The sequence below is a fragment of the Lygodium microphyllum genome, chromosome 25 (genome assembly GCF_053477565.2).
Source record: "Lygodium microphyllum isolate KBCC chromosome 25, Lygodium_microphyllum_v1.1.10, whole genome shotgun sequence".
Lineage (NCBI taxonomy): Eukaryota > Viridiplantae > Streptophyta > Polypodiopsida > Schizaeales > Lygodiaceae > Lygodium > Lygodium microphyllum.
Genome location: NC_141159.1, coordinates 37,801,079 through 37,873,167, shown reverse-complemented (window position 1 = coordinate 37,873,167; position 72,089 = coordinate 37,801,079). Strand labels below are relative to the sequence as shown.

At 40.0% G+C, this 72,089-nt stretch overlaps 2 protein-coding genes and 1 long non-coding RNA gene across 5 annotated transcripts; all 3 read right to left on the bottom strand.

Annotated features, from left to right (window-relative positions):
- Positions 1–29,612: 29,612 nt before the first annotated feature.
- On the bottom strand, positions 29,613–33,074 carry LOC148014106 (uncharacterized). Its single transcript, XM_087666759.1, has 3 exons — positions 30,175–33,074; positions 29,925–30,074; positions 29,613–29,838 (listed from the first exon to the last, which is right to left on the bottom strand). Exons 1-3 carry the CDS (start codon positions 30,235–30,237, stop codon positions 29,719–29,721), a joined length of 333 nt encoding a protein of 110 aa, XP_087522885.1. The 5' UTR covers positions 30,238–33,074; the 3' UTR covers positions 29,613–29,718.
- Positions 33,075–35,521: 2,447 nt separating this feature from the next.
- On the bottom strand, positions 35,522–36,634 carry LOC148014105 (uncharacterized). The gene is made up of 3 exons (XR_015688649.1): positions 36,089–36,634; positions 35,921–35,973; positions 35,522–35,726 (listed from the first exon to the last, which is right to left on the bottom strand). It is a non-coding gene; the product is annotated as an uncharacterized LOC148014105 (long non-coding RNA).
- Positions 36,635–36,797: 163 nt separating this feature from the next.
- LOC148014104 (uncharacterized) lies at positions 36,798–40,620 on the bottom strand. Of its 3 annotated transcripts, XM_087666981.1 has the most exons (4): positions 40,399–40,620; positions 40,244–40,299; positions 40,040–40,119; positions 39,508–39,862 (listed from the first exon to the last, which is right to left on the bottom strand). In XM_087666981.1, the coding sequence occupies exons 1-4, from the start codon at positions 40,455–40,457 to the stop codon at positions 39,815–39,817; spliced, it is 243 nt and encodes an 80-aa protein (XP_087523107.1). In that variant the 5' UTR covers positions 40,458–40,620; the 3' UTR covers positions 39,508–39,814. The 3 variants fall into 3 exon arrangements, with proteins under 3 accessions (XP_087523106.1, XP_087523107.1, XP_087523105.1); XM_087666980.1 differs by lacking the exon at positions 39,508–39,862 and adding an exon at positions 36,798–37,673 and having other exon boundaries at positions 40,244–40,620; XM_087666979.1 differs by having other exon boundaries at positions 40,244–40,620.
- Between the last annotated feature and the right edge of the window lie 31,469 nt (positions 40,621–72,089).

Here is a 72,089-nt window from a genome sequence, read left to right as displayed (position 1 = left end):
ATATGGTTATAGAGGATGAGAAAAACTTAGATTTTGGTGACAGCTAGGATTTTGGCACATACTGAAGGATGTGCAAGTTCAAAGGGGGTGGATGTGGTGCCAGTACACAAGCATGGTGTGAAAAACTCTAGAGTGCATAATCATCCAAATTCTTTATTGATGTAGAGAGTGAATGTGATCTGATTCATTAGTGCTAGTGTCCATGGAAAAGATGGTCCAAAAATACTAGACTTTTAGACAATGTTAGCTTATTTTTTATATGTCGGATATTATTTCTTGTAAATATCCTAGAAAGCTAGGAAACTTCTAGATTAGGATGGGATGCAAAAAGCAAGTTGCTTTTTTAGCCAGTTTTGGGGATTTTTCATCAAAAAGAAATATGGCCAAAATTGCGGTCATCGCGATTGCAGTTAATAGTGTCAAGATTGTGGGAGAGAAGGAAGGAGTCTCACTTGTAGCTTTCTTGCTTGCACAATGGGGGAATACACACAAGGGTGGAGGCTGAAAACAGTTTTGCTCTTCTTAGTTGTGTAAGCCAAAAGAACTCTCTTACAAAGAAATAGAAGAACCCTATATATGGGTCTCAAACCAAACTCAACTAACTAAGGTGGCATACTAACTGAGCCACGAACTAGAGTAGATAAGGATAGCTATCATGTAGCTATTATTCATGGGCGGTGTACCAACCGCGTCTGCAACTGACAAGTCGGTGACATAAATACACAACGATCACCCTGGCGTATCATGAGTGGAGCTCGATATCTCAACACTCCCCCTCGAGCTCAATCCCAATTCCTGCACACCAAGCAGGTCTCTGAACTTGCGCAGCTTCTCTGCGCCCAATGCCTTCGTAAATATGTCAGCTACCTGATCCTCTGTGCTGACATAAACTAGATCAATAAGACCTAGTAAAACCCTCTCTCGCACATAGTGATAATGCACCTCAATGTGCCTTGTTCTAGCATGATAGACTGGGTTATTTGCCAAGTGTATACTACTCATGTTGTCACAATAAATGACAACTGGCCCATCTGTAGACTGATGCATATCATAAAGTAGCTTATGCAACCAAGCTACCTCACATGCAACCATTGCTGCACCCCTGTACTCAGCCTCTGTGCTCGACAAGGCAACTGTAGGCTGTTTCTTGCTGCTCTAAGTGACATAGTAGGGTACATAGTAGGAAGACCCTACTATGTACAGACGCATAGTAGGAAGCTTGATTTATATGACTATTACCCTACTCAGCGTCTGTACATAGTAGGGTCTTCCAGAAGCTCACCTGCATCTGCGCTCAGCTTCACATTCTGCTCCAAAGGAACTGAAATAGGCTTATAGCTTGTCATTCCATATTTGGACAGCATGTCCAATCCATACTGCCTCTGCAAGAGCTGTATCCCACTTGGTGATCTAATCACCTCAATGCCCAAGAAATAACGCAGCTCTCCCAAATCCTTCATCTCAAACTTCTGCTTCAATAGCATTTTCACATGAAGGATATCTTCATCACTATCACATGTCATAATCAAATCATCAACATAAATGACAAGTAGCATAATACCTTTCTCTGTTTTTCTCACATAAAGTGAGAAATCTGCCTTGGAAATCTGAAAGCCAATAGTGACAAGATACTGTCCTATCTTGTCAGACCATGCTCTAGGTGCTTGCTTCAAGCCATACAAGGCTTTCTTCAACCTGCAAACAAACTCAGGATGAACATCATGCACATAACCTGGTGGCTGCTCCATATAGACCTCTTCCTGCAAATCACCATGCAAGAAGGCATTCTTTACATCCATCTGATGTAAAGACCATCCCTTTGACGCAGCCATAACAATGACTGCTCTTACGGTTGCCATCCTTGCAACCGGACTGAATGTTTCTTCATAGTCAATGCCATATGTTTGTGCATACCCCTTGACTACTAATCTTGCCTTGTATCTGTTCACAGAACCATTAGCATTGTGCTTCACCTTATAAACCCACTTACAGCCAATTACATTATTACCTTTAGGCAAAGGTACCAATTCCCATGTAGCATTTGCTTCCAAGGCATCCATTTCTTCATCCATGACTTTCTCCCATTTTTCTTTTCCCATGGCTTGCTCAAAAGAAGTGGGTTCTGGTTCCTGTATCACCTTGACCATATATGCATAGTGAATGGCTGTAAATCCATCATATTTCAGCCTATCCACAGGATACCTAGCTCTGGTAGACCTGCGCAAAGTAGGTTCACTCCCAGGTGCTCTCAAAACATCCGTGGTCTTCCTTACTCTAGGTGTAACAATAGAAGGAATACCCAACTCATCATCAATGCTCTGTTCTGAGCCACTGGATTCACCATCCACATAAGAGTGACCTGCATTCACATCAAACATGGGTTGATCAACCTTCTCTTTTCCTTTTCGTGATACCTGCATACCACTATCTGCATTGCTTTGAGAAGATTCTTCTGATCTCAATCTGCCTGTCCATGGCGAAGAATGTGAACCACTGCTAGAGGATGCTCCAGGTCCACTAATATTTTGTGACTGCTGCTGTGAATTCTGTGCAGCATTACCATTTTGTGCATCTACATCATTAATCACATTTACTGGTTTATACCAGCTACTCATCTCATAAAAAACAACATCTCTGCTCACTGTAAACTTACGAGTAGAAGGGTTATAGCATCTATACCCTTTTTGCTGCAGAGAGTAACCAATAAAGATGCACTTCTCAGCTTTTGGATCCAACTTGGATCTCAACTCATCTGGCACATGTACATAGGAAATGCAACAAAAAATTTTCAAATGAGAAATATCTGGTTTCCTACCAGTATACCTCTCCTCTAGAGTCATTCCATGTATTGCTGCAGTGGGAGTCCTGTTCATTATGTAGACTGCTGTAGCAACTGCTTCAGCCCAATAAAAATCTGGCAAGTCTTTTTCATTGAGCATGGCACGAGATACCTCTCCAATATGCATGTTTTTCCTTTCTGCAATTCCATTTTGTTGTGGGGTATAACTACATGAATATTGCTGCTTTATGCCATGCTCCTACAAGAACTTTGCAAACTCATTTGAGAGGTACTCTCCCCCTCCATCTGACCTTAGGCATTTTATTTGTAGACCTGTTTCTTTTTCAACCATAGCTTTAAGGGTTTTGAAATGCCCAAAAACTTCACTTTTCTTTTTCATAAAATATACCCAAACTTTTCTGCTATAGTCATCAATAAAACTGACAAAATAATGACAGCCTCCAAGAGATGCAGCTTTAGTAGTCCACACATCAGAGTGGATTAATTCCAATGGCTTCTCACTCTCTTGAACATGTCTAGGAAATGATTTCCTTGCCTGTTTTCCAAACTGACAGGCTTCACATACCTTATGCATTTCTGCAACCTTGAATTTTGGCAATCCTGCAACAATATTTTGGGCCTGCATTGATTTAAGTCGCTGTACATTAACATGACCAATGCGTTTATGCTAGATATCAATATCTGCAACTACACCGGTCCCATGTGCAAACATTGCTGCACTCAATTCAGACATGTCTGCATCCAACGTAAACATTCTGCCCTTCTTCTTTTCTTTTGCTATCAAGCGACCTTTATTTTTCATATCCTCAACAAAGCATCCATGAGGATTAAATCTGACTTGCAAGCCCTGCTCAACCATTTGACCGACAGAAACCAGATTCTTGGTGATATTCGGGACATGAAATACATCGGACAGGTATTTCTTTTTCCCATCCTGCATAGACAAGGGAATTTTTCCAATCTGCACAATAGGATGTGCAGTATCATCACCAGTCTCCACAAATCCTGGTTTTTCCATTTTCCTTGCATCCTCCATCCATTCTGCATGACCTGTCATGTGGTTTGATGCACCTGAGTCAAGATACCATACATCATTGCTTTCTTCTGCACTTGTCACAGAATTGTTCATGTGCTGCACCATGAACAAATTCTCATTTCTGTCACCACCCTGTCTACTAGAAGATGCATAATTCCCTTGTTGCAGTTTTCCATTCATGATGTCATTATGCTTTTTATAGCAGTCTTTAGCAATATGACCCATTTTACCACAGTAGTAGCATTCAACATTACTGTTTGCATTTTGACCTCTTTGCCATCCACCACGACCTCTTTGGCTCCCCCTGCCTCTAGAGTTACCACGTCCTCCTCCATAGGACTGGTTTTCTTGAGTTTGCTGCATATTTTGATTTCTACCACGGCCTCCAAATCGGCCTCCTCTACCTCTGCCTCTACCTCTTCCAGCATTTGAGTAGAAGACAGCTTCTTTTGAAGTTCCTCCTGAAGAAGATGCACCACCATTTCTCTGTTCCTCAGAAATTAGAAGAGCAATCAACTCCTCAAAATCAGGAAATCTCTCACGAACTGAAATGGATGTCCGAAACTGTGCATAATCCTTTCCTAGACCATTCAAGGTCACAGAAACTAAATCATCATCTTCCACTGGCGACCCAATGGAAGCAAGTGCATCTGCAATCTTCTTCACCTTCATGTGGTAGTCATTGATGCTCATATTTTCTCTTTGCACATTGTGCAACTCTTGCTTGAGCTGCATTTTCTTGGCTTGCGTATTTGTGCTATACATCTTTGACAGAGTATCCCATGCCTCCTTTGGCGTACTTGCATCCTGAATATGCACAATCAAAGAGTCTGAAATGCTGATAGACAGCCAGTACATAACTTTCTTGGCTCTCTCATGCCATGCTTTGAATGCCTGCATTTGCTGTTGATTGGGAACATCATGAAGAACTGGTTCTTCTTCATTTCCTGCAACAAATTCCCAATATCATTTTCCCATAAGGAAATTCGTCATTCTAAACTTCCATGCCTGGAAGTTGTTCTTGTCAAGCTTTTCAGTGACAATCTGTGAAAGAGAATCAGACGCCATTACAGAATACTGCAAGAAATTCTGTCACTGCAAAAAACACAGCTTCACCCTCACAAGGGCAAATCTGTAAAACTGGCGAAAGTGGTATTTGACCACACAGTCACTTCCTAGTGACGATTTTGCATCAACAGGAACCAAGGATGATTCTAAAACTCCCAATGTCTCTGCGCACAAGCATACGATGCAATTTCTACAGTAACTTTTCACCGACCTGTAGAACAGTGGCTGCACAGCATAAAATTGGGCCTTTTCCTGAGTGCGTGCAGAAAACTTCCGCCTCCAAAACAGGCCCCGAAATGGCCTCAAATAAAAAAAACAAGGTCACCATGGGCTAAAGCCCTCTCCCGCAGCATATACTGCCCTCTTGCTTCACCGCGAAGGGCATCTCAACCTGAGACAATGCACTCCTGCACTTTCCGGCTGTGCTACCTGCAGAGATCTGCTCCCAAAACAGAAACGAAAGCAACACTGCTCCTCTTACTAGAACACCGCGAGCTTGGCTTGCTTTCTTGAGCTCCTTACCATGAACAAGGCTCTGATACCATGTCAAGATTGTGGGAGAGAAGGAAGGAGTCTCACTTGTAGCTTTCTTGCTTGCACAATGGGGGAATACACACAAGGGTGGAGGCTGAAAACAGTTTTCCTCTTCTTAGTTGTGTAAGCCAAAAGAACTCTCTTACAAAGAAATAGAAGAACCCTATATATGGGTCTCAAACCAAACTCAACTAACTAAGGTGGCATACTAACTGAGCCACGAACTAGAGTGGATAAGGATAGCTATCATGTAGCTATTATTCATGGGCGGTGTACCAACCGCGTCTGCAACTGACAAGTCGGTGACATAAATACACAACGATCACCCTGGCGTATCACGAGTGGAGCTCGATATCTCAACAAATAGGTTGAAAACTGCACTTTGAACTGGAAGAAGAAGAAGAAGTGCTCTGGGAGATTCCTAACCAATTGTCCAGGGTTTTTTTCCTCTCTGAAAGCCAACGGAGCCATCAAATTTGGATTCTGAGCAACAAAGAGGAAGTTATTGTATTGATGCACAATTTTAGTCTACGAAGGAGCTCCACGAGATCTAATACTTGAAGAGTGCTTTTGAGTAGTGCTAGACAAGGGATTCCAGGTTTTATCAATACATATTGATTTGATTCATTGTGGTTTGTCTTTGTCGTGTTTACCTCTTATATATTCTTTTTATTCTCTTACATCTCTATCTCTACTTTCTTCTATCTCTAATCCCCAGTGGATTTGACCTTTCGATAAAAACCTCTCTAACAGCCTAGTATTATATCATTGCTTTGGGTGTTATAAATGTTCTCTCCAAATTTCTCTATTGCTTACTTGCAAACACTACAAGGGATAAAGAGTATTCTGACAAAGTTTAAGACAAAGTATACACAATATTCTTTTAAAATATTAGGTGCTACTATAAGCTCAAACTCCTACTTATCAAATCTAGATGGGACATGCATACTGCTCATGCACCCTCTCAAGCCGAGGTATCTTGTGGTCTCTCACCCTATAAGCTCCCCACCATCTAATGTCACCCACTTGGCTAGCTACAAATTGCTACCATTGCCCATTAGTAAAAAAAATATATCATAAGAGAATAGTCAGGGTCAAAGGAACTCATCATCTAGTAGTCTAGATGTTTGTTATGAGCTCTGAAGCTCTATTGAATCCATTGATGTCTACTCTCATGAGCTCTATACTTCTCAATCCATTGTTCTTTGCATGTAAGAAGTGAATTCCCTTCGCTTTTTCATCCAAGTTGAAACTTGTCCACCTTCAGTCTCTCTCTCAGCCTCTCTCTCACACTCTCTCTCAAGTCCCCCTTAATGTCTTTGCCTCTATTGCGACAACTCTTTTCCTCCCTAGGAAGGATCCCAAGAGAGTGAGAAGAAAAGATGGAGTAGTAAACGATAGGAATCCAAGAACTAGCACACAATGCCTCCTAGGATTCCTCTCTCCTTGCTTCATGGAACACTTGCATGCATGTATTGCTTCAAAAATGGAGAACTGAACAGTGATGGACACAAAAAAAGAGCTCAAGTTACATTAGTTGCACAATGTCTTTACAATAAGATCTTTCACCTTATATATGAATTTATTTTTGGACCTTGAGCAGGGCTTATTTCTATAGTAGTGACCATTTACCATTCTCTTGAGATCCACCTTTGGAGTATTACAACTCATTAGGTTATCTATTTCTCAAAAGGGATTGATTCACATAGCCCCACATCATTAATTGCACTTTGATTTTACAATCTGCATGGAAGTGAACTCGGTGCTCAACATATTTACTTTTATAATTTATTGCCTTAAATGGCACAGCATTTAGCTTTGGTATATCTTCTGTCATAGGAACCCTTGTCTTTTTCTTGCTACATGCACTCTCTTAAACTCTTTTTCCAATCTTGTACTTGCTCTTCACTTTATCCTGCTTTTTCTTGCTTCTTGGTTATATTTTCTCACTTACTCCACTTTCGCTCTATTTTGCCAAACTAATTAACATCACTCTCCTTGCTATTGAAGTGCCAGTCATATGGCACAAGTAAAGTGCATGGAACTTACGTGGAATGACAGAAGGGAGGGTAATGTTGAGATGGCAAGCTCAATATGTGTGGACATTGATGATGGACCACCTAGCTAGATGGTTCTGCACATCTACACTTAGCATATCTGTCGTCATTATTATGATCCTCACATAGCCATTGACTTATCACTTATTGTATTAAGTTTGTTGCACCTATCTATAGTTGGCATAGTTATATTACTAGTTGATTACTATAGTTAGTTACGCACTGTTAGACTTAATAGGCCACTTTGCTTTATGCTTTATCTTATCTATACTTTGTGTACAGTTTATTATGAGTGAAAAAAAAAGGGAAAACGAGCAACAAAATATTTTGTCCTCCATCTTCCCTTCTTGTATTCTTGAGTGAGCTTTCTCTTATGTATATGATATGTGTTTGGAATAGCAGCTTAAGCAAGTCCCCTGACCAGGTGATTCGTGATATAGTATCAAAGTGGTGCTCCTAAAAGAGGTTGCTTTTTAAGGCTAACAAAAAAAAGGCTCCATAGACGCGCTTGTAGACGCAATATTTGAACTGTGATAAAAAATGTCGGGTGTGTTTATTACCACGTCTACTGCTGCGTCTACAATTTCAGTTCTAAAAGCGCGCTTATGGTCAGAGTTACATGCCTATCTAGATGCGCAGATAGACGCCCGTATTAAAAGTGGATATATTCATATTGTGTGTCTATACATGCGTGTATCTACGTGTCTAAAAAGCGTTTACTCTGAAAGTTTTTAACGAGAATAGACATGCATTTATCCTGTAATTTAGACGCGCTGATAGACGCTGTCAAAGAGATTGTGCGAGAGCTGCAGAACACGAGGTTCAAGATACAGCAAGAAATGAGGCTAACAAGAAGAACTCAAATATTGGAAGTCAATGATCACTATATTCCTTATCATAATCATAGAGTTACAACAAAGAAATGGAGCAATCCCATGTTCTTTATATGCTATCATGTACAGTTTTGGTATTTCAACAAGTACAGCACCAAGTTAAGACTTGCACATTGAAGTACTTAGAGTGCCAATTCTGCTCTCCAACTCTTCTTCTCCAGTAGAACAGACGGGCTTGCATAAACTTTTGTAGATTCAAGACAACAAAAGGAACAAAGGTGAGAGACATGTAAAGTGGAAATGTTTTCTTAAAGGTGGCACGGACTGTTTTACTTGATTGTCCCATACAAGACAAAGTCTCTGGGTGTATAGCTGAGCAAGGAATAAGTGCACAATCAGGTCACAGCTCAAAGGGGCACCTCCAGTCTTGTTAGAAACAAAGTCTGACAAAATCTGCTTCATCAACAAGTTCCCTTTGACAGCTTTCACGGACAGCCTACAGCACAGGCTTTGCAATAGGCCCAGTTTTGACAATAAATTTTAGATACAACTCAGGCAATGTTTCAGGTTGCAATCCATATGCATTCATAACCTGAGCACATGTAATAGCAAATAACAAGGTGTCGCCATGTCTCCAGTCAAGCTCTCTTCCAATTATAAGCTAAGTTCAATCATGCCTCTGCATTATCAGAAACTGAATTGCCCATTTGGAAAACTTGGGGATGACGGAAAGCTAACCACAGGGCATCAGTTCATGTTTGAACAGTTGAGTTGGTGCTGAATACAACAGTGCCGAGTGTTGGTATGAGGATGGAATGGAGAATGATGGAGACGATCTTGAGAACAATCCCGGGAGCATCCATATCTTTAATTTGCATCGACTCTGTCGTATATGCCAGCAGGGCCTCTGATACCAAACACTCTTCCTGGCCAGGATGCTCCCGCCATGGCACTATGTTGCATACTCTCGTGTTCAAGGGAGTAAAATTCCCAATAATAGGGAGTGAATTCCTCTTATTCCTGCTGAGCTCTGTCTTCCATAAAGAAGTACCAAGGGATCACAGACGATGCAGAAGAGAGAAGTTAAGCGCGAAAACTGTAGAGGGAGGAGGTCTGAGAAACCGTGCAGGCCAACCATGTCTTTTGAGAGAGGTGGCTCATCCTTCACTATCATTGCTTAGTTGAATAAACAAGCGCACAGAATGTTCGCAGGTGATGTTGACTGGCGATCAATTCAATAAAGTCCCAGGGTTGCTCGAACTATAATGAGAAGGCCGCTAGTCGTATTCCCATTAGTCAGTTCACTGTCACTGTAATTCTTACCATAAAATTCAACGATCTCCATCTTCTGATCCGTCAAATACATTACGATTGAATGTTCAACAAGATAGACGGATCCTTCATCTTCCGTCTTCATGAAATAAATTCAATAAGCTTAAGCTACTTGTCGAATTTCATTGATTGCACCAGGAGCTATTCGACATGATCTCGCTCTGGATCAACAGATAGTCTTTAATTCAGCAACATACTGCGGTCTTTTCACTCTATCGACATTTCAACCCCTCCATGCTTGTCGCCTTGAGCTCCCGCCTTTCTTCACAATCCTCACAGCCTTCTTCTTCTGAGCTGTATCCTTAAAACCTTCACCTGGCAATGCTTCAACATGTCGAGAGACAGACCTGGAGCGGGTTCGCAGGCGCTTCTTGGGTTGATCAATATCCATGATATCTCCATGACCATCAATTTCCATCCCTAAAGACCTGTCCCTCTTCCTTCGCCACAGCAGCAGTCGGATCTAGACCCATGCTTGAAAGATGTCGTGACATTCTGGTTGAGTAAAAAAAAACGATCTTTATCAAATTTCCTGGGCACAATAGGCTTGCTCCCAGCTATAATTTTCCTCTGCCTGTGTTCCCCCAGTAACTTCTTTTTCTTTTGTCGTATAGCATCGAGTGCTTCTTGTTCTTTTGGAGTAAGTTCTTCTTCACTCATGACCACAGGCGGCCTGTTCTGGTCGTTCCGTCTTCAACATGCCTACGGTTCGCCGAATTAGAGCTTTTTCCTTCCCCTTTAGCATTGCTCCCCTCTCCTTTCGCCACAGAGAGCCCAAAAAGAAGGAACCTCTCCTCCAATTCAAGCGCATGACAATCCGTCTTTTTCCCTCCCTTTTGCCATTCGAATACTCTTTTCCCCAATTAGTCTCCTTTTTCCCTTCCTTTTCTCCTCTATCTTTAGTTTTTCTTTCTCTAATTCACATGTCAGAATTAGGCAAGTGACCTTCCTTTTTACCCCCCCGCTAAGACACAGCATCATCATCCACTTAATCTCGTAATAAGGCATTCATTTTGGATCATGTTCCTCTGTTCATCTCCTTGCTTCTGACGTAGTGATTTTTCACAACATCTGATGTCTGACATCTCTTTGCAATCAGCATTTCAGTCCTATTGACGGAATTCATCCTCCTCGCAACCTGATCAACCACTATGACAGCCTTTGACAGTTTATATATTATCAATCTCTCATGAGGATTTCAGTGAGAAAGGAGCAATGGTGACACATCATGCATCCAAACAAAATCATGCGTATGCACTAAGGGAATATATACATTGGATGCGGATTATTAAAAAGCATCACACAAACAATAAATCACACGCAGAAATTAACACAAATGCACAACAAAAATGGAGGTGTTCACGGCTCAGATGCGCAGCAACACGACATCCACCCCCTCTAAACCTGCGCATCCTCCGGATGTGCCAACTATCCAGGTTCATTCAAGTCCACAAACAGGTCAAGTCCATCTTCTGATTCTAGTAAACCTGTTTCTCCATCAGCTTCATCATCTATGTTTTCTGTCTCTTCAGCTTGTCTTTCATCTACCTGCTCTTGTTCTGTCAATGCTTCAAGTGCATATTCTTCATCCTCTCTTCTCTTAAAAATCTTGACTCGTTTTCCAGCAATAGGCACCCTCAATAATGTTCCATCTAATTCAGCCAGCTCATAGGTACCATTATCAAAAACCTTTTTCACTTCATACGGTCCAAACCATCTTTGAACCATTTTTCTCATGCTACTATGCTGATTTTCTAGACTACTGTCGTAGACTAGAACCCAATCCCCTTCTTTTATGGCTCTAGGCCTCAAGCGCTGCCTTAAATCAAACCTGTCCTTATTTCTGAGACGGGCTGTCTTCAAACGGTCAATGGCTAGTTGCACATCTTCTGCCCTTCTCTCTAGTTGACGAATCCGAAGGGCTAACAACTCTTCCCTTGATAAATTCTCATGCCAAGGAAGAACACTCCAAGTGAGAGCACAAATTTCAGTAGGCATGATAGGTTTTTGCCCATACATCAACTCCGCAGGCATGTATCCAGTAGTCACACTATGTGTAGAGCGATCAGCCCACAATGCAAAAGGTAGCAATCTCGACCAATCTCCAATCCGACCTCTACAAGCTTTTGCCAATGCTTTAACTATAGGCGGATGTCCTCTTTCACTTTTGCCATTTCCCTCTGGATTATAGGCAGTAGTAAGAGCCAATTTAATCCCAAGCCGTGAGAAGAATTCTCTAGCTTCATCAGCATCTAGCTCTCCACGATTAGTTGTAATCTTGCCTATACATCCATACCTGCAAAATATTTCTTCCAACAAGAATTTACATACTGTAGCGGTGGTCTTCGTCCTCAGTGGTCTACCTTCAACATAGTTTGTAAGATCCTCCCTAGCCAAGACAAGATATCTCATCTGCCAAAGTCCCACTGGCAAAGTAACCAAGTCTACCACCCACTTGTAATGCATACATAGTGGGTAAGTCGGATGCAACTCATCACGATGTCGCACTAAAGAGTAAAGCTGGCAATCCCTGCAAGTCTCCACAAAGTGAGAAACATCTTTATACATCCCTTTCCACCAGTATCTGTCTTTGATTTTCTCATAGGTAGCCCACACACCTCTATGTCCTGCCCATGAGCTCTCATGAAACTCTCGCATAATCTGTATTTGCATGGCTTCATCACAAACTACTCTCAAGGGCAATCCTCCTCTCTTTCTTGGATGCTTCCAAAGAAAACCATCTTTCAAGAAATACCCATAAGCCTTCCTTCTGATTTTCTTAAACTCATCATCTGTCCAATCAGCTCTTCGAGTCAATGAACTTAGATACTGTCCAATTTGCAGCCACTCATCAACATAAAGCTCTTCAATAAAAGCTTCAATAGTAGATACATGATAATCATGAGTAAGGACAAATGTAACAAACTCTGTCTCATCATCTTCTGCAAGCATTGACTCCTCATCCTCATATCTCGCTCTAGAAAGCATGTCAGCAACTGGATTATCTTTCCCTGCTATGTGTCGAAATTCTGGATTCAATGATTTGATATAGGCAATCCACCGAAGCATCGCTATATCTGGAGTCGAGCAACTAGTAATCATCCCAAGCAAAGGTAAGCAATCTGTTTCCACAATAACTGAAGCTCCAATGAAATACCCTTTATCACACTTCAATGTAGTGACTACTCCCCACAACTCTCTTTTGATCTGCGGATATCTCCTTTGTCGTTCATTAAGAACATTAGCTCCAAAGCGGATAGCATACCTATTTCCATCAGCATCATCCTGTCCCACAGCCCAACCTATACCAATAGGGCTAGTATCAACTGTCAACATGATCGGCCGTCCACACTGATAATCCGCCTTGCGTAGAGTAGGAGCTGATTGCAACAGCTTCTTAAGCTTACGCATGGCTTTTGAATGCTTCTCATCCCAATGAAATTTCTGCCCCTTCCGAAGCAGCTGATAGAGAACATCTGCAATATGAGAAAAATGAGGAATCCAAATCATGTAAAATACACAAGCTCCCACAAATCTCCGCACCTCTGAAGTAGTCGAGCAATACTCTGCAATCCTGTTTATGGCATCCACCTTTGTAGGAGAAGGCTTTCTGCCATAATATCCAACCATATGCCCAACTATGATGACTTCATTAACAGCAAAGACAGATTTCAGCCCTGAAAGTGTCAAATTTACCTCCTCTAATCGTGTCAAAATTTGCTCACAAGCAATCAAGTGATCAGCCACAAACTGTCTACATCCACCCAAATCAAGACTTTCATTCTTTTCTTCTTCTGCACAACCCTTAATAGGCACATCATCTAGAAAAGGCATGGTATACTGCGGAATATAGTCTCGAAGAACTCTATGCATAGCATTCATCATATGAGCAACTGAGTTTGTAGCACCTTGAGGTAAGGTACACATCCTCACAAGACCAATAGGTGTCCGCATAGTAGTAATATCCCTGCTTTCCAAGGCAAGCTGAAACTGATCATAACCTGAATACAAGTCACCTAGTGAATAGATGGCTCGTCCTGCAAAAGCCTCAGCAAATTCATCCACAACTGGACCTGTACCCACATTTCTGATTGTCACCTTGTTCACGGGCTGCATATCCTGAATAAATCTCAAAGTACCATTCTTCTTTGGTACAGTAAACCACCTGTTAGAATAGGGTGCTGAAGAGGGCTCCAAAATCCCCATTTTAATCTTCTCATTCAGCAACTCTATCAGCTTTGGCAAGTGTGCTTTAGGCACAGGTATAGGGCGTATATTCCATGGTACATGAGGAACAGTGAAGATGACCATAGGTGCAACCAATTCGGGACTAATGCAGCCAATTTCATGTGGAAAGAAAGCAAATGCCTTATCATGACGTCCAAGCATCTCTCTAAAACATTCTTTTTCCACTGGAAGCAAAAAATCATCATTTCCAATCTTCAATTCTGCAAGAGTTTCAACTGTAAACTTATGTCCAATATTCGCAGGATCCCTCAACATAGGCTGCTTCATAGCTTTCTCAATCTGTTCATCACTGTCAGAAGGAAGCGGGCCTGCAACCGGCTTAACCTTCTTATCAACTGTTTTATATTTTGTGTCAACCTTGGCATCATTCAAGCACTCTTTCCTTTGCTGCAATTTCTGCAAATTTTCAGCATCTTTCAACTCTGTTGGCTGAAAAATTTCAGCCTTTAGCTCTATGGACTGCATGGGTGCAGCCTGAAACTCTGTATGCAGAAATTTTTCTGCATTCAACTCTGTTGGCTGAATAAATTCAGCCCTCGGCTCAATGGACCGGATAGACGCATCCTGAAACTCTGTATGCAGAAATTTTTCTGCATTCAACTCTGTTGGCTGAAAATTTTCACCCTTTAGATCTATGGACTGCATGAGTGCAGCCTGAAACTCTGTATGCAGAAATTTTTCTGCATTCAACTCTGTTGGCTGAATGGATTCAGCCCTCTGCAATTCTGTTAGCTGATCAAGATCAGCCATAAATTCAGTTTGCTGAGTTTTCTCAGCCTCTAACTCTGTTTGCAGCATAAAACGAGAAATTTCCTGAAACATATCCAAGGTTTGCACGGGTATGATCTTTGAACCCTTGCATGCATCAGTTTTCAGCATTGCACTCATCTCAAACAATGTATCTGCATAAGACATCCCTTCATACAATCCATCCACATGCTCTTCTGCTTGCAAGATACCTGCATTCTTTAACTCTTTCTCCTTACGACCAATGTACTGCTTGGCAGCTCTAGGCAAATCTGAAATTTTCTGATAACTCACTGAACTATCTGAAGTAAACCCAACAAAGTTATTGGAGAAAGACTGGCTACCAGGAGGCGAGATCTCCTCTGTTCTCCGCTCCGTACCACTGGCGTCTCGCAAGACAGCGGTACCTAATGAAAATCCAACTCCTTCGCAGGTAGTGGTGCCTCACGCAAGGAGTCCCTGTTTCTCAGATGATTTACCCCAACAGTCATAAACTGAACAGCTCGCATACCATCTTTACTGCGTATCCGCGCATAAGCTGACCCATCATCCATCACTTTTGTTTCCATTCTTGCTTCTGTAATGAAAGGCTGTCCAAGAATAATCGGATAAGAGCATGAATCCCGAACAAAGCAATGATAATCCTCTTCAACATTACCAATAGAGATTCTGATACTCGGACAAGCAGCATACATATCACCAGAAGTATTATTGGCGGCTCTCATGTGCCAGCCATGCTCAGCATCCATAGGCCACTTGCCACTCTCATAAACACCTCGAGCAATAAGATTAATTTCAGAACCATGATCAACTAAAGCAATCAAGGGAATTTGTTTCTCTCCAATCCTTACCACTGTCTCAGTGGTCGCTCTAGCCCAATGACTTCGTGAAAAATGGCTACGAGGAATGAGAATAGGGGACTCATCATCTTCATACTGCATAGGCTGCACTATTTTCTCCGATTGCGGATTAACAGAAGCATTCTCAACCATCACTGCATCATCATGTTCTTCTCCAAGAGCTCCATGCCACAATCCCTGTAAAGCAGGTCCTTCCATCGCATGACGTTTCCTCCGCAAAAGATCCAGCATCTGATCCTGTATTTCTCTTCTAGCAATCCCAAGAGCCTCTCCAACAGTAAAAGTGACTTCACTATTCAAAATTCTTTCATGAAAAATCTTACTCATATCCGTTTGCATATCAAGGTCTGACAAGAGCTTGAATCCTAGCTCTTTTCTTGATTGCTTCTTTTCCTTCTGCTTGTCTCCCATTGGTTGATCGGAACCTGTTTGAGTTGGAGAATTTGGCATAGGTGGAGCTGTAACAGGTGGTGAAACAAAGTCACCCCCTCTAGTCTTTTTGGAGGAGCTAGGACCCTCCTCATCTCTTCTTCTCTTTTCTTCAACCATGGCATCTAAACCCTGCGTTTTAGCAATATAAGCAAAAATAGAATACCTGTCAATAGGAGAATCCCATCCTGTTTCTCCTCGGATGCTAGAGCCCACACAAGTCATAGTAGAAGTTTAAACTTTCCCTCTTCTCGCTATCTCCAAGGCGGAAGACCATAAGGCAGAGTCTCCATCAGATTTCTGCTCAAGCTGGACTCCAAAAGCTGAAGCATCTCCTCTAACACTCACATAAGCTGATCGCGCAGCCATATCATCAACAAGCTTCTTCATACCTCCCTTACCAAAGTTCGTGTCAAGAGGAGCGCTAGTCTCTGTCAGCCATATCTTCCCATCTTGTCCCCAAAACACTACATTCTTCCTACGTGCTTCCTGAAAAGCATCACAATCTCTGCAGTGTTGGTGCTCTGTGCTATCACACCAAATACATCGTCGCCCTTTTCTTTGACCAGCTGGAAAAGCAGTCATTGGAGCAGGTACTGACATAAGTTGCTCCTTTAACTTACCAACTTCAGCTTTAACTGCTTCAATCGTCAAATCCGCCAAGCCTTTAATAACATCATCTACTGATAAGGGCACTGGAGCAGCAGGAACTGGTGGATTCATAATAGGAGGAGTAGGCTTAGGCAAAGAAGTAGCAGGGGTAGAAGAAGAGGTCTCCAAGGTTTTTTCAGGAACTAATCCGGTATTTCGATGCAATCTGACTCTCCTGCGCTGCTTCTTGACAAGAGCATTCACAGCATCAATGACATGTCTCCACTCAGTCTTTAAACCTGAATCAGTAGCTTGATCTTCCAAAAGATCATCTAGCTTTTCCTGTAAATCAGCATCTGCAGCTTGCAAAAATAACTCAACTTTCTGCATCTCCAAAGCTTGCTGTTCAGTCCCATCCAACTGATCATAACGGCTTTCAAATTTTCGCAGAAGAGCGGTAACAGAAAGTCCCTTATTAGGCATAGAAACCCATGCTAAAAAATTCCTGCGATTCATAAGACCTGTATCCTCCAGGAAATATTCATCTTTTAATGCCTTTTTAAATTCAGCCCAACCTGCATGTGCCTCTTGAATTTCTGCAATTCGACCTTCAAGAGCGCGAACCACGATCCGAAAGAAGTAGCGGCTCCAAACATCTTGAGAAACTCCAAAAAACTTCATCTTTTCTTCATACAAATGCAGGTAAGTTGACACTTGCTGGCCATTAAACTGCTTCATCTCCTATTGGACAGCTTTCAAGGCATCCATAGCATCACTGTCTCGTTTCGCATGAACTTGCTGCTGCATATACATGGTAAATGACTGAAACAGGTTCTTCATGACATTATCATCTGTCATCTCTTCTTGCGAGTCTCCCATCTTGCTGATGACGCAGCACTTTCACGTCGGGTTCACAAGAAATGTCAAAGAGATTGTGCGAGAGCTGCAGAACACGGGGTTCAAGATACAGCAAGAAATGAGGCTAACAAGAAGAACTCAAATATTGGAAGTCAATGATCACTATATTCCTTATCATAATCATAGAGTTACAACAAAGAAATGGAGCAATCCCATGTTCTTTATATGCTGTCATGTACAGTTTTGGTATTTCAACAAGTACAGCACCAAGTTAAGACTTGCACATGGAAGTACTTAGAGTGCCAATTCTGCTCTCCAACTCTTCTTCTCCAGTAGAACAGACGGGCTTGCATAAACTTTTGTAGATTCAAGACAACAAAAGGAACAAAGGTGAGAGACATGTAAAGTGGAAATGTTTTCTTAAAGGTGGCACGGACTGTTTTACTTGATTGTCCCATACAAGACAAAGTCTCTGGGTGTATAGCTGAGCAAGGAATAAGTGCACAATCAGGTCACAGCTCAAAGGGGCACCTCCAGTCTTGTTAGAAACAAAGTCTGACAAAATCTGCTTCATCAACAAGTTCCCTTTGACAGCTTTCACGGACAGCCTACAGCACAGGCTTTGCAATAGGCCCAGTTTTGACAATAAATTTTAGATACAACTCAGGCAATGTTTCAGGTTGCAATCCATATGCATTCATAACCTGAGCACATGTAATAGCAAATAACAAGGTGTCGCCATGTCTCCAGTCAAGCTCTCTTCCAATTATAAGCTAAGTTCAATCATGCCTCTGCATTATCAGAAACTGAATTGCCCATTTGGAAAACTTGGGGATGACGGAAAGCTAACCACAGGGCATCAGTTCATGTTTGAACAGTTGAGTTGGTGCTGAATACAACAGTGCCGAGTGTTGGTATGAGGATGGAATGGAGAATGATGGAGACGATCTTGAGAACAATCCCGGGAGCATCCATATCTTTAATTTGCATCGACTCTGTCGTATATGCCAGCAGGGCCTCTGATACCAAACACTCTTCCTGGCCAGGATGCTCCCGCCATGGCACTATGTTGCATACTCTCGTGTTCAAGGGAGTAAAATTCCCAATAATAGGGAGTGAATTCCTCTTATTCCTGCCGAGCTCTGTCTTCCATAAAGAAGTACCAAGGGATCACAGACGATGCAGAAGAGAGAAGTTAAGCGCGAAAACTGTAGAGGGAGAAGGTCTGAGAAACCGTGCAGGCCAACCATGTCTTTTGAGAGAGGTGGCTCATCCTTCACTATCATTGCTTAGTTGAATAAACAAGTGCACAGAATGTTCGCAGGTGATGTTGACTGGCGATCAATTCAATAAAGTCCCAGGGTTGCTCGAACTATAATGAGAAGGCCGCTAGTCGTATTCCCATTAGTCAGTTCACTGTCACTGTAATTCTTACCATAAAATTCAACGATCTCCATCTTCTGATCCGTCAAATACATTACGATTGAATGTTCAACAAGATAGACGGATCCTTCATCTTCCGTCTTCATGAAATAAATTCAATAAGCTTAAGCTACTTGTCGAATTTCATTGATTGCACCAGGAGCTATTCGACATGATCTCGCTCTGGATCAACAGATAGTCTTTAATTCAGCAACATACTGCGGTCTTTTCACTCTATCGACATTTCAACCCCTCCATGCTTGTCGCCTTGAGCTCCCGCCTTTCTTCACAATCCTCACAGCCTTCTTCTTCTGAGCTGTATCCTTAAACCCTTCACCTGGCAATGCTTCAACATGTCGAGAGACAGACCTGGAGCGGGTTCGCAGGCGCTTCTTGGGTTGATCAATATCCATGATATCTCCATCACCATCAATTTCCATCCCTAAAGACCTGTCCCTCTTCCTTCGCCACAGCAGCAGACGGATCTAGACCCATGCTTGAAAGATGTCGTGACATTCTGGTTGAGTAAAAAAAAACGATCTTTATCAAATTTCCTGGGCACAATAGGCTTGCTCCCAGCTATAATTTTCTTCTGCCTGTGTTCCCCCAGTAACTTCTTTTTCTTTTGTCGTATAGCATCGAGTGCTTCTTGTTCTTTTGGAGTAAGTTCTTCTTCACTCATGACCACAGGCGGCCTGTTCTGGTCGTTCCGTCTTCAACATGCCTACGGTTCGCCGAATTAGAGCTTTTTCCTTCCCCTTTAGCATTGCTCCCCTCTCCTTTCGCCACAGAGAGCCCAAAAAGAAGGAACCTCTCCTCCAATTCAAGCGCATGACAATCCGTCTTTTTCCCTCCCTTTTGCCATTCGAATACTCTTTTCCCCAATTAGTCTCCTTTTTCCCTTCCTTTTCTCCTCTATCTTTAGTTTTTCTTTCTCTAATTCACATGTCAGAATTAGGCAAGTGACCTTCCTTTTTAACCCCCCGCTAAGACACAGTATCATCATCCACTTAATCTCGTAATAAGGCATTCATTTTGGATCATGTTCCTCTGTTCATCTCCTTGCTTCTGACGTAGTGATTTTTCACAACATCTGATGTCTGACATCTCTTTGCAATCAGCATTTCAGTCCTATTGACGGAATTCATCCTCCTCGCAACCTGATCAACCACTATGACAGCCTTTGACAGTTTATATATTATCAATCTCCCATGAGGATTTCAGTGAGAAAGGAGCAATGGTGACACATCATGCATCCAAACAAAATCATGCGTATGCACTAAGGGAATATATACATTGGATGCGGATTATTAAAAAGCATCACACAAACAATAAATCACACGCAGAAATTAACACAAATGCACAACAAAAATGGAGGTGTTCACGGCTCAGATGCGCAGCAACACGACATCCACCCCCTCTAAACCTGCGCATCCTCCGGATGTGCCAACTATCCAGGTTCATTCAAGTCCACAAACAGGTCAAGTCCATCTTCTGATTCTAGTAAACCTGTTTCTCCATCAGCTTCATCATCTATGTTTTCTGTCTCTTCAGCTTGTCTTTCATCTACCTGCTCTTGTTCTGTCAATGCTTCAAGTGCATATTCTTCATCCTCTCTTCTCTTAAAAATCTTGACTCGTTTTCCAGCAATAGGCACCCTCAATAATGTTCCATCTAATTCAGCCAGCTCATAGGTACCATTATCAAAAACCTTTTTCACTTCATACGGTCCAAACCATCTTTGAACCATTTTTCTCATGCTACTATGCTGATTTTCTAGACTACTGTCGTAGACTAGAACCCAATCCCCTTCTTTTATGGCTCTAGGCCTCAAGCGCTGCCTTAAATCAAACCTGTCCTTATTTCTGAGACGGGCTGTCTTCAAACGGTCAATGGCTAGTTGCACATCTTCTGCCCTTCTCTCTAGTTGACGAATCCGAAGGGCTAACAACTCTTCCCTTGATAAATTCTCATGCCAAGGAAGAACACTCCAAGTGAGAGCACAAATTTCAGTAGGCATGATAGGTTTTTGCCCATACATCAACTCCGCAGGCATGTATCCAGTAGTCACACTATGTGTAGAGCGATCAGCCCACAATGCAAAAGGTAGCAATCTCGACCAATCTCCAATCCGACCTCTACAAGCTTTTGCCAATGCTTTAACTATAGGCGGATGTCCTCTTTCACTTTTGCCATTTCCCTCTGGATTATAGGCAGTAGTAAGAGCCAATTTAATCCCAAGCCGTGAGAAGAATTCTCTAGCTTCATCAGCATCTAGCTCTCCACGATCAGTTGTAATCCTGCCTATACATCCATACCTGCAAAATATTTCTTCCAACAAGAATTTACATACTGTAGCGGTGGTCTTCGTCCTCAGTGGTCTACCTTCAACATAGTTTGTAAGATCCTCCCTAGCCAAGACAAGATATCTCATCTGCCAAAGTCCCACTGGCAAAGTAACCAAGTCTACCACCCACTTGTAATGCATACATAGTGGGTAAGTCGGATGCAACTCATTACGATGTCGCACTAAAGAGTAAAGCTGGCAATCCCTGCAAGTCTCCACAAAGTGAGAAACATCTTTATACATCCCTTTCCACCAGTATCTGTCTTTGATTTTCTCATAGGTAGCCCACACACCTCTATGTCCTGCCCATGAGCTCTCATGAAACTCTCGCATAATCTGTATTTGCATGGCTTCATCACAAACTACTCTCAAGGGCAATCCTCCTCTCTTTCTTGGATGCTTCCAAAGAAAACCATCTTTCAAGAAATACCCATAAGCCTTCCTTCTGATTTTCTTAAACTCATCATCTGTCCAATCAGCTCTTCGAGTCAATGAACTTAGATACTGTCCAATTTGCAGCCACTCATCAACATAAAGCTCTTCAATAAAAGCTTCAACAGTAGACACATGATAATCATGAGTAAGGACAAATGTAACAAACTCTGTCTCATCATCTTCTGCAAGCATTGACTCCTCATCCTCATATCTCGCTCTAGAAAGCATGTCAACAACTGGATTATCTTTCCCTGCTATGTGTCGAAATTCTGGATTCAATGATTTGATATAGGCAATCCACCGAAGCATCGCTATATCTGGAGTCGCGCAACTAGTAATCATCCCAAGCAAAGGTAAGCAATCTGTTTCCACAATAACTGAAGCTCCAATGAAATACCCTTTATCACACTTCAATGCAGTGACTACTCCCCACAACTCTCTTTTGATCTGCGGATATCTCCTTTGTCGTTCATTAAGAACTTTAGCTCCAAAGCGGATAGCATACCTATTTCCATCAGCATCATCCTGTCCCACAGCCCAACCTATACCAATAGGGCTAGTATCAACTTTCAACATGATCGGCCGTCCACACTGATAATCCGCCTTGCGTAGAGTAGGAGCTGATTGCAACAGCTTCTTAAGCTTACGCATGGCTTTTGAATGCTTCTCATCCCAATGAAATTTCTGCCCCTTCCGAAGCAGCTGATAGAGAACATCTGCAATATGAGCAAAATGAGGAATCCAAATCATGTAAAATACACAAGCTCCCACAAATCTCCGCACCTCTGAAGTAGTCGAGAAATACTCTGCAATCCTGTTTATGGCATCCACCTTTGCAAGAGAAGGCTTTCTGCCATAATATCCAACCATATGCCCAACTATGATGACTTCATTAACAGCAAAGACAGATTTCAGCCCTGAAAGTGTTAAATTTACCTCCTCTAATCGTGTCAAAATTTGCTCACAAGCAATCAAGTGATCAGCCACAAACTGTCTACATCCACCCAAATCAAGACTTTCATTCTTTTCTTCTTCTGCACAACCCTTAATAGGCACATCATCTAGAAAAGGCATGGTATACTGCGGAATATAGTCTCGAAGAACTCTATGCATAGCATTCATCATATGAGCAACTGAGTTTGTAGCACCTTGAGGTAAGGTACACATCCTCACAAGACCAATAGGTGTCCGCATAGTAGTAATATCCCTGCTTTCCAAGGCAAGCTGAAACTGATCATAACCTGAATACAAGTCACCTAGTGAATAGATGGCTCGTCCTGCAAAAGCCTCAGCAAATTCATCCACAACTGGACCTGTACCCACATTTCTGATTGTCACCTTGTTCACGGGCTGCATATCCTGAATAAATCTCAAAGTACCATTCTTCTTTGGTACAGTAAACCACCTGTTAGAATAGGGTGCTGAAGAGGGCTCCAAAATCCCCATTTTAATCTTCTCATTCAGCAACTCTATCAGCTTTGGCAAGTGTGCTTTAGGCACAGGTATAGGGCGTATATTCCATGGTACATGAGGAACAGTGAAGATGACCATAGGTGCAACCAATTCGGGACTAATGCAGCCAATTTCATGTGGAAAGAAAGCAAATGCCTTACCATGACGTCCAAGCATCTCTCTAAAACATTCTTTTTCCACTGGAAGCAAAAAATCATCATTTCCAATCTTCAATTCTGCAAGAGTTTCAACTGTAAACTTATGTCCAATATTCGCAGGATCCCTCAACATAGGCTGCTTCATAGCTTTCTCAATCTGTTCATCACTGTCAGAAGGAAGCGGGCCTGCAACCGGCTTAACCTTCTTATCAACTGTTTTATATTTTGTGTCAACCTTGGCATCATTCAAGCACTCTTTCCTTTGCTGCAATTTCTGCAAATTTTCAGCATCTTTCAACTCTGTTGGCTGAAAAATTTCAGCCTTTAGCTCTATGGACTGCATGGGTGCAGCCTGAAACTCTGTATGCAGAAATTTTTCTGCATTCAACTCTGTTGGCTGAATAAATTCAGCCCTCGGCTCAATGGACCGGATAGACGCATCCTGAAACTCTGTATGCAGAAATTTTTCTGCATTCAACTCTGTTGGCTGAAAATTTTCACCCTTTAGATCTATGGACTGCATGAGTGTAGCCTGAAACTCTGTATGCAGAATTTTTTCTGCATTCAACTCTGTTGGCTGAATGGATTCAGCCCTCTGCAATTCTGTTAGCTGATCAAGATCAGCCATAAATTCAGTTTGCTGAGTTTTTTCAGCCTCTAACTCTGTTTGCAGCATAAAACCAGAAATTTCCTGAAACATATCCAAGGTTTGCACGGGTATGATCTTTGAACCCTTGCATGCATCAGTTTTCAGCATTGCACTCATCTCAAACAATGTATCTGCATAAGACATCCCTTCATACAATCCATCCACATGCTCTTCTGCTTGCAAGATACCTGCATTCTTTAACTCTTTCTCCTTACGTCCAATGTACTGCCTGGCAGCTCTAGGCAAATCTGAAATTTTCTGATAACTCACTGAACTATCTGAAGTAAACCCAACAAAGTTATTGGAGAAAGACTGGCTACCAGGAGGCGAGATCTCCTCTGTTCTCCGCTCCGTACCACTGGCGTCTCGCAAGACAGCGGTACCTAATGAAAATCCAACTCCTTCGCAGGTAGTGGTGCCTCACGCAAGGAGTCCCTGTTTCTCGGATGATTTACCCCAACAGTCATAAACTGAACAGCTCGCATACCATCTTTACTGCGTATCCGCGCATAAGCTGACCCATCATCCATCACTTTTGTTTCCATTCTTGCTTCTGTAATGAAAGGCTGTCCAAGAATAATCGGATAAGAGCATGAATCCTGAACAAAGCAATGATAATCCTCTTCAACATTACCAATAGAGATTCTGATACTCGGACAAGCAGCATACATATCACCAGAAGTATTATTGGCGGCTCTCATGCGCCAGCCATGCTCTGCATCCATAGGCCACTTGCCACTCTCATAAACACCTCGAGTAATAAGATTAATTTCAGAACCATGATCAACTAAAGCAATCAAGGGAATTTCTTTCTCTCCAATCCTTACCACTGTCTCAGTGGTCGCTCTAGCCCAATGACTTCGTGAAAAATGGCTACGAGGAATGAGAATAGGGGACTCATCATCTTCATACTGCATAGGCTGCACTATTTTCTCCGATTGCGGATTAACAGAAGCATTCTCAACCATCACTGCATCATCATGTTCTTCTCCAAGAGCTCCATGCCACAATCCCTGTAAAGCAGGTCCTTCCATCGCATGACGTTTCCTCCGCAAAAGATCCTGCATCTGATCCTGTATTTCTCTTCTAGCAATCCCAAGAGCCTCTCCAACAGTAAAAGTGACTTCACTATTCAAAATTCTTTCATGAAAAATCTTACTCATATCCGTTTGCATATCAAGGTCTGACAAGAGCTTGAATCCTGGCTCTTTTCTTGATTGCTTCTTTTCCTTCTGCTTGTCTCCCATTGGTTGATCGGAACCTGTTTGAGTTGGAGAATTGGGCATAGGTGGAGCTGTAACAGGTGGTGAAACAAAGTCACCCCCTCTAGTCTTTTTGGAGGAGCTAGGACCCTCCTCATCTCTTCTTCTCTTTTCTTCAACCATGGCATCTAAACCCTGCGTTTTAGCAATATAAGCAAAAATAGAATACCTGTCAACAGGAGAATCCCATCCTGTTTCTCCTCGGATGCTAGAGCCCACACAAGTCATAGTAGAAGTTTGAACTTTCCCTCTTCTCGCTATCTCCAAGGCGGAAGACCATAAGGCAGAGTCTCCATCAGATTTCTGCTCAAGCTGGACTCCAAAAGCTGAAGCATCTCCTCTAACACTCACATAAGCTGATCGCGCAGCCATATCATCAACAAGCTTCTTCATACCTCCCTTACCAAAGTTCGTGTCAAGAGGAGCGCCAGTCTCTGTCAGCCATATCTTCCCATCTTGTCCCCAGAACACTACATTCTTCCTACGTGCTTCCTGAAAAGCATCACAATCTCTGCAGTGTTGGTGCTCTGTGCTATCACACCAAATACATCGTCGCCCTTTTCTTTGACCAGCTGGAAAAGCAGTCACTGGAGCAGGTGCTACAGCAGGTACTGACATAAGTTGCTCCTTTAACTTACCAAATTCAGCTTTAACTGCTTCAATCGTCAAATCCGCCAAGCCTTTAATAACATCATCTACTGATAAGGGCACTGGAGCAGCAGGAACTGGTGGATTCATAACAGGAGGAGTAGGCTTAGGCAAAGAAGTAGCAGGGGTAGAAGAAGAGGTCTCCAAGGATTTTTCAGGAACTAATCCGGTATTTCGATGCAATCTGACTCTCCTGCGCTGCTTCTTGACAAGAGCATTCACAGCATCAATGACATGTCTCCACTCAGTCTTTAAACCTGAATCAGTAGCTTGATCTTCCAAAAGATCATCTAACTTTTCCTGTAAATCAGCATCTGCAGCTTGCAAAAATAACTCAACTTTCTGCATCTCCAAAGCTTGCTGTTCAGTCCCATCCAACTGATCATAACGGCTTTCAAATTTTCGCAGAAGAGCGGTAACAGAAAGTCCCTTATTAGGCATAGAAACCCATGCTAAAAAATTCCTGCGATTCATAAGACCTGTATCCTCCAGGAAATATTCATCTTTTAATGCCTTTTTAAATTCAGCCCAACCTGCATGTGCCTCTTGAATTTCTGCAATTCGACCTTCAAGAGCGCGAACCACGATCCGCAAGAAGTAGCGGCTCCAAACATCTTGAGAAACTCCAAAAAACTTCATCTTTTCTTCATACAAATGCAGGTAAGTTGACACTTGCTGGCCATTAAACTGCTTCATCTCCTGTTGGACAGCTTTCAAGGCATCCATAGCATCACTGTCTCGTTTCGCATGAACTTGCTGCTGCATATACATGGTAAATGACTGAAACAGGTTCTTCATGACATTACGATCTGTCATCGCTTCTTGCGAGTCTCCCATCTTGCTGATGACGCAGCACTTTCATGTCGGGTTCACCAGAAATGTCAAAGAGATTGTGCGAGAGCTGCAGAACACGGGGTTCAAGATACAGCAAGAAATGAGGCTAACAAGAAGAACTCAAATATTGGAAGTCAATGATCACTATATTCCTTATCATAATCATAGAGTTACAACAAAGAAATGGAGCAATCCCATGTTCTTTATATGCTGTCATGTACAGTTTTGGTATTTCAACAAGTACAGCACCAAGTTAAGACTTGCACATGGAAGTACTTAGAGTGCCAATTCTGCTCTCCAACTCTTCTTCTCCAGTAGAACAGACGGGCTTGCATAAACTTTTGTAGATTCAAGACAACAAAAGGAACAAAGGTGAGAGACATGTAAAGTGGAAATGTTTTCTTAAAGGTGGCACGGACTGTTTTACTTGATTGTCCCATACAAGACAAAGTCTCTAGGTGTATAGCTGAGCAAGGAATAAGTGCACAATCAGGTCACAGCTCAAAGGGGCACCTCCAGTCTTGTTAGAAACAAAGTCTGACAAAATCTGCTTCATCAACAAGTTCCCTTTGACAGCTTTCACGGACAGCCTACAGCACAGGCTTTGCAATAGGCCCAGTTTTGACAATAAATTTTAGATACAACTCAGGCAATGTTTCAGGTTGCAATCCATATGCATTCATAACCTGAGCACATGTAATAGCAAATAACAAGGTGTCGCCATGTCTCCAGTCAAGCTCTCTTCCAATTATAAGCTAAGTTCAATCATGCCTCTGCATTATCAGAAACTGAATTGCCCATTTGGAAAACTTGGGGATGACGGAAAGCTAACCACAGGGCATCAGTTCATGTTTGAACAGTTGAGTTGGTGCTGAATACAACAGTGCCGAGTGTTGGTATGAGGATGGAATGGAGAATGATGGAGACGATCTTGAGAACAATCCCGGGAGTATCCATATCTTTAATTTGCATCGACTCTGTCGTATATGCCAGCAGGGCCTCTGATACCAAACACTCTTCCTGGCCAGGATGCTCCCGCCATGGCACTATGTTGCATACTCTCGTGTTCAAGGGAGTAAAATTCCCAATAATAGGGAGTGAATTCCTCTTATTCCTGCTGAGCTCTGTCTTCCATAAAGAAGTACCAAGGGATCACAGACGATGCAGAAGAGAGAAGTTAAGCGCGAAAACTGTAGAGGGAGGAGGTCTGAGAAACCGTGCAGGCCAACCATGTCTTTTGAGAGAGGTGGCTCATCCTTCACTATCATTGCTTAGTTGAATAAACAAGCGCACAGAATGTTCGCAGGTGATGTTGACTGGCGATCAATTCAATAAAGTCCCAGGGTTGCTCGAACTATAATGAGAAGGCCGCTAGTCGTTTTCCCATTAGTCAGTTCACTGTCACTGTAATTCTTACCATAAAATTCAACGATCTCCATCTTCTGATCCGTCAAATACATTACGATTGAATGTTCAACAAGATAGACGGATCCTTCATCTTCCGTCTTCATGAAATAAATTCAATAAGCTTAAGCTACTTGTCGAATTTCATTGATTGCACCAGGAGCTATTCGACATGATCTCGCTCTGGATCAACAGATAGTCTTTAATTCAGCAACATACTGCGGTCTTTTCACTCTATCGACATTTCAACCCCTCCATGCTTGTCGCCTTGAGCTCCTGCCTTTCTTCACAATCCTCACAGCCTTCTTCTTCTGAGCTGTATCCTTAAACCCTTCACCTGGCAATGCTTCAACATGTCGAGAGACAGACCTGGAGCAGGTTCGCAGGCGCTTCTTGGGTTGATCAATATCCATGATATCTCCATCACCATCAATTTCCATCCCTAAAGACCTGTCCCTCTTCCTTCGCCACAGCAGCAGTCGGATCTAGACCCATGCTTGAAAGATGTCGTGACATTCTGGTTGAGTAAAAAAAAACGATCTTTATCAAATTTCCTGGGCACAATAGGCTTGCTCCCAGCTATAATTTTCTTCTGCCTGTGTTCCCCCAGTAACTTCTTTTTCTTTTGTCGTATAGCATCGAGTGCTTCTTGTTCTTCTGGAGTAAGTTCTTCTTCACTCATGACCACAGGCGGCCTGTTCTGGTCGTTCCGTCTTCAACATGCCTACGGTTCGCCGAATTAGAGCTTTTTCCTTCCCCTTTAGCATTGCTCCCCTCTCCTTTCGCCACAGAGAGCCCAAAAAGAAGGAACCTCTCCTCCAATTCAAGCGCATGACAATCCGTCTTTTTCCCTCCCTTTTGCCATTCGAATACTCTTTTCCCCAATTAGTCTCCTTTTTCCCTTCCTTTTCTCCTCTATCTTTAGTTTTTCTTTCTCTAATTCACATGTCAAAATTAGGCAAGTGACCTTCCTTTTTACCCCCCCGCTAAGACACAGCATCATCATCCACTTAATCTCGTAATAAGGCATTCATTTTGGATCATGTTCCTCTGTTCATCTCCTTGCTTCTGACGTAGTGATTTTTCACAACATCTGATGTCTGACATCTCTTTGCAATCAGCATTTCAGTCCTATTGACGGAATTCATCCTCCTCGCAACCTGATCAACCACTATGACAGCCTTTGACAGTTTATATATTATCAATCTCTCATGAGGATTTCAGTGAGAAAGGAGCAATGGTGACACATCATGCATCCAAACAAAATCATGCGTATGCACTAAGGGAATATATACATTGGATGCGGATTATTAAAAAGCATCACACAAACAATAAATCACACGCAGAAATTAACACAAATGCACAACAAAAATGGAGGTGTTCACGGCTCAGATGCGCAGCAACACGACAACGCGCAAAACAGAGGTATGAAAAAAAAGCAAGCCACATGCTCTCTGGTTTTTTTCCCTCCATCAACATCAAATTGTATGCTTAGGAAAAACAGAGATAGATTATTTTGAAGATTTTTGTACTGAAAACAAAACAATGTATGTAGAATACGAAATTTCATATATATAGATGAAATGTTTTTACATGATGGGTTCTAGTGCTTGTGACCTCAAGCATGGTCATGGTCGCAAGCACAAGCTGAAAGTAATACATATCAAAAATGAAAATTACAAGCCAAGGGGAGGCATGCATGCATGGGGCTCCTCTACATCTCCTCAGAAGAGGCATCATCATCGCTACCACCACCACTACCTGTGCCGCTGCCGTTGCTGCAAGCACTACTGCTAGTCCCCCCTTCACTATCCTCAACTACATTAAGGTTCACCTACACAAAGGATTAATGTATATAAATATCATTACAAGCAATAAATTAGAGTTACCTATACTTTTCATGTAAAAAATAAAACATACCTCTTCTGGTGGTGGAATCCTCATGACACGATTATATTTCTCCTTCGTGATGAGTCCATCCTCGTAGAAATGCCGCCAAGTGGACGCGCGGTTATGACCTCGATAGTAGCCTACCTCTCTAGGAGTAGGCATCCTACCAATGATATGATACTACAAAACAATTTGAACATACAACGTATTAGAACACACTACATAATGAAGTGAAACAAATTACAAAATTTAATTTGAAAAAAAATCAAATAATACTTACAAACTCAGCCTCCCATGACTCCCTGCCACCCGATCCATAACGCAACAATCCTATGGTTGCCATCTAGATACGTCACGCCTCTTTATGCTGGCGACTTGTCATTTTCTTCGCTACTCTCTTCTTGGCCTCTTTCCACTCCCTGCAGTGGCAATTGGATGGTTGGCCATATCCAGGGCACCCCTACTCTTGTCTCCACATTGACTCCTTGGCGCGCGTCATAAGGTGAGACCTCTTGTTATGAAGCACGTCTCTCACCTTTGACCATCCCCAATCATCTAAGAATTGTGAATTCTTGGGATTAGGGTACCTTCTATGTACTGCCCGCAGCATCTCTTGCCACAAACTATTTTTTTGGTGCTTGAAGGGAATCATGCAATCTTTGTATGTGGCATGCATGACACTCCTCAAGTAGGCTATCACTTCCCTCCCCTGAGAGTCATGCAAGATACCACCAACATCAGTGAGACAGAGTAGTACATTTTTGGAGGCTCACCTCTCTCATTTCCCGGTGAGGGTGATCGAGAGCCACCTCCTAGGCAACCCCCACAAAGCCCTCGACCTCCTCGTCCTCCCGCAGGACTCTCCCTCCTCCCTCGACGGGCACTACCCTCTACCTCACTCGATGCATGTGCTTCTGTAGATACACGTGCTTCGACCGATCCATGTACCTCAGCTGATCCCTGTGCATCAACTGATCTATGTGTATGCATAGTGCGTGGAGTACCTGTTAGTAGAGGTGTGCCAAGGTTTGGTGTTTGTGCGGTAGTGCTAGGCAAAGATGTGATAGGTGTCCGAGACATCACACTGAAAACCTCCTCTGTAGTGGGAGGGCGACCAAGATAATTGGTCATCTCCCCCATGAATTGCTCCTTATTTGAAAACCCTCCAAAAAATCTACTAACACCTCTAGAAAACTCCGCTAAGGTGTTGTTCATGCGTTCCAACTCGGGATCAGTGCTGGAGGATCTAGGATTCCACATCTACATAAGAAAAATCATATTACCGTGTGCAGATAAAACATATTACATGTTGCGTCTCTGTATGCGTCTGTCAGCGCGTCTATTTTCACGTCTATACCTGTGTCTACACTGTCATCTGGACGCGCTGATAGACACACACACTCATACCATTTCTTTTCAAACTTGGTTAAAAAACGTGCAAAAAAACCTCCATAGATGACAGACTATAGCATTTAAAGAGAGAGAGAGAGAGAGAGAGAGAGAGAGAGAGACAAACAGACAGAGAAAGCAAACAAGATTGAGAGAGAGAAGAATAACTCACCTTCTTTGCTTGTTCCGACGGGTGGTGGCTAGGTTGCAAGCTCCTTGTCCTCCTTCTCCCTTCCCTTGGTAAGTTGCTTGAATATTCTTCTCTTCCTTGCTGTTTGGCTCTTGTTCTTTACTTTTTGGCTCTTCTTTCCTCCTGTCCTCTTTTTACTCTTATTTCCTTGCCTCATTGTCTTCATAAAGTGATAGATAGTCATGAGTAGTGATATCGAGCTCGAACTGCAGAAAACGCGTAAAAAACGCAGGAAAGCACAAGTTTGAAAAGAAAGCCACAACTTTTTTTAATTTTTTTTAAATTTGCATAGCGCATCTGTAAGCACCTGTAATTGCGTGTGTATATGCGTAGATAATACCTATTACACGCGCTGATAGACGTGCAGGAATAATTAAACTGATTAGATGCTAGCTTTTGGTTATTTTTAGATCAACATGACATGACTTTCCTAGTCTTTCAATATTAAAATATTTGCCTCCATATTGTAAGTATCAATGCATGCATTTAGGGAATATGAGATATATAGATTGTATGTGCATAGTGGTCCAACAAATCAAGCCTCTTTATTATTTGCAGGCATTATATATTGTAGTTAAACTCTAACAGTTTATATTGTGCAAAAAGGTGTCATTGATTTAAGCTAAAATCTTGATCTACATTGCTATTCATACAATTTCATTTATGTTGGGTTGGCCAATCTGGTTGATTAATGCAAGATATGCTTGATATGATGTTTTTGATTGAGAATACTAGTGAAATATATAGAAAATCTTGAGATAAGAGATGGTACACTAGCAAATCAATTGACCTATGTGGTGACATATATAACAAAGCTTGAGGATAAGGGATAACACATTGGCAAGTCAATTGGCACCTATGTGGTGACTTACTAGACCATCCCACTTGCAATTGCATGCAAGTATCAATAGGTGGATAAAGCACGAATTGTTTTTAGCTAGAGAGAGATAATGCAATGAAGGTGTATATGAAAGAGATAGAGAAAGGCATATTATCCATCAATCAATCAAAGATATGTACATGAAGTGACTTGATATAGTAATTAGAGTATCATCATTTTTAGGATGCTCCATTGACTTGTGCAAGTTCTCATAACCTTGAAGTAGATAGCCAACCACACTATCCATGGAAGGAAAACTTCACCTCATCAAATTAACCAAGTTAATTTACTTATACATTTCATAGATAAGAGATTTGTAGTTGGCTTGTTGGTATTGCAAAGTATCCTTACAGTGATCTATTTTAGTCGCCAACAAGTGGATACACTGGCTAAAGATGATGAAAAGAGGACATGTGCACATTGGCTACATGTGGTCCACCTTATCTAAAATTATATGTGAGCTATAAGTGCACCTTGACATGATTGGAATAGCTTGCACATGCACAAGCCAATTGATTTACATCAATCTACTCATGCTATGAATTGGCATGCATGTCTTGCTTTTTCTTTGATTGTATTGATTGTGATCTATATTCCTCAAGAATAATGAGAATCAAGGGACTACCCTAAAAAGTGAGGGTACTCCCTTGAATTACCGATTAAGCTTTGATCTATAAGTTTATGCATGGCTAGGTTAAGTGCATAACAAATGAGACATGTGAGTGTATTGATCAGTTCTCTCTCTCTCTCTCTCTCTCTCTCTATATATATATATATATATATATATATATATATATATATATATATATATATATATATATATATATATATATATATATATATATTGCAAATACACAAGTCAACCTTTGATCTATAAGTTTTAGCCATGGCTAGGTTAAGTGCACAATAGATGCAACATGTACATATATCAATCACTTCTCTGATAATTATGTCGTATATACATCCAATCATCATGCCCTATCCAATCACATTTGTATAGGGCATGGTTGGATGTATATAGGACATGAAATCACATATATATAATTAGCTTTGAATGATTGGATGTATATTTGTAATACTTAGAAAGAAGTAAAGTTGGTAATGTATATCATGTCCTATACATGTGTGCCCTATACATGTATATCATGTCGTATATACATATATATCATGTCCTTATGATCCTATACATGTATTTTATGTCCTTATGATCCAAGTGTAATTATGTCGTATATACATCCAATCATGCCCTATCCAATCACATTTGTATAGGGCATGATTGGATGTAGATAGGGCATGAAATCACACATATATAATTAGCTTTGAATGATTGGATGCATATTTGTAATACTCAGAAAGAAGTAAAGTTGGTAATGTATTTAAACAAATACTAGTTGTTAAGAGGTTTGGTCATATTCAGGGACTTTATGAGAAATGAAAAATATGTGCGTTTATTTTCACATCTATAGGCACGTTTATAAACACGGAGATATAGATGCGTTTTGTATACTAGCGTGAATAGATGCACTAATACATGCGCATATAAACGCGCCCGCTTTTTCGTGTGTACAATGCACGTCTATAGGGCCTTTCTCTTGTAGTGTATAAAGTGAAGGAGAAGAAGCAAGGATTTGAGCAAGCAAGCAATGGGTAAAAAGCTCTCCCATTCTTCTACTCTTTCTTTCGATAGAGTTTCTGAAGGTATTGGAAGCAAGACAAAGCGTAAATCTCGAATTGCTGTGAGATTTGCTATACAACTAGAGCACTATATATTTTTTATAAAAGCCCTATTTTAGAAATGCAATATTATAGATAGTAGTTTGAGGATGTATTGTGATTTCAACTGTATAGATCAAAAGTGGATGCATAGGTTAAAGATTTTGAATTTGTAAGGTCTGAGATATTTTGTATAAAGCAAATACAACCGTTATATGCAAACAAGGTGCAAATTACATATACGATTGAGTACTGAGTGAAAGAGACTATTTGCTTTATTGCTGTGCACTTGTTGTAAAAGATTGTAAAAGACTTTCTTACAATTTTGTATCAATTTTGTGATAATAGCAAAGAACAATGAAAATCCCATCATTGTGAAACTGGACAAGAATAACTACCCATCATGGAAGTTCCGTGTGATGAACATCCTTATTGAAAAATATCTCTTTGAGTTTGTTTTAGGTGAGGAAAAGGAGCTAGAGATAAGTAACCATGCATGACTAAAAATGAATTCAAGGCATGGAAAAAATAGAATGTAAATGAAAAAAAGGTGATGTATTAGCTATTGATAATACTATGCTTGGGCCTTGGGGGCTCCACTAGGGTTTACCGTATGGTACCATGTGAGTGTAAGGGAGGGGGGCTATTTAAAGGAAGGAATGTACATTTTATAAGGTAAGGTCCCATAAGTAAGCGGTAGATAAGGAGTATTTTCATATATTTCTTGCACGCAGGTGACGTATTCTTATTACTACTAGTGAATCCCCCGTGGCTGGGGCATAGTAAAAATGTGAAAGGTTCACATGTAGTATATAGACTACATTTTAAAATATATTATTTGTGAATACAAAAGTATGAAAGATTCAGCTTAAGCAAGAGTTGAATACTTTAAAGAAAGAGAAAATATTCATCAAAAAATGAGTACGTTTTACAGGTAAGGAGCATTGGAGATGCTTTGGCAGCAATTGATGCAAAGCTTGGTGATGATGATTTGATGTCATCTACTTTGGGTGGTTTTAATCATGGAAAGGCTTGAAAATATTTTCTTACTTCTCTATTAGTTAGGGGGAAGTATGTGGGTTTGGGGTTGCCATGTGACACGTCCCAATGACATTAATGTGGGGGGCTTGGATCGATACTTTTAGTGCTACTTATTTATTGAATTACCCTAAGTGGTCTTGATTTTCTAGAGTGTTCCCTCCACAAAGCATTATTTGAAGAAATGGGACATAGATAGTTAGTAACACCCGGGCGAAGCACCACTGTAGTGCCTATTATGCACAGACATACATATACTACACATACATATAACTGAAAGTGAAACTGGAACAAAAGACCAACAGAAGATGAATCCGCAGATGGAGTCGACAAATACTATCTGAACTCTTAAGCAAACGAAGCAAAAGCACTGCAAAACAAAAGGAATCTAAATGGAGGATTGAGGGACATAGATGCAACTACTAATTGCTTCCGGCCGATGGTTATAATTATATAGAGACATAAAGCCCGAACTAAGTGTTGCAGAGAAGATTGAATGAGATCGTTATAATCTAGTCACGAAATTTATCGGGCCAGATATGATTTACAAAATCTTCGAGAGAAGAAAGCTTTAACAGCAGTTTACGGGTCCTGGGCCGCCATTGTCGACCTGAGCTCTGGGCTGTATCAACGATTAGCAGTGCAACCGTAAGAATATAGAAGCCATTATTGATTATGTCATTTTTCGAATTATTTAGTCACTGTGCTAGCTACGTTGCGGTGGCCATCTTTCTCTAATTTCCCAATAATAACAAATCCAAAGCAAAAGGAGAGGAGGCAACAAACGTGAATAGCGAAGGGCCAATCAGGAATTACATCTGCTCCATGATTAATATGCATGGGCGATGGAGAGGATGCTTGATCCGTCCCTGAGTAAGATCGAGCAACAAAGTAAACTGGTAAAACAACGCGCGCGATATTTGGAGCATATGTAAAGCAATCGATGAATAAGTGAAACTGAGAAAAAAATTTGACACTGCCCACCTGCTCGGGATATTAGAGGTTGATCATGATGATCGGGGAGAGCTGCGTCCGAGCCAATATTTGCAAAGAGAACTAACAGTATTAATGCTGCAGAAATTACAGTAATTAACCACTGGCAAGGTCTAGTACAGCATGAGATCAAGCACTGAATCAACCACGGGCCGACGTTTAATGTAAGGCGATGACGATGAATATAATGTTGCTCCATTTATATGTGTTATCAGGAATCGATCGTTCAGCCGAAGAGTTGACACAACTGTTAATGCAATGGTCGACGCGCGCTGCTATATATGATAATGTCGATCTATATGCTTGCTTAGCCTAACACATCTCTCTCTCTCTCTTTCATCGTTAATTAGTCACGCACAGCCGTCGTAATTAGTCACGCAGATGAATTTCGAAAGACCAACTTTTCTTTTAAAAAGTTCCCCAAGTTTCCTGCACTCAGTAGATTATATGCATGTGACTGCGCCAATGCCAAGACAACAAAATCTCCATCGTCCATATCAAGTCAATATCTTGTATGCATGTGAGTGTAACAAAATCTCCGTCGTCAATGTCCACTTTGTTGTAGACCCAAGTTGGGAAGGTTCGCAAGACAGGCATTTGCCACTAAAGCCAACTCACATTTTGAAAATCCAAAAGATTTTGAAAGAAAATTTCCCTTCTTGACAATGCAAATATACAATTGCGAATGGGTTCAAGTTTTCAAAAGCCTCCTTAGTCTATGATGAGAAGGGTTCATGTACAATTCAATAAAATATATTTCCCAACATTTGAATAGATTATTAAGCATGTTTGCGAACTAGTCCGAATAGGTTTGGAGCACAGAAGCATATGTGCACCGAATTTCATGGCAACAGGGATATGGAGATGTGCTTGTTTGTTGTGCTACCAATCCGTCAAAACCATTTAGCTAATGCTTATTTGGTATTGTCCACTTAATAAAATTTGAAAGAAAATCAACAAAATATTGACTATTTGTTTTGTGGTTTGAAAAAAAGAGGCTCTTTGTTTCAAGGAACCTCTATGTTTGTTCATGGAAATGATAGAGGCATGCCCTAGAATAATATGCTATGGATTCAACATTGTATGTCTATTATTTATTTATTTCACTATGTTATGTTAGTAGTATTATTATTATATGATCATATCTATCTATGTTATGTCTCCATATGTATATCTACTCTATATTACAGATTCCAGAGACTTTGAATAAGGTAATACCAAAAGCACAAGCTTCAACAACATCCTAGGTGTGCAAGGTAAAAAATAAGAGACTCCCATAGTGTTCAAATTTTAAATACATGGGCAAATATTTTGTTCATAAAAGGTAAAGAGTTTAGGAAATTGGGAGAATGTCATGAAAAAACCATATTTGTGAGAGATTTTGGGTGAATTTAAGGCTACAATATATACTTTTTGTATATACATGCTATTTTTTGAATTGATACGTAAAAAGTTAGCCATGTGATTGAGGAAAAGTCCAAAAAATAGCCATCAAGCTAAATTTGATCCTTTATCATTTACCTTGTATATGGCAAGTATAGAAGCTTTCTTGAATCATCAAATACTCAATTCAGATCTACATGTCAAATAAAAAAATGGTTAGTTTGTTTTCCTCACATGGGATAGCCCATACTTAAAAGAGCTTCTTAACAAAAATAGATAAGATTTGAACTCTCAAATAAGGGAAGCTTCATATAAAGATTCTTGTTTTGAATCCAAAGTGCTAATAGACATACTATAATATAACGTCGTGAGCACACTAGTCTATATGGTGTATAACTTATTGGAGAAATAGAAAGCCATGAAAAATGTATCCTTTTGATGCACTTTCAAATATTGACACTTTTTACATTAACATCATATGAAAAGTACGAGGGTGTCACAGCCTTCAATCCTAGAAAGTCTCACAGAAGTCAACACAATCACATGAATCTTTTATTATTTTGAATAAGTATTTGAGATTATCCTCGACTCATGAGATTGTTTCCTAAAAAGATGGGAATAAATAGCTACTAAAAAATATCAAGAGAGTAAAATGAGTTTGCTTTACTCCCATTTCCCCATTATTTTTGAATCTAGGATGCACCTTAAGACCTATAAGTATGTTAAGTGAATCCCACTACAAAAATGACACATTTTGATGCTAGTTTCTAATAACCTAAGAAAAATAAAGGACATTAGTTGTTCTAATCAATATTATTCGATTTTTCTCATTTTTCTTTTTGCAATGGTCCCATAATGATGATGCTGGGAATTAACTCCATAGCACCTCCCATAATCACCTTGTCCACCACTTGAGTATGACGTCCGTAAGCCTTCCTCTAAGGCCAGGTTACAGTGTCAACTCCACCTACTAGAGATCGAAGCATCGGAGCATACTGAGGTAGACCGCTTAGAATGGCCACATGATGATCAAGCCAACTCTTGGTCTACCATATCAATGAAGCGGACCATCTAATCCAAAGACATACACATGAAGATTTGGTGTAGCTTCCTTATCTATCATCCCTTGACTCATTCTCCTCTCTAAGTATTGTCAAAGATAACTTGCACAATTAGAAAATGATATTAGTATAATCAATGTAAGGATTTAGATAAAGTATAATCATTTACTTGAGTACTCCTCGAATCCTATTTTTAGTTTCTAGTTTTTTAGTGATGCATTATATACTATTGATTAATCTTTGGTTGTTTATATTGCAAAATCCGTTTGACGTTCAATTGCCTTGAGATGAGCTCTTCAATGGTGAGGAATTGTAGTAATCACTTGGATTCACATAGCATACATCCTTTTTTTTTTGGCCATATGGTCCACCTCGGCTCTTTCTATATAGGCTTCCTTAGATAAAAATTTCCATCCTTTACATGGACTCACATTTTGTGATATTTATGGATACATTTGTCTACTTTGGATTCTCCTCCCTATCAATCCATGTAGTTTTATGATATGTCATTGTTGATATTGTGCTTATTTGGAAATTAAATCAACATACACATTCTTCTTAGCATCTCAAATTGTATGTGTTTTGATAATTCTATCACTATAAACATCAATATATGGCCCATATCTTGTAGTGATGTCAAATACTCTCTCATGATATATACATACCTTAAGAACCCCAAGTCTTTCAAAGATGTTTCAACATACAACTTAATACAAACTTCATTTTGATACTTCTCTTTGCAATGGTATCGATGAAACCCATGTCAAAGATTGATCATCATGCTTAAAATGTTATGCTTTTACATGCTAAGGTAAAGCTTCAAAGATCCAACTTGCAATACTTAAGAACTAAGCACTGTGTTCACCTTTTAGCATGCCAACATATCTATGTGTCACTATATGCCATAATTACTTTGTCATGTACGCTTCGGCATGATAGTTATAAAACAGAAAGGCAAGCCCCAAACCAAGTGTAATAAATAAGATGTTGAATAAGCTCCTTACAATTACAAACAATCTGTCTCGTTTCAGCCGGTGGTAATACAGAAGATCCATAATCAGTAGATAAGATGTTGAATAAGCTCCTTACAATCACAAACAATCTGTCGGGCCAAATATGATTGCCAATGGGCTTGATTACATAAGTCTCGTTTCAGCCAATAGCAATAAACAAAATCCAATCAAGCGTCATCTGGTCCTAAGCCACGCTTGTCTTAATGAGCAAGCGCAGTATTTATATTATATATGAAAATCTTAGAGAGAAGGAGTCAGCTTTAACAGCAATGTTCTGGTGGTGGGCCATAGTCGACCAGAGCTCTGGCCTGTATCAAGGTTCAGCAAAATCGTAAGAATAAAGATGCCATTATCGACTCTGATTAGGTCATTTGCCGAGTAATTTAGTTGCTGTGTTAGCAGGTACGACATTGTTAATTAATGCGGCCATCTTAATCCTCATTCCCAATAACAAATCAAAAGCAACATGAAAGGAGGTAACACACGTGGATAGTGAAGGGCGAATCAGCAACATCTGCTCCATAATCGATATGCATGGCCGATGGAGAGGATGCCTGATCCGTCCCTGCGTACGATTGACCCACAAATTAAACTAGTAGGACAACACACGCAGATATTTGAACCATATGTAAAGCAATCGATGAAGAAGTGAAGCTGAGAAAGAAGTTGTGATCAAGATCAGTGCCCACCTGCTCGGGAGATTATTGGAGGTTGATCACGATGATCGGGGAGAGCTGCATCAGAGCTAATGTTTGCAAAGAAAATTAGCAGTATTAATGCTGCAGAATTTACTGCAATCAACCGCTGGCAAGGTCTAATATAGAATGAGAAGCACTGAATCAACCATGTGCCGAGGTTCAATGTAAGGCGATGTCGATGATGAGGATGATAATGTTGCGCCATTTATATGTATTATCAGTAACCAATCGTTCGGTTCTCTCTGTAATCCTCAAACAGCCATGGAGATCAATCTCCAAATATCAACTTTTCTCTGGAAATGAACCGCAAGTTTCTTTGTATTCGGTATCTTATATTCAAGTCAGTATGAGAACTAATGCCAACACAACAAAATATCTATAGTCCATGTCCGCTGTTTTTCTAAGCACATGACAGACAAAGTGGGCAAGGTTTCGAAAAGTCGGATTCAAACTTCGCATCATCTTAGGGCTGGTTCACATTTAGAAAAATCCAAAAGGTTTGAAAAGAAAACTTTCCTTCTTGAAAATGAAGATGTTGACTTATAATTTTACATGACGATGAAGGAACAAGGGGTTTCAGTTTTCAAAAGCCGCCTCAATCTATCCAACTTGCAACGTTTCGAAATTAAGTTTTATTAGATTATATGTGAATCCTTCTCATCATAGATTGTTAGGCTTGTTACAAACTAGTTCGGACAAGCTTGTAAGACAAGTTTCCATCATAGGGATGTATCGTGGATGTGCCAAGATTGACTAATTCAAAAATTATGTAAATGAATAAAATTCATCCAGCTTGACACCTCCATCAATCCAACGTCCACTCTAAATTTCAAGGAAATGGGGAATTGCACTTGTTTGTTGCCAGTCACGCGCCAAAACCATTTCATTGATGTCAATTTTGCACTCTTCATTTTATGAAGCTTGAATGACCACTCACAAAATGTAAACTTGTTGTCCTATTGGTTTAAAAGCAACATGCTCTTTGTTTCAAGAAACATCTATGCTCATCCAACTTGGCTTATATCGAGCCTTAGTCATCTCACAAGGGTGGGTAGAGGCATTCCCTACAATCATAATACCCTATGGAGTCACTGACCTTTATCTCTTCTATATTTATATCTACATTAATTTATATCTATATATATGTTATGTCTCAAGGCATATATCAATGCTATATTATGGACTGAAAAAAGATTGTGTCTAAGGTAATATTCAAAGCATGAGCTTCAACATCATCTTAGGTGGCAACTCTAGAAGTCTTTCCAAATCAAATAAATATTTTATTTGCTTCTAAATCTTTTGAAACTATGGTTAAAGAAAAGAAGTATCTAAAGAAGAAAGCTAACGAGTATTGACAACAAAGAATTTACTATGCAACAAACAAAACTTTTTGTAGCTACTTGGTGTGCAACCAAATGATACATATAAAAACATGCTAAGGTATATGAAAATGTGTAGATCATGTGCTTAAATTTTCTATTACTAAAATTATTTTAAATTCATGAATCATTCAAAAGCTAGCAAAGTTTTGAATGAAGTGGATGGAACTTTTTGTGTGGGAGCTACCACCCCTTATAAAATAATTATAAAGGGTCCCTTGAATTTGAAGAGCTTAGCCATCTTCCATCCTTAGAAGATAATTTTTATATCCTAACCATTAGATAACGGAGCTCTTACTGTTCGAGCAGCTATTGGAGCCGCTATGTAGTAAAAGCAATACAATGTAGCACAATAGAAATGTAGTTTAAACCTTTGTTAGCTAATCTTAAAATAGGTAATGTCCATTTTTTTAATAGATTTTTAATACTAATTGGCAACGCTCTCTTTTTACAATTAGCATGAGCACTAATTAGGATGATACTTTAAAACTTACTTGAAGTCTTTTTTAATTTCTATTTGACATACAACCATATAACTTCATGAGTACACTAGCCTACATCTTGTTTAACTTGTTGAAGTAATGGAAAAGATAAAATTTTGATGCACTTTCAAAGCTTCGCACATTTTTTATGTAGCATCATGTGCAAGGGTATCATATTTATGAACCCTTCAACCATAGAAGAACTTGCACTAGTCAAGACAAATGGATGAGTATATTCAAAGATCATTGAATGAGTCTTTGAAAGATTATCCTCACCTCATGAAATGGTTCACTAGAAAGCTTTCTCCTTTAAGAGCACTTTAAACATCTCAAGGATAGCTTAATGACTCTCCCTTAATTGCATTTTCCAATTATTTTTCCTCTAGGGTTCACCTTAAAATAAAAAAACATTGTAAGTTTCAATCAAACAAATGAAGGGTGTTTGAGCACGAACTTTTGATGGCCTAAACACAAATTTGTGATGTTGGTATTAATGTTGGTATAAGCATTGAAAGTATGTGTTTGTATGTATGTATGTCTATCCATATATATTGACACTCATAGTGGCCTTAGGCATTTTAATGAGTATTTCAACACACTATCATGTGGTTTTGAAGGTAGACATTAAAAATACGAATATAATGTGATTGCAATGATCATAAGTTTGGTAGTAGATGGCAATACACATCATGCATACATATAGAAAGAGAACAAAGATTGAAGGAGACTTGTGAGAATCTATTTACCAAATGCTAAAAGCTAAAGGGAAACCAATAAGTAAGATGGAGTTTTTGAGGAGTGATAGAAGGAAAGCAAGCAATGAGTAAAGAGCATACAAGTCATTGAGGACCAAGGAGAGACCAATTGAATTTTTTTAGGGAGCCTACAAGTACTTGAGGAGTAAGGAGACTAGTGCAAATTTGTTAAGAAATACATAATATGTTAAGTTAGATCCTATGCTTGTATGAAATGAAAAAGAGGCTATATGTAAAGCAACATCAAGTCAAAAGTAGTGATCCACTTTGGGAGATACTCATGATTTGCATGAGAAGAATAAATATGATGATGAGGAAGATGGATGAAGTCTCCATGTCTTGTTCTATCTCCCTTCCATTGCGCATCTAAATCAATTCCTTTCACTTGGTATCACTCTAGCAGTGTGCAAGTGAAAAATTAGATTCATAAACCTACCAAATCAAGGTCTACATCAGATCCAAATATTGTTGTCCATCATTAAATCATGTAAAAAATTTTAACCAATCCAATGAAAATAGGTTCATATATTGGTAAAGCTATTGAAGCTTAGATTTTAGGGCATTATTGATGGATTAGATGCATGCATTTGGAAAGCCGTTGAAGGCTGCAAATAATGGATTACAACTATGGTTTGGTTACTTTTCGTCTCAAATTGAGCTATGTATTAGATGTAGGAAGCTCATGGGATCCTTGAGCTTGAGGATTGCTTAACTAGGGACCTTCCTAACCTCTGGGGTGAATGCATAATAAATTATCTATATAATGTGCATTTGAAGGGTATTAAGAAATACTCTTTCTTTATATGTTGTTAGGCCAAAAAATGACTTTTACTTTACTAAACTTATGGATATTTCTCAAATTGTACTTAATAAATCCACTTTGTAAATATAATCATGTAATTTTACTAAAGAAAATGCTAGCGTACGCCCCTCCGGCTTAACCAAGAGCATGCTTATGTAAAATAAGGACAAGGACAACTTGATTGAAAGCATGTAGGTTGCTTGACAAAATAAGAAAGCGGTTTAGCAACAATTATGGAGAAGAGAAAGAGAATAAATTTTAAATCATTGTTATTGGTAAGAGAGACTATAAAGAAGAGGTTAGGCAAATTCAATGCACTTGCAAATAGCTTAATACAATAAGGATTTTAAGAATTAATCTAAAGCCTCTAATAAGCCCCCCCCCCCCTTTCCCCAACTTAATGATATTCACACTATAAGGTCTCATATTCATTTTAACCATTGTATTATTGTGGAGTTATTATGTATTATGATAACATCAATAGATTTATCCTTGCAGAAAGCACAATCTATAATGCAAGAATAAAACATATTGAAATGCATTATCATTTCATTAGAGAGAAAGTCATGGACAAAGAGATAAACTTGGTACACATAAAAACCAATAACCAAGTCATAGATATCTCCACAAAATCATCAAGTAAATGTAAGTTTGAGTACTTTAGAAGCACAGTTGGGGGTATTATGTCCACAAGCTCATCCTCAACTTAATAGGAAATATTGAGAAACAAATCATAAGTTAAGTTATATCCTATGCTTGTATGAAATGAAAGAGACTATACGTAAAGTCTCCTCAACTCAAAAGTATATATCTAGTTTGGGAGATACTCATGGTGTGCACCAGAAGAATAAAGATGACGAAGAAGAAGATGGATTGATCCTCCATATCTTATGGCATCTTCCGTTTGTTCAGCATCTAAATGAATTCCTTTCAAAATTGCAATGCAATTTTAGGGTAGTTTCATGGCTCTATTTTTTTCACTATGTCTAGTATGGACAACATGATTTAGATGGAATGTGGTGTTTAGATACCTATTTTTGGATTGAGAACAAGGGCATGATAGGGTAAAAAATAAGAGACCCCTTAGATTTTTGAGTTGTAAATAAGTGGTGGCTAATCAATGGTGAAGAGTTTAGAAAATTGGGCACTTTAAAGAGAAAACCCTATTTTAAAGCTATTTTTGGGTGGATATTAGCTCAAAATATGTAGATTTTTGTACATGTGAGCTATTTTTGGAGTTTTCAAGCCTTTAAATTTAGCCCAATGACCAACAAAACCTCTAAAGATAAGCCTTTTGGCTAAAGTTTTCCCTTAATTTTTACAATGGCATGAGCAAGGCTATTTTCTACATGCTTAGGATTGATTTGAGAAGTAAGACTTGAGAAAAAGATACTAGAGCTAAATCACAACTAGATGTTCATTACAAGATACACACCTCATACCGACATTCAAAGCGATAAAAATTTTCATCAAAATTTTTTTCCCCGTTTTTGCTAAACGCGTTAGTATTAGCATCTCTACAATAACCGTCACGATATGCAATGCAATTTTTGTTTGTTTTGCGATGTAAATAGTGACGGTTTGCGACACCAATAACAATGCTTACAATAAATTTGTGATACTAATAGTGATGGTTATAAAGAAAAAAAATTGTGGTAGGACAACACATGTAGCACCATGTGTTGTGTTCATATTCTACAAATGATTTACATGCTAGGTTTGCCATGGTTGTCAAGATGAGCGCAAAAAGTACTTGAATCTACAAGACTGATATATAGAATAAGTACAAGATCGCTAATGAAAACTCATGGAATTATGGTAAGGTACAAAGGATGATAAGTACATAGTACATGAAAGATGCCTGATTAAATCACAGGACCAAAAAAGAAGAGGATGTATGCTTCACGAATCCAAGTGCCAGCTATAGATCCTCGCCATCCAAAAGCTCATCCCGACACAAAGGAGCATCAAACGGACTTTGCAAAATGAACAATTCAACATAAATCCACCATATATAATGCATTTTTTAAAAAAAATAGTAACTGCGGACAAGAAAGATGAGTGACTTACTAGGTCGGTGTGTGCATGCAATCTATCGATCAATGTAGTGAGACCGTGTCTCTTTGCATAATATCAAGTCTCTTGGCTAATGGGATCACAGTTTGTAATGGAGTGCTGCAAAGAAAATAGAATACAATTATTAGAAACATAATTGTCAATACAAGTGATATTGCAAAAAAAAAAAGCCAGAAGAACAAAAGAAAAACTTACAAAGTTCTCACTATAAGTCCTGTGGCCACTACTCCCCAGATGATGCACGACCTTTGCCTCCAACCATGCCCTCCCTGCCTTCTGCTACAGTTGCCAATGTCCTAGTGAAACTGTAGCCTTATCTTGGATTCTCTACCAATCATTTGCGTCTAGCCACTCGGGCTTTGAGGTACCACTCTTGAGAGCCTTGCATACGTCTGATCATCTATGTGACATGTACGCACGCATACACTTCTCGTCCACCTAATCGAAAACCTCTCTATCACGGTAGATACAGGAAACTCCTTGTGCAAGGATGCCACTATATAGTCCTTTCTCCCCTCGGGTATGTTCTTATAATTCTCCAAGGCGTTGTGTCAAAAAACTTGTCGGCACAACTCTCTTATGCGAGACATCACCCTCCTTTCCTCATCATTCATGATCATAGCTATTGTCTTGTCATCTACTACGAGGTAACTATACCCCTCTGGGGTATGCCTAAGGTGTGTCCTCTCCCGCCTATGATTGCGCTCCTAGTCATAGCTAGGAGACCCCTATGCATCTGGTGTACCCATGGGGCGAGTATCTCTCAGAGTAGCACCCATAGGGGCACCACATGTTGCGGACAGTTAAGAAAAATCAGGAGTCACTAGAGTAGATCTCCACAGGTGTGACAAATCCTACAGGTGACATGCCTCCACTAGAAGGATGAGACAATGACATTGCATTGGTACCTCCATAACACCCACCTGATCCACCTTGTTTAGAACATTTACGAGAGCCAAAAGTAGCATCCCCATCTATAGCCAATTGTGGATTCACAACATCCATATCTTTGCAGCACTCCGCAAAACCACTCCCTTTGTCCAAGACCAGTTTGGAGTATCGACCTCGTCCTACTAGAAATCAAAGTATCAGAGCGTGCTAAAGTAGATCTAATGAAATGGCTAAATGGTGTCCAAGATAGCTCTTGGCTCCGCCATATCTCTGATTCGGGCCATCTAATCTTGAGACATATGTGTGAATATCTCTTGCAACTCCTCGTCGCTCATTCCTCGACTCATCCTACTCTCCAAATATTGTCAAAGGTAACCTACAGAGACAGAAAATGATGTTTGACAACTTTGAAAAAATAATATTACTTAAAATGCATATTCTAGAGTACCTTTAAAAGTCATTCATCGATAAATTGAGTAGGCAGATGCTGCAAGTATGATGTTGTGGTGCCACTACGTGGATACTGTGTGAAAACTCAAGAGGACATCATCATTTGACTTTCTTATTGATCTAGAGAGTTAATGTCATCTATGTCACTAGTGCTAGTGTCCGTGGCATAGATGGTCCAAAAATACTAGTTTTTGGGGTAATTTTAGTATATTTTTTATATTTCGGATATTATTTTTTATAAATATCCTTAAAAACTAGGAAACTTCTAGATTAGGGTGGCATGCAAAAAGCAAGTTCCTTTTTTAGCCAGTTCTGGGATTTTTCATAAAAAAGAAATAGGGGCAAAAATGTGTGCGTCGCGATCACAGTCTAGACAGGTAGAAAACAACCACTACAACAGAAATGAGGCATAGACGTGCATGTTAGATGCACAAAGTCGGGTGCGTCTATGGTGCCAGGAGGAATATTCCACGGTGGATTCCGTGAGGTTTTACGGTGGATTCCGTAAACTTTGATGATCGGGGCTCATACACAAAGTGGATTCTTTGTGCGAGAAGTTGATGGGGACGCCTGTCCTTTTCGGGCGTTTCATTAATTTAGTGTGTACATGGGTGATTCCATAGCGGGTGATTCCGCAAAATGCATATTAAATTAATAAACGTTTATGAGTTTAGAGTGCGCACTCGTAATAAATTAAGGTTAGGATTTATTTCTAACCAGTTGATTTATTTATGTAGCTGAAGACTGCTAGGTATTCACTTTTGTCAGTTTAATTGTATTATTTTACTAACGATTGTGAATGCTTCAGTTGATGTGTAGAGATAGCAGCAGTGGCGGAGGAAAGCATTGGAGTCTAGCGAGTATTCGACCTATGGATTATATTTTGATAGGCGCCACGCATATATTTTGCCGTGTCTATTGAGGCATCGATTATTTATTATTATTTTGTATGCGCCTATGCACACGGATATGTTATTTCTATTTGGACATTGTGATTGGGGGTGCCAGACTCTTTGGGCACCGTCCACTAGCTTTATTTCTATTTTTGTAAAAGCAAACTCAAAAGCTAAAAGCTTGTCATATTTTTGTAAATTGGGCTATTATTGAGCATGAAGATGGAAATATACATAAAATACATGCTTTGTGAAGCACTCACACAAGGCATGGGGGAAGATTGAACCCAATTGGTCTCTTGCTCTTGTCGTTCATGCTTTTTACATTGTAATTTGTGCAAAAAGGTAGAGTTCATTGTTCTTGGGGACCTTCCCGGATTCACTACGTGAGCATACAGTGACCGATCTGCGCACTAGTGGTATCAGAGCGGAGCTGAGATCAAGAGCTTCCAATCGCTACCCATCCCGTGCGAAGGCAGAGCTCCTAGAACGATCGGGCTCTACGGTCAATCTCATCGCGAACATCGATACAGGCAAACTTCTGGCGATCAAGAACCCCTGTTTCTGTCATCAGATCGCGAAGGACCGAGCTGTACAGGCGGAGGACCACTCATTCATCTCCTTCACCAAAATCATGGATAAACAGAGAGAAGCAGAGTAACTTCTTTTCATTAAGCTTCAAAGACCAAAGTTTGAAATTAATAAGCTTGATTAGAAGCTTAAGAAAGCTTCAATAACCAAATCGATTTCAAGGCGGCGTGAGGCTGTTTTGGGCGGCGAAAAATCCGCCAACGACATACTCCTGTCCTTCAAATCAACAGCGTATTAAGAAGCTAAAAGCTTCTTAATCCACTAAGTAGCTCAAAGCTCCCCAACTTTGCAAGTCAACAACTCCAGGTCCCGCGCCTCAGAGATCAAGTTCTACAAGTCATCTGTGATCAAGTTCTGCAAGTTCACTAAGTCGGCTAAGTTCTGCAAGTCTGCAACTCTGCAAGTCACCTAAGTCTGCAACTCTGCAAGTCAAACTAGTCAACTGGAGTCAGAACTGACTTGTGCTCAAAACTCCTAGAAGGGCTGTTCCTGTGCAGAAACTCCGAACTGCAAAGTTGTTCGTTGAAAGGTATGCTACCCATACGCAGGTTTGCTGAAGCATTTTCAGCACAGGAAGAAGGAAAAATCGCAGATTTTCTGAAGATTGAGAAAGAAATACCCAAAAACACATAAGCCTTGTATCCCCGAACTTGAGCTACGCTCATCCCGCTAACCTGATTTTGAGTGAGAAAGGTCTTTTGAGTTTTACAAGATGACGGAACCACATATGGATGATCCTATGGCTGAAGACGACCTACCTAAGCCTAGGATGGTGCAAAAGCTGGACTTAATCATGATGCAATTGGAAGAAGAACGAAAGGCTAGGCAAGCATTGCAAGCGCAATTGGCAAAATTACAAAGAGCGTCTACTGACAAAGAAGAACCTCAAGCTGAAGATTTGATTCGACGTACCATCGACGCCACTCTTGAAGCTCAAACCATTCGCAAGGAATCAAAGATAAGTAAACGAAGTTTCAAATTTCGCACTTTCAATGGTATACGAGAAGGAAAGACTGTTCTAGCATTCATTAGTCAGTTTGATGACTATTTCCATGAGGAAAATTATCCAGAAAAAGATAAAATCAAGTGTGTTACTAATCATTTGGTAGATAGAGCATCACTTTGGTGGACTGTAGTACGCAAGAGCATAGAATGTCTTGCTACTTGGGAAGATTTCAAGAAGAAGTTCATGCAGAATTTCCTTCCACCCCAATTTCATGAGAAGGCTATCAAGCAATGGGATCTACTCCAGCAACGGGATCGTGAGCCTATACCTCAGTATACAGAGCGTTTTTGGAATGCACTCCTCCAACTACGCATGCTTGAAGACGTACCAGAGACGACACATAAGCGGAAGTATATGTCTGGACTTCTTGGATATTACTATGCTGAAGTTAACATGTTCAAGCCTGCTACCCTTGAAGATGCCATTTCACTAGCTCACGACACTGAAGATAAGCTACGCGGTAGAGACAAACGACCATAGCAATTCCAATCCAATGGTAATTATGGATCTAAACAATTCAATTCCAATTTTAGAAGATTTAATCCAGGTCGTTTCTCTTCATCATCTTTCCGCAAGAATTGGGCTAAACCACCTGCATTACCATCCAATGTCAATCCAAATCCTAAGCCTATTCCACAGCCAAATCCAAATGTACCTAGACTTCTCGCCATTGCAAATAATGTAACGAACGCCAAGCCAATAGTATGCTATAAATGTCACCAGCCTGGACATCTCGTAGCAAATTATCATTCAAAGAAGCCACCAGCTCATATCAACTATCTTGGAGCCATGGACGAAGACGAACATGAGGATATGCCTGATTTCACTGAAGATGAGGACGACACTACTACTACTTCCGACACTTTACCAGGTATGCCTACTCCACATTCTTTATTGACTATGAAATGTTTGGTGCATGGAAAGGAAAAGACTATTTTGCATGATGACGGTAGTACTCATGATTTTATTTAAGCAAAATTAGTAAAAGAATTGAAATTACAGACTGTACCTACGCATTATTGCATAAAAGTTACATTTTTAGGCACTACGTATAATGGTACACATGAAGTGCAAGACTTAGAGATTCAAATTGGCCAATACACTGAAAGAAGAAATTTCTTAGTTGTTCCATTACAGTCGAGTGACATTATTTTAGGAATGCCTTGGTGACACCAGCATAATCCAAATATAGATTATTCCACACATACAATGAATATTAATTTTCAAGGAAAATCTATTACATTATATGGTATGCATGCATCTAATGTTTTTCCATTACTTTCGCATACTCAAGCTAAACGTGCATTACACAAGAGTAGTAAATCCTATCTCATTTGGGTGAATGAATTGCAAGTAAAGGAAAATCATATGCACCCTAGGCATAAGGAATTTCTTGCATATTTTAAGGATTGTTTTGCAGAAGACCTACCACCAGGTTTACCTCCTTCACGTCCAGAAGACCATAAGATAGATTTGATCCCTTGCACACAACCACCTTGCAAAGCACCATATAGGCACAACCAGATAGAGCAAAAAGAAATCCAGAGTCAAGTTGAGGAATTACTAAATAGAGGTTTAATTCGACCTAGCAGTTCTCCATTCGGTGCACCTGTACTGTTAGTCAAGAAAAAGAATAATACCTATTGTATGTGTATTGAATACCGAGATTTAAATAAGATCACTGTAAAGAATAGGTATCCTATTCCTAGAGTTGATGACCTTATGGACAAACTGCAAGGATCTTCTATATTTAGTAAAATTGACCTTAAGTCTGGTTATCATCAGGTGAGGCTAGATAAGTCTGACATATTCAAGACTGCATTCAGAACACAGTTTGGTCATTACGAATTTTTCGTCATGCCATTCGGATTGACTAATGTACATGCTACCTTTAGTAGAATGATGAACCGTATCTTTTTGAAATATCAGTATTGTGTAATTGTTTTCTTTGATGATATTTTGGTGTTTAGTCAAAATGAGAAAGAACATTATGAGCATTTGTCATTAGTTTTTCAATTATTGAAAGAAAATCAACTGTATGCAAATCCTGAAAAGAGTGAATTCTTTAAGATAGAAATTGAGTATTTAGGTCATATTGTATCATCTGATGGAATTAAAGTTGATCCTAAGAAAATTGATGCAATATTGAATTGGCATGTTCCTAAAAACGTACATGAGTTACGCTCATTCCTTGGTCTTGCTAGTTTTTATAGGAAGTTTGTACGTAATTTTTCATTACTTGCTTTACCATTAACCAAACTTCTCAAGAAAGGAATTGTTTATCAATGGACCGAAAATCAACAGAAATCCTTTGACTTACTGAAACATGCATTAACCAAAGCCCCTGTTTTACAGTTGCCTGACTTTAATAGACCATTCTTTCTAGTAGTGACCGATGCTAGTGGATCAGAAATAGGAGCCGTACTTATGCAAGACAATCATCCTATAGCATATTCTAGTTGTAAGCTGAAACCCTCTAAGCTGAAATATTCCACATATGACAAAGAACTATTAGCAGTTGTACAAGCATTAAGATAGTGGAAACACTACTTAATGGGTTCAGAATTTATGATAAAAACCGATCAGCAAAGTATTAGACATTTACTTAGCCAACCTCAAATCTCTGACCGTCATATCAAATGGGCTTCCTTTATTCAAAGTTTTCATCCTATCATTCAATACCAACCTGGAAAAGAAAATGTAGTGGCTGATGCATTGAGTAGAAGACCTGCCATTCATAATATTTATGTCATATCTTTTGATTCTTTGATTGCTATGAAAGATACATATCACCAGGATATTACTTTTCATTCTGATTGGAATAAATTAGTTAAAAATAATTTCATTCCTGTTGATTCATTTGCATATAATGATGGATTTATGTTTTATGAAAAGAGACTGTGTGTTACAATTCCATTCCGATCTTTTGTTTTGAATGAAATTCATTGTCCCCCATATCAAGGTCATAGAGGTATCATATCTACATTACGTATGTTAACTGAAGATTTTTATTGGCCGCATATGGATGCAGATGTATCTAACTTCGTTTCTGAATGTTTGATTTGTCAAAGAATTAAGAGACATCATGGTAAACAATATGGATTACTTATGCCTTTGTCTATTCCATCTAAACCTTGGGAACAAATTTCTATGGATTTCATTACTGGTTTACCAAATACTAAATCTAACCATGATATGATTTGGACAGTTGTAGATAGATTTAGTAAACAAGCATATTTTCATTCCATGTAAGAAAACTTTAACAGCATCACAAGCAGCACAATTGTTTTTGAAAACTGTTTTTACTAACCATAGATTGCCAAAAGTTATCATTTCAGATCGTGATTCTAGATTTTGTAACAATTTTTGGATTACTTTGTTTGCTAATCTAGGCACAAAGATTGATTTTTCATATGCATTTCATCCAGAAACTAATGGACAAACAGAAGCCACAAACAGCACTATTCTAGATCTTTTGCATGCATATACTATCTCTAAACCTCAGACATGGGACACTCATTTGCATTTATTACAGTTTGCATATAACAATACACCGCACACATCTACAAAGAAAGCACCGTTTGAAGTCATTTATGTATATAGATTATCTACACCTGTTGCATCTTTGTCTAATAGAATTCAGAGTGTTGATGATATTGTCAGTATGCATAACAGTATTTTTGATGAGGTTAAGGACATGATTGCTAAAGCCCAGCAATCATATACCAAACAAGCCAACAAGAAAAGACAAGCCATGAATTTCAAAGTAGATAATTATGTTTGGCTGAGAATAGAAAAACGTAGACTGCAAAGTGTAGATAGACATCCAGTTGTCAAACTAGCTCCTAGATTCTATGGACCATTTAGAATCATTCATAAAACTAATGATAATGCATTCAAGTTAGAATTACCATCTCATTGGAAAATTCACAATACATTTCACTTTAGTTTATTGAGACCATTTAGAGGACAAATACCAGTTCACCTTGTTTATGAAAACCCACCTTTATTAGAGGAAGAGACTGAAATACTTGAACCAGAAGCTATCATAGACACTGACTTTATGACCACTAGAACTGGCCGAAGGTATTCTAGATATCTAGTTAAATTTAAAAACCATCCTGTAGAGGAAGCACAATGGATGCACGCTAGTGACTTAAATGCTTTCCCCACTCTGTTAGCTCCACATTGAGTTAATAGCAATTGAGGTCAATTGCTATCCCATCCCGGGGTATGATGCCAGGAGGCATATTTCACGGCGGATTCCGTGAGGTTTTACGGTGGATTCCGTAAACTTTGATGACCGGGGCTCATACACAAAGTGGATTCTTTGTGCGAGAAGTTGATGGGAACGCTTGTCCTTTTCGGGTGTTTCATTAATTTAGTGTGTACATGGGTGATTCCATAGCGGGTGATTCCGCAAAATGCATATTAAATTAATAAACGTTTATGAGTTTAGAGTGCGCACTCGTAATAAATTAAGGTTAGTATTTATTTCTAACCAGTTGATTTATTTATGTAGCTGAAGACTGCTAGGTATTCACTTTTGTCGGTTTAATTGTATTATTTTACTAACGATTGTAAATGCTTCAATTGATGTGTAGAGATAGCAGCAGTGGCGGAGGAAAGCATTGGAGTCTAGCGAGTATTCGACCTATGGATTATATTTTGATAGGCGCCACGCCTATATTTTATCATGTCTATTGAGGCATCGATTATTTATTATTATTTTGTATGCGCCTATGCGCACGGATATGTTATTTCTATTTGGACATTGTGATTGGGCGTGCCAGACTCTTTGGGCACCGTCCACTAGCTTTATTTCTATTTTTGTAAAAGCAAACTCAAAAGCTAAAAGCTTGTCATATTTTTGTAAATTGGGCTATTATTGAGCATGAAGATGGAAATATACATAAAATACATGCTTTGTGAAGCACTCACACAAGGCACGGGGGGAGATTGAACCCAATTGGTCTCTTGTTCTTGTCATTTATGCTTTTTACATTGTAATTTGTACAAAAAGGTAGAGTTCATTGTTCTTGGGGACCTTCCCGGATTCACTACGTGAGCATACAGTGACCGATCTGCGCACCAGTCTATCATAGCGTCTATAACTGCGTGTAAACGTACGTGTAAATAGACGCGAATTTTGCGTCTATATATCTGTGCAAATAGACGCTATTATAGACGCGCCAGCAGATACACAATTATTTAACCACCTAAAATTAGCAATTTCCATCATTAAAAAACCAAAGTTAATAATTATTTAACCACCTGAAATTGATTCTTGAGCATGCACATGTGCGCATGATAAAAACCATAGAATTAAGAATACACATTAAATCATTGAATTAAAAAAATAGAGTTAATAATTACTTTTTCATTGCTCTCTAATGAATGGCTGTTTCTCCAGTTGACAAGCCTGATATAAGTAATTAGCGGCAAGCAACAGAAACCTTACAATTAGTAGTAAGCATTGCAATATGTATCTCGTAATTTCTCTACGTACTTGAAGATGATAAAAGATACTTTCTTTTTGTTATGGAAAATTCAATTTAGCTTTAAAATTGACTATTGATTCTTGAGTATGCACGTGTGCGCATGATAAAAAGCATAGAATTAGGAATACACATTGAATCAATAAGCAAATTAAGTATGTTACAGTGAATGATCCATCTCATCTTCAATGAGATCAGCCCTTGCTAAACTATCTATTTCTAGGTCTATGTTACCAAGAGGTAACGAAACAAATAAGTCTATCCCACTATCAGATATGTTGCTATATTGCTCAATAACTTCATCAATATCATCGACAATCACATTATTGTCTTCTTCTGCGTTTCCTTGAACATCCTCGCGAGGTTCATCTTGTACTATATCACGCATATCATCCATTATGGTGTCATCATGCACATCATCATTAATTGTTGGATTGTCATCTGCTATCTCCATGTCATTAATATTACCACATATTGGTTTGAACGATTAGATATAGGGATGACATACCACCATCGGTTATTGTTTACCATTGGATGATACACAGTCTGTATTTGAAAAACAAAAGCAAAAAACTTAAGTACTTATTATATTGTGTATATGTATCACATGTATACATATAAAAAAATTAGCCTTTGCATATATACATGCTCTCATTGTTGAGGTAGTACTAATGTGTCATTCTTGTTTTGGTGAAATTTTGTAGAGTCAATGATTACAAAACCACTTGGATGATGTCTGATTGTGCAATGCTCACCATTTTTTACCACTTCTTTAAACCACTTCACATCCAGTATATATATAAAGAATCGTCTGAAGTCAAGCTTCAGAATATCTTGGATCAAGCCACAATAACCTTCCATGGTACCATTGGCATCCTCGAAGTGAGCAAGGACACCACAATCTTGGGTATTTCTCTTTTCATCTATACGTTGAGTTCGAAGATGTTTACCATCACACCAAAGTGCATTGAATAATGTGCACTAGTAGTAAAAGATAAAAGATCAAACATGTTAATTATTTATATAAAATAAAACTTATAGAAACAAATTAATTGATAGTATGTCTCATCTTTGATAAGCAACCTCGTGCGTATTCCCACTCTTCTTGAGATATATTAATTTCCTCCTCTTTTTCCATTCTCTCCATTTCCTCATGTAGCCAATCTATATCAATATAACGTGGGAGCACATTTAGATGATCTGAAAATGAGACATTACGTCCATATCTAGTGCGAAATTCTTGTCTTTCGCTTTTTCTTCTTGCCCTTGCTTCATTATATAGTGTCACCCATTTGCTCATTACATCACTATTGAGCACTCAAAAACTATTTAACTTACGAAGTTCTTCTTTTGTTAGCACTTTACTCATTCCTTTTCCTTGAGGTACTATAGAGGTCATCCTCAAGTCTTCATCATCTTTCCATAGTCGTGGTTGAGAGGGATTCACTTCAGCAAGATATTCAGAGATATAAACAAGGGATGGTTGCACTAACCAACCCTCAGCCATGCTTCTCTCAGGCCGTGCTTTTTGCCTCACAAAATCTTTCAAGGTTTTCATGAAGCGCTCAAGAAAAAACATCCACCTTACATGAACTGCTCCACAAAGTGCGATCTCATCAATCAAATGTACGAGTAAATGCAATTTAGTAGTCAAAATGGATTGAGGAAAAATTCTTCCACCAAAGAAACCACCTCAACAGATAATACTCGAGCATCTTGCAATGTGTTTGGATCAATTTCCTTAGAGCTCACGTATCTGTCAAGATGTATTTGAGAATTGTTTATTTCTGTGTAGAAATTCAAAGATGTATAATGAAAAAATACAATGTATACACATCACAAGCTCTCCCATCTTGTAAATGATATCACGTACATCTTTGGATATACAATGGGATATGCTAGTAGGAAGTACGAACTGAATGTAAACAATATTCATAGATCAAATGATTAGTTGAGGAAAAAGTCATCATACCCCAAAGTTTACACATAGTTACTCCACTAATTACTATATTTATGGTTAGAGATACCCTTACTTGAATCATTTTGTGCCAATCGAGGGACTTCAAACCAGATAGTTGCTCCACACCTCTTTTCTTTTTCTTTATAAAGGCTCCCTTGAGACATCTCATACATCCTGTGGGTGTTCGAAAGCTATATATTTGTTCCTTCACTATTTTTTCCTCGTTCTTTGACAACATCCAAGGTGCATAGGGTAGCTCAATCTTTCCTCTGGGTCCAATGCATGGCCAGGCTTGTCTCATGTGACCAATGTTACGTAAATCCTCCCTTACATTAACAGAATCACGAGCCCCTATCAAGTGATCCCATAATGTAGATACAACATTTTTGAATATGTGCATGGGGTCCAACAGGTGATTGATCTTAAGTTCAGTCTAGTACGGAAGACGAAAAAATATAGAGAACCTAACAAACAAACAATATATTATGTAAAAAATTCATCATGCTAAATACTTTAAAGTCAATCGAGAGAAATACACTTCTTACCCGACTCATGCTGAGTGGAGGGTGGTTGTCAGCATTAATCCATCTCTCCTTCCAATCTCGAATGGTTAGAGATTGTGGAGTCATTCCATTAGTAGGGAGAACATATTTGGGATGGTCAATAGGAAGAAATCGATGATTATTGTCGTAGATAACCTTCTTTAAACGTGCCGGCCTAAAGGAAACTAGAAAGGGACCGCAAATAGGATATGCATGATATCCTGACGTGGTTAAACCTGAAAAAACAAGTGAATTAATAAAATGCAATTGATTCAAGTCTTGAATTTCAAATATAGAGTTATATACATGTACGTGAACACTCTCCGTATCCTGGAAAGTCGTGCATGGTCCACAACAACATGGCCTTCAATGTGAAATCTCTAGAGGATGCAGATGCACTTGTATCTTGCACCTCAATACCTTTCCATAGCATTTCTAACTCTTCAATCAAAGGCTCTAAGTAAATGTCCATGTTTTTTACCTTCTACTTTCCAGGAATCAGAAGGGACAACATCACATGTCCCTTTTTAATTGCCATGGATGGAGGAATATTATAGTTCACCAATACCACTGGCCATACACTGTATGATGTGCTTTTGATGCCAAATGGATTGATTCCATCCATACCTAAACCAAATCTTAAATTTCTTGGCTCTTCTTTAAAAACGGGCCACCAATTATCTATATGTTGCCATGCCGGTGTGTCTGCAGGGATCCTCCATTTTCCATCACTTGGACGATGACTAGTATGCCATGACATGAGCTTTCCAATAGACTCACACTTGAACATAAGTTTTATACGTGGAAGAATCAGAAAATGTCACAAAACCTTACGAGGCACATCCATTGACTTCATCTCCACTTTGTATCTTGATTCGCCACAAACAGGACACTCTCGTGCGAACTCATGAATCCCACGAAATAAGACACAATCATTGACACATGTATGGATCTTGACATAATTGAGGCCTCCCAGAGATGTCAAGTAATGTCTTGCTTGCTCTCTCTTAGTTGGCAATTTGTTTCCTTTTGGAAGCATTTGTGATAATAACCTACATATATTTTTAAAAGTGAGTTAAAAAACCACTAACATATATTTCTGTCTGATTTCAAAATAGAATAATTAATATTATGATTCATAATCCAAACTGAATTGATATCTACTTCAATAACGCATCTAAACTGACATTACTCCATGCATAAATTGTTTGCAAGTTAAGTATCTCGAGGGACGCACGAAGAACGGAGTACGTACAACCTTCATACAACGGAGTAGATGATGCTACATATAGTGGATCATCTGGCTTCGTAGAGTGACCTTCTCCCTGAACTAGTTGCGAAAATAGATGGTGTACCATGTTGTCCAAAATCTCATCCTCTACGACTTGATGGGGCATTTCATGAGGGCTACTATCATGGTCGCCAGTCTCTACTCTTCTTGAAGACTTTGCCTCCTCGCATCGACGTTTTGCAGCCTCTCGATGCCCGAGAGAGAGCATCTGAGGATGTGGCACAACATCCTGCTCAACCACAAAAGGGAGTTTCATGTACGTTGATATATAATTCCGTAACATAGACATGCAATCTTAGTGGTTAAAAAAAAAAGAATATAATTCCCATTCTCTATACAAGCTGAGGTGTGACATTGCAATTCGACGTGCTCGAAAAATACACCCTCGACAACGATCACACATGCATTTAATTTTTCGTCGTAGCCATGCATCTCGATTACGAAGACGCAATGTTTCATCCTCACCTGAGAATGTGCTCATTGACTCACCAGCTTGCACTGCACTAGGTGATGACGACGTCGACATGATTAAACCTAATTCATGACAACATCAAAATATTTGTCATTCATATGTTTACATAAGATCTCAATTTTAAATACACAAAAATCATCATAAATACATTAAAACTTATGATAAGAATTCACTATCAAAACTTATCTTAAAAACAAAAAATTATGATAAAGCCCAAATGCCGTCTATATCCGCGTTTAACTACACGTCTATATTGGCTATTTTCGCGTCTATAATCGCGTCTATCAGAACAATAGACGCATATATACACGCGAAAATAGACGCACACGGCAAAATTCAAACCATACTTAAATCATTTCTTTTCAAACTGCACCTTTCCTTTCCTGCGTTTTTTGCAGTTCTGAAGCTTGAGTTTAGCCGACATGTAGTCTCTTCATGCCTCACCTCCTCATGACTCACCTCTTCTTTCATTTCAAACACACAAGAAGGGAAAAAGGAAAGCCAAGGAGAGGAAGAAAGAGAGAACAAGAAAGAGGAGAACAAGAAGAAGCAGCAAGCAAGCATCAAGGGAGGGTAACTTACCAAGGAGAGGAAGAAGGAGAAGGAAGAAGCGCCACCACCCGCCACACCAAACACCCAAGGTGAGTCTCTCTCTCTCTCTCTCTCTCTCTCTCTCTCTTTGTTTCTCTCTTCCTCTCTCTGCTCTGTCTGTGTATTTAGGATTTGTGATTCCATTATGTATTGCATTTTGTAAATCATCAATGAAAAGTCGGCCTAAAATCGGCCGACTGAGCGCGTTTGATAGCGCGTCTACATCTCAGTGTAGACACAGACATAGACGCAAAAAATGTTTCCTCTCAGAGCATCTGAGGGTGCGTCTTAGAGTGCGTGTGCTGGGGCGTGTGCTCTACAGTGTACATGCAATGATACACACGCTGCATAGAAGGTTGACCTGCAGTCTACACGCGATTATACATGCGCATTGACCTGGGATGTGTGTCTGACAGCGCGTCTGTGCTGTTTCTTAGATGTGCAGATAGACGCGCTAGACAGAAGGTTCACTCTAGAGCGCGTCTGAGGGCGCGTCTAACCTGTAATGTAGACGCGGGGATATACGCGCCAGGTCTCCCAGTTCTGATAGTAAATAATATATTTTTGCAATGATGAATGTGACCAATCCCATGTTTGTGTTTATCAGTTTTCTTGTTTAAGAGAGGCATTAGCACTTAAGTATTATAATCAATGTCTAAAGAAAGCTCTTTGAAAATGTAGGTAATATATGATTTTTTGTATGCAAATAAATTTGTCTTTTTCCTGTGTGTTTTTTGCAGATGTCGTATCCTGGTTCATCTAGCAATGACCCAGATGTGGATCGCATGAATGATACATTGGCCTCCTTTGACAGGGGGGTCAATGCATTTTTTGGAGGTTTTCCTAGTAGGGAAGACTTCATGGGAGAGATGACCAGACACCTTGGCCACTCTCCCACAGCAGACGAGGTGTTCAGTGTCATGTCTGGGACGCCTCTGGCGTCTTTGCTTGGCACTACTTCCCAGACTCCACATGCAGGTACTCCACATACATGTACTCCATATGCAAGTACTCCATATGTAGATACTCCACGTGCATCGACTGAAGCACAAGCATCTGCAGAAGCACGTGCATCTGTAGAAGCTCGTGCGTCTAGTGAGGCAGAGGGTAGTCGACAGAGAGGGAGGAGGGAGAGTCGAGGGGAAGGACGAGACTTGTGTATGGGTTGCCTAGGAGGTGGCGAGCGATCACCCTCACCAATAGATCACGTAGAGGAGGTTGTACGCTAGTATTATAGAGTTATAGATGCTAGTGGCATCTTTCATGATGATGAGGAAAGGGATGTAATGGCGTACATGAGGAGCGTCGTGCATGCGGCGTATAAAGATTGTTTCATTGCCTTCAAAAATCAGAAAAGCAGCTTGTGGTAGGAGGTGTTGAGGGCAGTCCATAGGAGGTACCCAAATCCTGAGGGTCAGTAATTCTCAGATGATTGGGGACGTACAAAAGTGAGGGATATGCTTCACAACAAAAGATCCCACCTCATGACACGGGCCAGGGACTCACTGCGGAGGCTGGAGGAGGGGCATGGAGCCTATAGCCAACCACCTATGTGCCACCGCATAGAGTGGAAGAAAGCCAAGAAGAAAGCAGCTGAGAAAGTGAAGAGTCGCCAGCACGCAGAGGCGCAACGGATCCAAATGGAAACAATGGGATCGTCGCATTACGGATCGGGCGTCAAAGAGTCGTGGGAGGCAAAGTTTGTAAGTATATTTTGATTTCTAGTTTTTTTAAATTTATATTTCTTTCAATTCTTTATATATTTTAGTCTAATATATTGTGACTCATAATTGTTTGTATATCTCTAAATGTTTTGCAAACTACCATCGTTGGTAGGACACCTACTCCTAGAGAGGTAGGTTATCATCGAGGCCATAACAGCGCAGCGACATGGCTTCACTTTTATGAGGAGGGTCTCATCACTTAGGACCAATACAACCGGGCCATGAGGATTCCACAGCCAGAGGAGGTATGTTTTTCTTACTTTCCTATTAAAAGTATAGCTAATTATAACTTTTTCTCCACCTTGTCTATGTAAGCAACCTTGATCTTTTGTGTGTGTAGGCGAACCCGGATGTGGAGCATAGCGAGGAGGGGGATAGGGACGCTAGTAGCCATGGTGGTACTAGCGAAGATGTTTCCTCTTCAGATTCGTAGAGGAGCAACATACCTCCTCATGAGGCCTTCTTTTCTTGTATCACTATAAGATATAGACCTTATAGCGTCGTTTAAAGCGACAAAAATACAAACAACAAAATTTGCCCCTGTCGTCGCAAAAAGCGTCGTTATTGATGACGCCATAGAACCGTTGCTATATGTGTCGCTATATGCATCGCAAAATTACGTCGCTATATGCGTGGATATAGCGACGGTTACAGAGAAATTGCGACGCTTATAGCGACGCCAATAGCGACGCGAGCAGTAAATTTGCGACGCAAATAGCGACGGTAACAGAGAAAAAAAAAATTGTGATAGGGCAGCAAGCTGCTCTGCCACATATAGCACTGTGTGCTGTATGAGAGCCATACAAAATAGTTTCTGCACTGCTGCATACAAAGCGTTTGCAAACAAAAAGAATGTATACTGAAATCATAAAACTGATACATTAAATAAATACATGATCGCATAAAATGCAATTGGTACAATCATGAAACGGTATCACTAATACATAAAAAATGTCTACATAGATCAGGCGACTAAAAACTAAATGTGTGTGAGCTGTAAGGATCCAAGGGCGAGCTACAAATCCTCGTTCCCCGAAAGCTCGTCCCGCTGCAAAGGAGTATCAAACGGATTCTGCAGAAAAAGAAACAACATATCAATCCACCATACAATAATGCATTCAAATATCTCATGGTAACTACAGACAAGAAAGATGAGTGACTTACAGGGCCGCCGCGTCTATACAATCGGTCGATCAATGCCCTGAGACCGTGCCTCTCTGCATATTGAGTCTCAAGGCCTTGCGGATCGCGATTTGTAATGGAGTGCTGCAAAGAAAACAAAATGCTAACTGTTAGAAACATGATTGTCAGTACAAAGAATATCTCAAAAAAACAAATAAGCAAAACAAAAGAGAAACTTACAAAGTCCTCCAAATATGTCCTGTGGCCGCCACTCCCAAGATGATGCACCGATCTGGCCTCGATTCGTGCCCTCGCCGCCTCCCGCTGCTGACTCCAATGTCCTGGCGAATTTGTAGCCTCCTCCCTTAGTCGGCGCTAGTCGTCTGCATCTAACCACTCAGGCTTTGGAGCCTCACTCTTGATTGCCTTGCGTGCGTCGGATCGTCTATGTGACATGTATGCACGCATGCAATCCATCATCCAGCCCGTAGAGAATCTATCTACTGCGGCTGGCATCGGGAACTCCTCGTGCAAGTATGCTACTATGTCGTCCTTGCTCCCCTCCGGTATGTTCCTCCAATGATCCAGGACGTTGTGCCAAAAAACTTGTTGGCACAACTCCCTCATGCAAGCCATCACCCTCCTCCCCTCATCATTCATGATAATGGCTCCTGACCTACTATCCACTAGGTATCCATGATGACAGCCTCCACCCCTTGTAATATCGATCCCTCTATTTGCATATTTTCTTCATCTATGCCTGGAACATCGCTTTGATCATATACTCTCGCACCTCGAGGAGTTGAAGGTATAACATACCACCATCGAGGTTGTCGAGGGTTTGGATAGAAAATTATATGTTCACAAACACTTACAAAGCGAGTTCAAACCATTGTGACATAAACCATGTCGTATTACAATTAGCAAGCAAATGACTCTTTGCACCTGTTCACAATGGCCCAGCAACACAAAGGTGTCGCGCAAATCCGTCCATTTTTTTCGAAATCTATTTCAAGAAATCCAGATGGACCTCGTCGAACTGTTGCTCCAGCTCATCCAAGTACCACTTTGAACCACTGCACATCGAATACTATCATGGAGAAGCTACGGTAATCCACCGTAATAATACTTTGCAAGTTTCCAAAATACTCCATCTCATCCACAACCATGTTCGGATCCGTTGCTCGTCGCCGGCTCTCTTGCTCAAACCTTGCCACGACACCACAGTCCATTGTGGAGCGCATTTTGTCAATACGCTCCACCCGAAAATGCCGTCCGCGCGACCACGCTGCACTATATATTTTGTACTGCACATTGAAACACTCAAATTAGATGTAGCAAGCAAATTTAGATACGACACATTCTAAACCCCTCATTACCTTTGGACTACATCCCCTCGAGAACTCCCACTCCTCCATTGAGACCTCTGTCCCTTCGCTGGATGCTGCGGGGTCAAGGCTCCATGCAACCATCGTGTTGACATAAACCGCGGCATCTCCTCCATGCCTTCGGGATATTGAATCGATCGGTGACGCGTACTGCGTCGGAATTCAGCTCGCGCTTCCTCTCGATCTTGCCTTGCAATCTGGTTCTTGGCAAGCCACGTCTCCATGGAGGCATGGTGCAACATACAAAAGAGATTCACCTTCTCTTCCATTGAGGAATCCATTCTTTTTTCTACCCCATTTCCAACCACCACATCTCGAGTCAGCCTATCATCGTCCTTCAGCGTCCATAGCATTTCATTGTCTGGTTCCACCGTTGGTAGCCATTGTGAGATATGCACTAACGCCTCTGACACCAACCAACCTTCCGCCATGCTACCTTCTGGATGAGCTCCTTGTCGCACAAAGCCTTTCAGGGTTTTCATGAAGCGCTCCAGGAAGAACATCCATCGCGTATGGCAGGTCCAGCAATCTCCACTTCGTCCACAAGATGCACAAGAAGGTGAACTTGTATCGTGAGCATGCTAGTGGGCAGGTATTTCTCAAAGAGACAGACCGTCTCAACTGCTCCCCGCCTTGCGGATTCAATAGAGGACGTCTTAATCTCTTTCTGTGAGATCCATTGCACCAAAGTCGACAACTTGTAAATGGCCCCGCGAATTTCTGGAGTAAGGCATCCTGCGATCGCGATCGGTAGGAAAAACTACCACAAATGAGAAAGCATTATGAATAATGGCCACTTTTCAAATTGCAAAATGCCCACGCTAATTACAATCCATTCTGTTCACAAACCTGACATATCTTATGCCAATCATGGGATTTTAGCCCAAACATTTGGTCATCTTCAGAAAATGCGGACTTGAGAGAACGCATCATACCCGTCGGAGTGCGGATAGACTTGATTACTTACTTCACAATGCGCTCTCCTTTGGTAGACAAAACCCAGGGAGCGCGAGGAAGCTGCACTCCCCCTTCAGCACTCGACTGTGGCCAAAGCGCCTCTATCTTACCTACCTCCTTTAAATCCATTCGTGACCCTATAGTGTCTCTCTTTCCTGTGATATGGTCCCATAGCAAGCTGCCTACATTTTTGAAAATATGCATGGGATCCAACAAGTGGTTGACCTGTAAGTGGGTCCAATATGGCAACTCGTAGAAAACTGAGAACCGTCGCATTCCATTTGGATGTGATTCCGGGTTTACCATTTTCAGCTCATACAAGCTTGCAGCATTCATACGTGCTGGAGGTCGTCCAAGAAAACCTTCCCTGAGTTCATGATCCTCCGGCAAGAAGCGGCGTGTCCTTGATATACCATCTTCTTCATGGTTCGTGACCTTCAGGAGTCTAACTGTGGCCCACACAATGGACATGCATGATAACCTGAGGTAACCAGACCTATAAGGCGATCCACGACCTAGTGAATACTTGATTGAATGAAATAAAATATAGATATTACCAGCGAGAACAAAGGTCTGCTCACCTAAGCACTCTCCCAATCCCGGAAAGTCATGCATCGTCCACATGCGAATGGCTCGAATGTAAGCTGACCATCGACCATCGCGCCTGCTCATATCTTGTACCGTGACCCCCTCCTCCCACAAAGTCTTAAGGTCATCGACTAATGGACGAAGATACACGTCCATATTTTTTACTTTGTAACGGCCCGGGATGAGCAAGCTAAGGATGAGATGTCCTTTCTTCGTAGAAAGCCATGGAGGGATGTTGTAGTTGACAAGCACTATAGGCCACACACTGTAAGAAGTCGAGCGCAGACCGAATGGGTTCACACCATCCATGGCGAGACCGAGCCGAAGATTCCTTGGCTCTCGCACAAAGCCTGGGAAGGTAGAGTCAATGTGGCTCCATGCGCGCGAATCCGCTGATATTCGTTGAACTCCATCCGCGGACCTATTCTGCACATGCCACGTTGTCAAGCTTGCCATGGCAGATGTGCGAAACATGTGGTTTATGCGAGGGATGAGCGGAAAGTGTCTGAGAACTTTTTGAGGGATGGTTTTCCCTTGCAAGTCCTGTCGATACTTGTGAGCACCACACTTTGGACATGTCTCCATAGTCTCGTATTCATCTCGAAACAATATGCAGTCGTTGATACATGCATGGATGTTATTGTAGTCCATGCCAAGCTTCCGTAAAACATGTCGTGCATCATCACGAGACTCAGGCATGGTATTTGCAGGTGGCAATATATGATATTTCAATAACCTGAAAAAAATCATAACACACCTTGAAAAAGCACAAATGTTTGCAATAATACTGTTTAAAAAAAAACAATGAAGCTTCTTGTCTCTCTCTCTTCTAATCTTCTCATTCCATGAATACATAATGGCAAGCTTCCTCTACCTCTTCTCCTCTTGTCTCCCTCTCCTCTCATCTCTCTCTATCTCATATTCTAATATGGTGTCTAGTACATATATTCTTTCTTGTAAGTTGTATTGCAAAATCTTGTATTTTTGAATTTTTGCACCAAAAGATGTCGCTTGTTTATTTCTCAACATTCATTTTCTTCACATCTCTTTCTTGTGGTTCTATTTCCTTCTTTATGATATTGTTGCCCTATTTAGGGTTCCCTATCAAAATGTTTACTAGTACCTCTTCTAGCAATACAAGCGCAGCCCCACCACACAAGTATAAACTTACAATTCAATTAGATCATGTCTATTCATCTAGGAGGAGTATACACCATCGAGCATTGTTGGACAAGGATGAATCTAAAAAGTTGTGATTACAAAGGAAAGAAGCATGTAGACTTATGGGGATGGATGGAATTATTTATCCTTCTGACCCTTCTATAGGTAAACAATCTTCTTTTTACAATATTCACAACTTCATAAGGTATGTTGGAGATGGTTGTGATGGGATGCTTGTCATTGCATGAGGTTATATCCTGCATCTTTTACATTTAGAGAACAAATGCATGAAATGAAGGAAGCATTAACATTGGTACAAAAAACTATTTCTGAGTTAACAAACAAGGTTGATAATCTAGAAAAATCTAATCAGTCATTGCAAGAAAAATTATTGCGCTTCAAAGAAACTCCAATAGGATTTAGACAGAGAAAAAGACCACTTAAAAATATAATGGACTTGTGTAGTTGGGTGAAGAAAATGAGATTGAATCTTGCAAAGAGATACGTCTCTAATATTTCGGGTATTAATATTCGAGAGAATGATAAGAGGATTAAGCTTATTAAATTAACCATGACAAAGAAGGACATTATAACGATTCTTAAATCACCTGAAAATGTAGACTTGAGAAGCTGAACTCTTAAAAGGCTAGTGAAAGATTTAAAAGAAACAGTTAAACCAAATGAAATAGTGGAGACATGTGACAGTATGGGTATCAATCGTAGAGGCTATCGTGCTCTCTCTAAATTGTGTTTTACAAATCTTAAATGTCATAGAATAAGTGAATTTGGTTTGCCTCGGCCTCTTGGAGTCTCAATTGCTAGGACAGCTATGAATTAGGATCTATGCCCTATGAAAAACATAAAAAAAGGCCTTTTTTGAATACAACACATTTAATAATATTTGGATTGATCTTAAAAGAGTCCTGATTGCAATGGTCCATATGTATAAATTTATTATCCAAGAATGTGGTTGTATTTTGAAGTTTGCACTTAAATTGGATGAACCACTGATTCAAAAGGACCAAAAGATATAAAGAGTCAACATTTGTATCATGAACATGGCATTGGATTATAGTATTGGTAGGGGGCAAGAACAACAGTTTAAGATACAATCCAAGATGGAGCTTTGGTGGATTGGTACGGCCCAAGTACCAACTGAAAGTCATGAAATCTTAAAATGGTTATTCTCTCATACATGTAATCGTGATATTATAAAGTCTCAAAGTGAAGGTAAAATGTTGATAGTCAATGGTGTTGGTAGTTTTAATGTTGAATGGCATATGAGTGTTGACTTAAAACGTATCAAATGTATGCTTGGATTAAGTAATGGGGCCAATGCAAAATATCATTGTATTTATTGCATGGAGAGTTGGGGGTCCAAAGAATAGAGTACTTTGCAGCCAGCAAGAACAGCCCCAACTCGGAACTCTATAGATTTGAGCAAGTTCAAAAACGTGGATGGCTTGTGAGATCCTATTCTCTCAATATCTCTAAAGAACATTCATATTTGTACATTACATGCAGAGATTAGAATAATTGATAAGTTGCTTATATTGCATCTTGACTATGCATATTCAATAAAAATAGTTATCTTTGTCAGATTGCCTTGATAAATGTGAGGCTTTAATGTCAAAAATGGGTTTTTTGGAGGTGAAGTTCACCTGAGAAAGAATCCAATAGCCTCAGGGAAAACAAGAAGGGTCTTATCAGATGTGTCTATGGGGGGTGCAGAAGCTAGATGATTTCTAAGAAATCATGCTAGTCAACAAATGAACACATTGTGGGAGTGCTGGAGAGAGTTGTGTGCAATCATAAAAAATGTGGCTAGCATACCACAAATTGCATTCCTACGAATGGAGGTTTGGAGACACCTTCACATATTTTTAAAAATGCTTAGGGAAAAAAAGATAACATCTAACTATTCAGAAGAGTACAAATGTTCAATTATGAATCTTGTTCAAGCAATTAAGGAAGCTTGGGGAGAAAAGGATATTACTTTCTACTTGGTAAGATAGACATAAATTTGAACCTTTTTGCTTTTAAAACAAGGTTTAATGATTTAAACTGATTATTGCTTGTTGGGTTGTCACAACATATTCTTCTTATTCATGGTCCTTATTTTGTAGAAGAGCAAGGGCCCCTAGAAACCTACAATAGCCAAGGTACGGAGAAATCTCACTACCAAGCAGGTATGTGTTTCTTTTAGAGCACTAGACATGGAGGAGCAACAAAAAGCAATTCCTTTCAGGAGTTATTTAATTGGTTTTTTCAAAGACAACTTCAAAAATCAAGAACATAACAAATGTAGTGGAATCTAAAATACCGATACTATTTTCAAAATATTATATACATGGCTAGCTTTTAGGATCCTTTACATCCTCATCCTCCTCAGGCATTTTCCTCTATAATGTAAAAACTTTCTTCTCTTGTATCCAGCTATGGATTTGATATCTGTTTTGTTTGCTTCTAAAATATAAGATGAGTATGCCAGGAAGTATCCAGCCCTGGAGGCAGAGAAGCTCAGACCATAACCAAATATTTGGATGGCTGTTGTCTTTTTCAAAAACATAACTTTGTGTGCATCATACTACAAACCTGAGTATCCAAGAATCCTTGTAAGTTCTTTAACACAGACAATTGGCCATGAGGCCTCCTATGAGAAAGTGCTATGCAAAACCAACAGAACATTGGGATCAATCTTTGATATATAATGCCCAAGTGCAACATCCTTTGAGAAACTACCACCAACTCACAATCCTTTGGCTCTTCCCAAGAAATTATCCTCATCTGCAATCTCCAACTATAAAAGCAACATTCAGAATGAAAAAAATGAAAATATGTATGTGGTTCCACAAAAACAAAAGAATGTATCACCATTTGATTTTCATCACTCTCAAGTTTGCTTGGATTCCATAAGCTAATTGATGTCTCCCTGACATCCTTGAGCTCCTTGACATATTCTGACCCCTCCCTTTCGAAATTGGAGTTTCCAAGCTTCTCTTGAAATTGGTCAAACTCTTTATCAGCATCTGGTAACTCTCTCTCAGCATCTTTAACCTTGCTTAAACATAGGGAAAGCATTTGATGCATCTATAAACTTATCATCAAACATTTGAGTATCTAATTTAAGTAAGTCCTCCTTGGACTCATTTTCAACATCCACTATGCCTTTTGCATCTACAGATGCCTGTGCAATAACTCCCAAGCAATAATATTCTCTCAAATTGAAAATAATTTGGAGATCAAACAATAATATGTACTCCTTGTCTTTAATTAGGAAAGTAGGCAAAGATGGAATGATAAGGCTTGAAGGAGTGTCAGATGGCTCATCAATCTCTATAGTGGTCTCTTCATCAATTACTTTCTCTGCTTTGAATTCAGGAATATCTAAGTCCTTTGCAACCAATGCTTCCATCTAGGTGTCTAGTATTTACAGTCTCTTTAAGAAGGAAACAATTGGATAATTTTGAGGTTTCTTTATGCTTTTCATCAAATCTTAAAGGATATTTCACAAGGTCAAACACAATGAATGCAGTAGACTTAAGCATAAGCTTGCATTTTTTTGGGTGTTAATTGCATAACTTAGGTGCATAAAATCTATCAAGAGAGTGATAATCACATTTCTTGGTAAACAAGGACTTCACAATGCCCTGACCTTCTAACAGGGGTATAAACATACTTCTTGGAATCCAACTGAACAGTAGGATATGCCAACTCTTCAAACTCTGCAAAATCTTCCTTGATAAAGTCATTTGAGAAATTAAGAACTTGATCAAGGTCCCACGCTAGATTGAATATCTTCCTAGCTGTTGGATAGAAAGCAATGTGAATATATTGGTTTTCTATGAGAGATTCCAAAAGCTTCTCAGAGGCTCTAACATCTGTAATTTGAGACGGCCCTGGGATCCTCACAAGAGACTTTGAAGCCTTTCCCTTCTTTGGATCTTTCCTTGAACCTTCAGTTTATCGCTGACATATGAGATGCTATCAAAACATCTAAGGCAATTGACTCCTTTGTCATTGTGGGCTCAAGGACTCTTTTCCTCTTCATAGATGTGGAGGCAAACATTTGTGACATCTTTGTGCTACCAGACATCTTCTTGAGATTCAATAGCTCTAGATTGCCTTCCTATACAACGGGAATATCAAGGTATAAGCCTTTTGAAGTGGTGCACTCGCTCCGTGTTCAAGGACTTACGAATATGACATGATTAGGAGCCCTTTGGAGTCTCCAAACCCCACCATCGTGCCATTTTTGCGAGAGTAGGAAAGCAGGTGTTGGATGAGTCAAGAATTTTGATGCGATAGGAAGAAAATCAAAAGCTTTCTATTTATATTCTTGTGATGTGTTGGACGAGTCAGGAATATGGCACAATAGGACTGTGCGTGCGGTGGGGATGACCTTGATGGAGGGGTTGATGGAGTATGGATGGAGGGGGCGACGTGGAGATTGAAGCCGGAGTATGGATGACACAGGGGTTGATGCATGGTTGATAGAGGGGGTGTCTGCGGTGAACAAGGAGACGAAGGGGGTGACGCTAGAGGTGTCCATGATAGAGGGGGTGCCGATGATTAACAAGAAGATGGAAGGGGTGATGGAGTGGGTGATGAACAAGGAGACGGAGGGAGTGATGCAGGGGGTGATGGAGGGGGTGTCGATGATGAACAAGGAGACAGAGGGGGTGATGCAGAAGGTGACGGAGTGGGTGATGCAGGGGATGATAGAGACGGTGACAAAGATGTTTGATGCACAAGGAAATGGGGAAGAAAAGTGCACGAAAAAATTTGGGTGGCCTTAAATAGGCGTGAGGGGGAAACAAGGAACGTTCCAAAAACCCTAATCAAATAGCCAATGAGAACATGACACGTGGATATCAACACCCACAAGTATGTAAGAACTTCTTAGTTGGCGTGAATGCAATTTCACACCTTACGTCACGACTACCGTTTGTCGACAGAGGTGCCGTACGTCCTATGTAAGAGGTGTCGTACGTTGAGTTGTCTGAAACAACGCAATAGAATACTTTAGCAACTAAGATAAGAACCTTCATCGCATTATATTGGAGATGTGGATGTGCTGAGTTGTCTAAATCAGCGTGATGGCATAAATCAAAACTTCTGCAACAACCTCAATCGCATCGTATCGGAGCTATAGAGCCTCTTCTTGTCTTCTCGCACTCCATTGCAATCGAGAACTCCTGCATTCGCATTGTGTTGG

What these genes read in the sequence shown, in the direction of transcription:
- LOC148014106 (XM_087666759.1), bottom strand. Translation starts at nt 30,237, where the DNA reads ATGGCAACCATAGGATTGTTGCGTTATGGATCGGGTGGCAGGGAGTCA. An exon ending in AGTCATGGGAGGCTGAGTTT is followed by an intron (nt 30,075 to 30,174) that starts GTAAGTATTATT and finishes ATTGTTTTGTAG; the next exon opens with TATCATATCATTGGTAGGAT. An exon ending in GGATTCCACCACCAGAAGAG is followed by an intron (nt 29,839 to 29,924) that starts GTATGTTTTATT and finishes TCCTTTGTGTAG; the next exon opens with GTGAACCTTAATGTAGTTGA.
- LOC148014104 (XM_087666979.1), bottom strand. Translation starts at nt 40,457, where the DNA reads ATGGCGCAACATTATCATCCTCATCATCGACATCGCCTTACATTGAAC. An exon ending in TCCAATAATCTCCCGAGCAG is followed by an intron (nt 40,120 to 40,243) that starts GTGGGCACTGAT and finishes AATCGTACGCAG; the next exon opens with GGACGGATCAGGCATCCTCT. An exon ending in ATTCGCCCTTCACTATCCAC is followed by an intron (nt 39,863 to 40,039) that starts GTGTGTTACCTC and finishes ACCTTGATACAG; the next exon opens with GCCAGAGCTCTGGTCGACTA.